At 36.6% G+C, this 65,090-nt stretch overlaps 7 protein-coding genes and 1 non-coding gene across 12 annotated transcripts; 7 read left to right on the plus strand and 1 right to left on the minus strand.

Moving 5' to 3' along the window:
* The first annotated feature begins 4,566 nt into the window (after positions 1-4,566).
* LOC113763399 (60S ribosomal protein L35-like) lies at positions 4,567-6,715 on the plus strand. Its single transcript, XM_027307195.1, has 4 exons — positions 4,567-4,674; positions 4,806-4,941; positions 5,066-5,222; positions 6,465-6,715. The coding sequence occupies exons 1-4, from the start codon at positions 4,671-4,673 to the stop codon at positions 6,537-6,539; spliced, it is 372 nt and encodes a 123-aa protein (XP_027162996.1). The 5' UTR covers positions 4,567-4,670; the 3' UTR covers positions 6,540-6,715.
* A 4,027-nt stretch (positions 6,716-10,742) lies between these two features.
* Positions 10,743-13,049, plus strand: LOC113781719 (exocyst complex component EXO70H1-like). Its single transcript, XM_027327698.1, has one exon. The coding sequence runs from the start codon at positions 10,930-10,932 to the stop codon at positions 12,796-12,798; it is 1,869 nt and encodes a 622-aa protein (XP_027183499.1). The 5' UTR covers positions 10,743-10,929; the 3' UTR covers positions 12,799-13,049.
* A 7,695-nt stretch (positions 13,050-20,744) lies between these two features.
* On the plus strand, positions 20,745-22,585 carry LOC113777561 (3-ketoacyl-CoA synthase 12). The gene has a single exon (XM_027322687.1). It carries the CDS (start codon positions 20,835-20,837, stop codon positions 22,245-22,247), a length of 1,413 nt encoding a protein of 470 aa, XP_027178488.1. The 5' UTR covers positions 20,745-20,834; the 3' UTR covers positions 22,248-22,585.
* Positions 22,586-25,790: 3,205 nt separating this feature from the next.
* On the plus strand, positions 25,791-30,936 carry LOC113773683 (nudix hydrolase 9). 4 transcript variants are annotated; one of them, XM_027318489.1, is made up of 9 exons: positions 25,791-26,048; positions 26,149-26,223; positions 26,415-26,471; positions 27,289-27,371; positions 27,810-27,868; positions 28,590-28,738; positions 28,885-29,025; positions 29,870-29,951; positions 30,581-30,600. In XM_027318489.1, exons 1-8 carry the CDS (start codon positions 25,962-25,964, stop codon positions 29,903-29,905), a joined length of 687 nt encoding a protein of 228 aa, XP_027174290.1. In that variant the 5' UTR covers positions 25,791-25,961; the 3' UTR covers positions 29,906-29,951; positions 30,581-30,600. The 4 variants fall into 4 exon arrangements, with proteins under 4 accessions (XP_027174290.1, XP_027174237.1, XP_027174138.1 ...); XM_027318436.1 differs by lacking the exon at positions 30,581-30,600 and adding an exon at positions 29,253-29,373 and having other exon boundaries at positions 29,793-29,876; XM_027318337.1 differs by having other exon boundaries at positions 25,793-26,048; positions 29,793-29,951; positions 30,581-30,936.
* Positions 30,937-37,944: 7,008 nt separating this feature from the next.
* LOC113776453 (ankyrin repeat-containing protein At5g02620) lies at positions 37,945-41,430 on the plus strand. 2 transcript variants are annotated; one of them, XM_027321631.1, is made up of 5 exons: positions 37,945-38,164; positions 38,283-38,462; positions 38,769-39,341; positions 39,425-39,834; positions 40,281-41,430. In XM_027321631.1, the coding sequence occupies exons 3-5, from the start codon at positions 38,996-38,998 to the stop codon at positions 41,157-41,159; spliced, it is 1,635 nt and encodes a 544-aa protein (XP_027177432.1). In that variant the 5' UTR covers positions 37,945-38,164; positions 38,283-38,462; positions 38,769-38,995; the 3' UTR covers positions 41,160-41,430. The 2 variants fall into 2 exon arrangements, with proteins under 2 accessions (XP_027177432.1, XP_027177423.1); XM_027321622.1 differs by having other exon boundaries at positions 37,945-38,462.
* A 649-nt stretch (positions 41,431-42,079) lies between these two features.
* Positions 42,080-51,091, plus strand: LOC113783403 (E3 UFM1-protein ligase 1 homolog). The gene is made up of 20 exons (XM_027329531.1): positions 42,080-42,453; positions 43,005-43,316; positions 43,406-43,672; positions 43,785-43,832; positions 44,303-44,368; positions 44,505-44,608; positions 45,775-45,868; positions 45,953-46,009; positions 46,658-47,081; positions 47,172-47,326; positions 47,877-47,942; positions 48,026-48,094; positions 48,179-48,280; positions 48,389-48,454; positions 48,814-48,860; positions 48,948-49,011; positions 49,604-49,681; positions 49,793-49,855; positions 50,475-50,567; positions 50,754-51,091. The coding sequence occupies exons 1-20, from the start codon at positions 42,280-42,282 to the stop codon at positions 50,853-50,855; spliced, it is 2,451 nt and encodes an 816-aa protein (XP_027185332.1). The 5' UTR covers positions 42,080-42,279; the 3' UTR covers positions 50,856-51,091.
* Positions 51,092-52,026: 935 nt separating this feature from the next.
* LOC113783413 (probable NOT transcription complex subunit VIP2) lies at positions 52,027-59,596 on the minus strand. The gene is made up of 14 exons (XM_027329543.1): positions 59,513-59,596; positions 58,421-58,556; positions 57,490-57,598; positions 57,237-57,415; positions 56,306-56,687; positions 55,294-55,503; positions 55,108-55,203; positions 54,093-54,181; positions 53,818-54,000; positions 53,055-53,480; positions 52,918-52,970; positions 52,742-52,783; positions 52,415-52,559; positions 52,027-52,317 (listed from the first exon to the last, which is right to left on the minus strand). The coding sequence occupies exons 2-14, from the start codon at positions 58,436-58,438 to the stop codon at positions 52,258-52,260; spliced, it is 1,992 nt and encodes a 663-aa protein (XP_027185344.1). The 5' UTR covers positions 58,439-58,556; positions 59,513-59,596; the 3' UTR covers positions 52,027-52,257.
* Positions 57,490-57,570, plus strand: LOC113752973. The gene has a single exon (XR_003464944.1). It is a non-coding gene; the product is annotated as a small nucleolar RNA snoR35 (small nucleolar RNA).
* Positions 59,597-65,090: the final 5,494 nt, after the last annotated feature.

Here is a 65,090-nt window from a genome sequence, read left to right on the forward strand (position 1 = left end):
AATGATGAATATGGCACCCACTGTAATTACAACCTAGGATTCGTTAAAGAGAGCCAGCACACGTACAGGAAAATGAAATCACAATCCACAATGGAAAAACTATCCCCTTCTCACACAGTGCATGCCTCAAGATAGATTTGGCATCATATCATGTAGGAAGTTGCTGTTCACTTTTCTTTCGAATTCGCTTTCTTTTTTCCTTCCATTTTCTGGTGCTGGTTTGTTAATTACGTCTTTTAATCAATCAAATTACAATTTTCAAACTGCTGACAAGGCTTGAATCTAGCTGGTTTCGCATATAATTGCACTCAGAAGATAATTAATGGCAATGTAAACCCCCCACACTTTACGGTTGGAGCAAATGGGAGCAATGATTACACTTTTTCGTGAAATGGCTGAAATGAGTCCCCTTTTAGCAGGTCGAATTCCTTTTTGTCAAATGTTAAGTGGATATTAAAGGCAGATACTATCATAATTACTCACTGATAATGCTTACTGATTAGTTAGAATGACAGTATCAAGTTGACTAAAGTGAAGAATTTTAACTAACTAGCACTAAGCAGCCTTTAACTGCCCTTTAGAATTTGATCTAAACTTTTCTGTGCGCCATTTATCATGATTATTACAATGAAGTTCTGTACTTCTTTCCAGTTCCACTCAGTTGGGCTGAAAAGGAAATGATTAATGAAGAAATATTTTTCACCCAAAAAAAAAATAAAAAATTCCACCATACATATATAGAGACTGGAGAGTTGCTTTAAAGAATTTTGTTACAGTAGTTCCATGTCTGAATGGTTTTTTCTTTCTAAATGAAAAATTAAATTTCACGGGATCCAAAACGATAGAAACTCTAGCACACATGCATTTTACACTTTTTCTTTAAAGAAAAAAATCTTTTTCTGTTACGACTTTATCCATTGTTCCCTGAATTCGTTGTGTGGGTCTTACTCAAAGCTATTGTTTTATTGACATGCGCTTAAAGAGGTGGGGCTTTGATTTTAGTGGAAGGATTAGTTTAATTGTGGTGGCTTTAGTTATTTTCACTTTTATCTTTACCTAAACATGCATAGTTCTTCTGCTAGCTTTCTTGGTACTCCTTGCTAATTGATTTTATTGAGTTGGTTACGTGTTTGCTTGATCTGCAATGCAGTGTGCTAGAATCAGCTTTTCTTTTCTTGCGTACATCTCGGAGAACCAACGAGATAAAAAGAAGAAAACTTTCCATCTCATATTCCTTTGATCCCTGATGATGATTTTGAGTCTACATATATATGTACCATGTTGTGCCTTTAGTCAATCCTGGATCTTACGAGAAAAAGAAACCCTTTTGTTTGCCGGATGTTGGGGGAGCTTTTGCTTTGAATAAAAGGCTCGTGTGTTTCATCCCCAGATAAATATGCTGTTTTCACGGGCAAATTTTGAAGAATGCAATCCCAAATAAAAAAGCACTGCCTCCGATTGTGGAGGAAAGTTGGCTGCTTCTTATTGTCCTGTCCTCATAGCTTGGAGAAGAAACGTTTTTCTTGCTTCAGAATTGAAACCCAATAATGTATAGTCCGAGCAACCAATGACAGGGAATAAGTGAATCCTTAGTTGGGTTTGTAACCTCAAACTACTTTCAGTCTGTTAAACCGTGATCATCAAATTATGTTGCTGCTAAGGCAATATGATGTTCCGTTTTGTTGTATTCTTTACTGGTGAATCCAATGAACAGATCAAGGGAAAGAACGACAAAGTTTTAGTTATGCGGGCCAAAATTCACTTATATTTCCTCTTGCAGAAAAGATTTATGACGCATGGTCTGAAGTGAGACCATGAAATACAACTTGTAGATGCCATATACTTTGAGAGTGGCAACTTGTAGAACAAAGAGAGTGGCAATTTTTTTTGACTTGACATATCAACTTTTACATGTAATGTACCACTTTTTTTTTTTTTTTTTGGATTTACATACTTTTACCACCCGTTTGGTTCCTGCTAAGGAATCGCAATGACTTTGACTCCTCAATAGTAATGGGTTTGTGTAGGATGATTCCCTTTGACAAAGAATGAAGTATTTGCATTGGATTAGAAATCAACTTTTATTTTTCTTTTTTCTTTTTGTCTTATCGTTTTCATGCTTTCAGTTCCGTTGTCTGCTCTCACCAACTGCTGGTGATGGATATCTCAACAACCTCCATTGATCAACCTTAAATTTCTCTTTTGATTTCCAACAAAATCAACACACACCCAGTAGAAGGGAGCCAAAACCATCAACAAATCGTGGCAAAGCCCATAATTCTTCAGACCAAATTCGAAAGATAATCTCATTATTTTGATCTAATCCACAGTCAACCAAAACAAAAAATTAATCTTCTGTGAGTCAGGCTTGAATTAGTCCAATCCATCGAAGTTGTAGGAGAATTGTAAAAATTTTACATAAACTCTAGTTGGATGCCAAATGTTGCGAATCTCCCAAATTTTGAGGGTGGATCACAAGAGAAAGAAAACCCATCACGGCTAGAGTGGCATTTTTGGCCAAGATGTTGGACTCGAGAGAAGGGCAAGTATTGTATATGTTGGGGTAGATGAGTGGAGAAGAGATGAAGAGACACCGGCACCCTTTGCTTTGTTGTTGCTAATTTTTTATTTAGGTTCTGTATGATAGTTCAATTTTGCATTTAAAGTTAATGGATTTAAATCTTAATATATTCAAAGTATTTGATAATAAAAAATTGAACGTCTGAATTAATTGGGTGGCATTGAATTTTCTAGGCAAAACTTGTTCCTAAAATTAAGTGATAAGTTATTCACTCATCACCGAATGTGATATGCATTCAAATGTATTAGATTTAATATTTAATAATTCAATAAATTAATGAATTCACTATAATTTTTAAATTTTAATTTTATTAAATGCACCCTTAATTGCCCAGCTTCAAATTCCGAAATTAGTGTTAAAGTGCCCAATTTAGTCAGTAATGGCTATTGGCAACTTTTGGGCCTTCCATAGTGATAGATGTATATAGAGGTGGCAAATTGGATTGAAATCCATTTATCCATCCATATAATCCATAATTAAATGGATTTGGATTATCCATTTATAGTGTTGGTTTTAAATGGTTCATCAAAGTAAAATCATTAAATTAAATGGATTTATATGAATTATCCACATAAACCATATATATCCATTTACTTAAAACCAAATAAAAGAAATGGACTTTCAGTCCCCATTAATCCCCCAAATCAAAGGTTTGTTTATCTTTCTTCATTCTTCCTTGTCCATACGCGTACAAATTCAAAATTATCAACATCGCTCCTCCAACTTGAAAGATGTTCTCGGCTACATTTTTTCATTTCCTGTCATGTGTTTTCTAGTGGTGGTTCAACGTGGGCAACATTTCACTTTTGTGAGTTCCTTGCAGAGGCCGTAGCCTACGAAAATCACAGGGCAATCCTCATATTCGACAGTCATGGAAGAGTTAACTCTAGCGCAACAGATTTACCGTTGCTCCTGTGTTGGAACAAAAATGTTGCAACGTTGATTCGTAAATGATCACGCAAGGGAACAGAAATCAACATTGCTGTTTTACAAATATCACGTCGTGGAATTGCAGAGCTCTTATATAGTATTAATTAGTACTTTTGTTTATCAAGAAAAAGAAAACGAAACACTAGTAGTACTTGTGTTCATGGAGTTCAAACTTGAGTTTGAACAGCTCGAACTGCTTCACGAATTTAGTTTCAGCCTAGCATGTGAAGTTTGAAAGTTCGTCGAATTTAATCGAACTTCATACACACACGCACACGTGTATATATATATATATTATTTATTAGTATAAAATGTCTATTATATCCCTTGTTTAAAATAAAATTATATAAAATATAAATTATATGACCTCCCTTCTTTGATTATGATGTGATTCAGTCCCCATTAATCCCCCATTAATTACCATATGGTTATTTGTACAACAATCTTCATGGTTAGTTCCAATTATTTTTGTAATTTATTGATTTTTGTCATTTTCAACACCTAAAATTTACAAGTACAAAAAAAAGTATCTTCATATTACAAGAAATGGTAATACAAAAAAAAGTAATCAAAATATTTAAATGGATTATAAATGGATAATTGGTTTTTATTTAATCCATTTAGATCCATTTAATAAATGGATCTAAATGGATTGGATAAATTTAATCCACCATCCATTAAGTCAAAACCAATTATGAACCATTTATCCATATTGCCACCTCTAGATGTATACCTATAGACACCAACCAAGCACCAGATATGGTTTTTGAGAGCTTGACACCCATTGAAAAGCGGTGAGTACCCTAACCAAACGGGTGGTAACAGTTTTTATTCCAAGCATTACAAGAGTAAAGCGAAAAAACTCAAAAAGAGCATCATAAGTGGAAAAGAAACCTCAAACCGTATTTAGCTAAGCTGGGACTACTTGGCCCAACCCAATAGATCCTGAACAATCGAAGACTGACTTCTCCAAATTTGGCCCATCCCAAGTACCTCTAGCACGTGCGCCATTAGTGAGCCCGTACGGGGAAGCCAGAAAGTCAGTCACATAGCTGAGGGACATCATCACAGAATTAGGGTTTTTCCGCCTCACTCATATCTGCTGTCTCTCTGTCACACACACACACACACACAGAGCTGAGGGATACGAGACGACGCCATGGGTAAGTTTTGATTCCAAAGCATTCAGTTGTATTTCTGTTCCAGTTATTCGGAAAACTATTTTATTTGTGTATTTTGCAATTAATTTGATATATTATCTATTTTTTTTGCGAAAATGTTTATGGGAAAACAGCCCGGATCAAGGTTCATGAGCTGAGGCAGAAAAACAAAGCCGAGCTTTTGGCTCAGTTGAAGGATCTAAAAGCCGAATTGGCTCTCCTCCGAGTCGCTAAAGTCACCGGTGGCGCCGCCAACAAGCTTTCCAAGATGTACGCTCTTTTAAGTTTCATCTTCTACTTTTTTGTTTTTTTTTCAACATTTTATTTTATGTAGTGATGAAGTTTAGGTGAGAAGAGAGTATTGAAAAAGATAAATATTGTTAATTTGTTGCAGAAAGGTAGTTAGGTTGTCAATAGCGCAGGTGCTGACGGTGATTTCTCAGAAGCAGAAGGCAGCATTGAGGGAGGTTTACAAGAACAAGAAGTATTTGCCTCTTGACCTCCGCCCTAAGAAGACCAGAGCTATCCGCCGTCGCCTCACCAAACACCAGGTACGCTACTGTTTTCATTCAATTTTTGTCCTTTTTTCTTTCTGAACGTGTACTCATCTGAATCTTTGGTGTTGATTTTCATGGGTTTCTAGATTTTAGTTTTATGTCTAATTGTTGTTTGATTAATCTCTCTGAATGAATCTTTTGTGTGATAATTGCCTCAAATTTGAAAAATTAGCATTTCCTATTGGTAATTTAACAAGGATAGGATATTTTTGCTGAGGATTAGGCAGAATGTCCCTTCTTTTAAGTCCGGGCATGAGGGGCGGGTTTGGCTAAGATGGGATAATGAAAATGTATTAGACCGTAAATGGTGGGATGCAACCAAGGCGGATGTAAGGTGGTGATCCATGGTCTCCAGTGTGTTAGTCTGCGGCAACATCTTGTTAACCATCAGATGCCTTGAATCGGAATGCCATTGAGTTGCATGGCCATCGTAAGTTTTGAGTCCCTTGAGTTGGTCCTGTGCTTTATACTTTGATCTTGTTTATGCTAAACGTCTCCAAGTCTCTAAAAATTGAAATTTATGCGTGAATAGTCATAGGCTGGAAATTGATGGGTTTAACAGAATGCGACTCTTATCGTGATGTTTTACATTTGCATGGTTGGATTAGTGAACCTACTGGCAACCTGAATGCCTCCAGTCTTCGTCAACCTTTTGATACTCTCGCTACCCCTGTGTGCATTTCGTATTTTGGTTTTTCCCCTGATGTAGCATATTGCATCATCATTGCAAAGAGTGTGCATCTCATAATAAATAAGCATCATTTTCTCAATCAGTTACTTTTGTTTAGCTGTGGTGAACCTTCACTTTCTGTTATGGCATTGAGATGAAACTTTAGTGGTGTCTAGATGAGCCTCCTTTTGTCTCCACCATGACTTGGAGAAAACATCAGCTGCCTTTACTAGCTCGTTGTATATGGGCCGGTTGCTCCATAAAATGAGAGACAAAAATTTGCTTTCTAGTTTCTATACGTCATGTGTTCTGGTTGGAGAACAAAAGCTGCATACCACTGCTGAATAATATTACATTTGTTCCATTGTACCTCAGTCAATATTCAGCAGAATATTACTATTGGCATTTCGGTGTACCATTTATGTGGTTTACCATTTGTAAATAGGTAAATTTACCATTTATGGCACTTAAGCGCCACATGCATTTTCTTTCTCGCTGACTTGATTATATTGGATTTTGATGTACTTCAATCAGTTTGATAAATGTCCTTGCTTGCTATTTTTCAGGCTTCTTTGAAGACAGAAAGACAGAAGAAGAAAGAGACGTACTTTCCCTTGAGGAAATATGCAATTAAGGTTTAGATCGACCATGTTGGATTTGATTTTGGTGTTTCAACCTGTCTGAACACGAAGAAAAATCATATTTTGCTCCATTTCTGTTGCTAGCCTAAGGAATATATGGATCACTGTGAACAAAGCTTTAAGCATTCTGGTAGTCCATTGTTTATTTAATCACATGTCTGATAGTTTTCTTGGTTGCACGGCTCAAGAGCCATGTTCATGTCGTGGTGATTGGTAAGGAGCCGTTTGGTGATTATGTGGTGGTGATTAGTAAGTGAGAAGATTGAAATTTCTCTAATCTTCTTTCTTTTTATTTATTTTCTTTTGTTTGAAAAAAGTGAAAAAATTCAAAATTTAAAAAAAGAAAAGAAAAGAAAAGGTAAGGCGAATGAGTTGGAAAGTTCCCAATTTGATAAAGGAATTAAGAAACCTATAGTAAAGGGTAACCATTTCAATTAACGCATTCCAATAGACATTTAACCAAACAGACGATGTGGGTATCGTTGCATTAGATAGCCATTAATGTGCTTGAAATCCGTTTACCAAACATCTCCGAAGTGCCACTGTTTTTGCTTTCATTGTGCGTTTACGGAGTGATGGTTATTATCCACTAGATTCATCTATGGGCCATTCTGCATCTGGTTTTACAGAGCACAATGGTTCATATGTTTACTTGGCCCAGCCTGTAAATGTCCATTAGCGTCCTAACCAGCAGATGTTTAAATTCCAAACATGAGACAAAAGAAACAGATACCCACAGGCCACAACAAAAATTCGATCTTGCTTAGAAAGCAGTCGAGTCTTATAGCTAGTTTGGGACTTGAGGATAGAAAAGCAAAAAAGAGAGAGGTTAAGTTACGAGAGAAAAGAAAGGATAAGAAAAGAAGAGAAAAGATTTTAATATTGTCTGAGAGTTTATAAAAAAAAAAGAAGGAGATGATTTTGGACACATTAGTTAATAAATATTCCATTCAACAGCGTTTGGAGGATAGAATTGACAATTTAAAAAATTTTTGTAGCCTTTCCGTAGCTTTCCTTTGCTTTCTGGCCGATTTGGGATGGAATTTTTTTTAAACTGTAGCGAGTCTCTTCTTCCTCCTAAATCAGTCGGACTTTTTTCTTTTCTGTTTCATATAACTCTCAAACGTGAGAAATACCTACTTATCTCTTCCGTTCTTTTCTTTTTGGCTCAAATCTCATCTCCCAAACTAGGCATTAGAGAAAGTGAATTGTATACACGGTTGTAAACATAAGAGGAGAATAACACGATGTCTAAGCAAACGCTAAGCGCAAATTCTGTTCCAAAGCAAGCATAAAATTCCAATCTCACCTTACACAGTACAAAAACCAGAGGCAATATTATTTTCCATATCTAGTCATGGTCGGGCATTCTTCAATACCATTATTATTATTCATCTTCTAAGTATTGAAATGTTATATAAGCCTGCAATATAGACATTTTTTTCTTTTTCTTTTTTTTTTTTTGGGGTCCAAGATCAATTAAAACGTCACGTTAATGGTGAATGGTGTTAAAGCCGGTGGGTTAACAAATTTGTTTTCTAAAATGGACGAAATACAACCTGCCCTTTTCTCTGTTCTCTTCTTGAAAAGCAGACACATGTCTCCTCACCAAAAAATGAATTGGTGTGCTTGTTGATTTTTTATTACACGGCAAATTCGTCCAGCTGCTAACTTTTTACTCTCTTTTTCTTTTTTACGTAATAGACTAAGATAATTACAACACGCTGGTACCTGTTGATTAAGACTGGTCAAAACATATAGATTTTTTCCATTTCTTTATGTCGTGACCAAGTTACAAGAACTCTGGCTTACTCGGCCAAGTTTATACCCGATGACTTGTAAGAATTGGGCAAATTTTAAGTAAAGAATACCTGCATTTGTCGGAAAAAAGACGTAAGGATTATAAACACACATGCATATACGTATTTTTCATCCCTAGTCAGTAAAGTATTGTCTTCTATAATGATACTTGTACTAGTAATTGAACTGAAGATATGACTCATGTTACTAAAATTCTTCGAGAATTTTACTTTCTTTTTTATCTGAAAAGGGAGGGAGGAAAAATTAGTTTTAACTGTTAAAAGGTATTGAAGCTTTTAATGGACATACATAGGACCTTTTCTTTTCTTCTTCTGTAACTCGGTGGTCAACATCATAAAAATAATTCTTACGCGTTAAATGAATTCCCGGAATGATGCGTTCATTTTGACTTCTCAAAAGATGTATTCATCATGGCAACTACGGGAGCGAGGACTCCTAGCCTGTTTTTGCTTCGATCACAAACACGCGTTTCTTGGACACCAGGTCGGCTTGGCTGCACCCAGTATGGTACCTGCCATTGTCGTATTATACCACAGAAAATTCAGGCAAAAACAAAATAATAATAAGGAAAGAAGTTGGACAAGACGAACGAGTCTTGGACGCTGAAAACCATCATGTTAAAATTGTAGTCACAATCAATCATGAGTACGATTTTCTCCATTTCTTACTTGTGGATCAACCTCTGACAACGTTGATCCAAACTGACAACGCTGTTTTCTTCCCTTCTCCTTAAATGAATGCATAGACCGTGAGCCCACCGCAGAACCACATTATCATCAAAATGTCCGTCCACAGAAATGTAAAATGAAAGTTTTTTTTGCTGTTATGGAGAAGGCTTTTGGATAAGTACTGGGAGACAACATGAAAAAAAAAAAAAAAAAATCACGGACACGTATCCAATAAATCTCCTATATATGCAGAATAAATTGTGCGTATCCAATGAAAATTTTTGTTTCAAAAAAATTTTTTTATGTACAATAAAAGAATGGTGTACATAGCTAGCGATGATGTTTCTCAGCAGTTAGAGTTAGGTTAGATGAGAAGCTGAAATAGTGATGTAACAACGAGTGCTAGCTGTTCTTCTGAAGCGTGAAAGTGTGTGGACTTGCGCTTCATTGCATGTCAAGAATCCACTAAAACATATGTACTCTTCAAAAGGCACCCAAAAAAAATACAACTGTGGACTAAAATTCAAAGTGAAATAGCCTTGCTATACCATTGCAGAAAGAGCAAGATGACATAATCTTGCGTCCTTGGGCTACATCCTCTTCAAAGTCTAGAGTTGATTATGTCTTGTTTACATCCTCTTTCATGCAGCATCAAACTTCAAGGCCCGTTTGTCAAATGAATTTTTTGAATATTTGTCTAAAACTTTACTATAGAAGTTATAGAAAAAATTTTTGAAGTGTGTAAATTTTTGGATATTTTAAAATATATAATTTAACATTTACAGAAGTTTTTTAAGGTTACTATAGTTAAAATTGTTAAAAAACTTGTAGCAGATAAACTTGACAAAAAACTTGTTTGCCAAACAGGCTCCGGTACTAAGGCATCGTAATGAGATTAAAACAAATGGTCCTTATAGTTAAGAGACAATCTTCGATTCTGTTGTTGGTTCTTTTAATCAGAGAATTAATTTGGTCTGTACATCCTTTATGAAGCATGTTCTCTTCATTGCTTCATTGAAAGGAAAAATGCATGTTGCTATACATATATGCTATAATGTACTAGTATTTATGAAGATGCCATGTAGCAGTACCAAAACATTAATACTTCTATCAATTGTGCCATGTTGTAGTCATTCACCATCATCAATAGCAAAATCTAACCCCGCGAATTTAACCAATTTTGCTGTCAACCTTTCATTTTTAAAGAGTATATGTAGTATAAACCAAAGCTCATATTCCCTAAAAATTTTACAAATTTACGAATAAGATAATATACCTTTAATCTAGTAATCACAATTGGGCCTGTCAGCAGTAGATGTTTGTTTGCATACATATAATCCCAAACACAACTAAACGAAGTGCATTCCAAATATACAACCAAATCAATGAAAGAACAAGTCAAAAGGAGGGAAGACACAGAAAAAATTGCAAAAAGAGAAAAAAGGAGGTAAGAGTAAGAGTAAAAATAGTGTAAAACAAAAGAAAGAGCATTGTAACCTTCGTTAAGAACAAAAAGTTGAACATCATGACTAACCAAAAATGTTGGACATCAGGAACAAACGAAAGCGAAAATGATCACCCAAAAAGCCACATCGCTTGGGGACCTGATAAAACAAGAAAGAAACCGCGTTCACCCAACTCTATATATACATCATCATATGTGTTTCCCCTCCTCTCCTTGGTCAATGGTCATGCAACTTCTTGCTCTCTCTAACTCTTCTTCTGAGTCTCAACTAACCTAGTATTAGTAATCTTCTCAAACTCACAAATCTCTGTTTCCTGGTTCTCTTTGAACAAGAAGATTGCATCAATTTGCACTCGTTTGTACCTCTTGAATACCGTCCACATACAAAGAACCTGAGCTAGATTAAAAAGAAAGAAAGAAATCAGTACAAAGGAAAATGAAGATGAGAAATAAGATTTTCTTGTCTCCATTGATAAGCCCGACATCATCACACAGCTCCTCCCACAGCTCTAAGACTTCCCCACACACTCTCTCCGCAACAATCATGGAGGAAAATGTCGACTGCGCAGAAGTAATCATCAGAAAATGGGACCTCAATGCCACTGATTCCGCTCGTTTATATTCTTCCAACACCCCTTCTCTTTTCGCGCAAGATCACCGCAGTCAAGCCCAGCAGTTCATCAAGTCCGTCAACGACTTGCAATCTGCAATGCACTTCTTCGTCAGTGAGGACCCCGGCTCACCAATGCTCATCCGGGCTCAGAACCTGATGCAAATTGCCATGAAAAGATTAGAGAAGGAATTCTACTCTGTTCTCAAAACCAACATGACCGCTCTCCACCTAGAATCCGTCTCCCTCCGGTCATCCAGTTCGAGGGCCTCCTCCACTTGGTCTGCCTTTTCTGACTTCCAAAATGGAGAAACTTCCGAAGGAGAAGATGATGATGAAATTACAACTGATATCGATCAAATTCATATCAAAAGCAACAAAACTGAAAAAGTATACGAAGATGTCATGAGCGACCTCAGAGTTATCGCGAATTGCATGATTAGTTCCGGATACGGAAAAGAATGCATGCATATTTATAATCTTATCCGAAAATCGATAATCGACGAGACTCTGTATTACTTGGGAGTTGAGCAATTGAGCTCCTCGCAACTTCAGAAAATGGCGTGGGATGACATAGAAGTTAAAATAAAGAAGTGGCTGGCTGCCGTCAAGACCGCCGTCAAAACTCTCTTTCACGGCGAAAGAGTTCTCTGCGATCATGTCTTCTGTGCTTCTGAAAAGATCAGAGAGACGTGTTTCACCGAGATTTCCAGAGGTAATGCATTGACGCTGTTCAGCTTTCCGGAAAATGTAGCCAGGTGTAAGAAGATTTTCTCGCCGGAGAAGATGTTCAGGTTTTTGGATATCTACGAGGCTGTTTCCGAGCTCTGGATTGATATTGGAATGATTTTCTCTTTTGATTCGCTCTCTGGAGTTAGAGCTCAAGCGATGACGTCGCTCTTGAAGCTCGGAGAAGCTGTCCGGACGATGCTCTTGCAGTTCGAGTCGGCGATTGAGAAGGACTCCTCGAAGATGGCGGTTCCCGGCGGGGGAGTCCACCCGCTCGCTCGTTATGTCATGAATTACTTGGTTTTCCTCACAGATTATAGCGGTGCGTTGGCTGATATCGTCACCGATTGGCCTACGTCGGTCCAAAAGTCGCTGCCGGAGTCTTACTTCTCCAGTCCGACTTCGGCTACCGACGTCGATGACGACTCTCCAGCGTCGACGATCTCCGTCCGGCTGGCATGGATTATCCTTGTTCTCCTCTGTAAACTGGATGGCAAAGCGGGATGCTACGGGGATCACGTGGCGCTTTCCTATTTGTTCCTGGCGAATAACTTGAACTACGTCGTTTCGAAGGTTAAAACCTCGAATCTGATGCTCTTGATGGGGGCCGATTGCGTGTCAAAGCACGAGTCAAAGGTCAAACAGTACTCAGCAAAATACGAAAGGATGGGTTGGGCAAAGGTGCTGACGTCATTGCCGGATGACGCGACGGTGGAGATTTCTTTACCCGAAATAAAGGATTCTTTCAGAAAATTTAATTCGGGTTTTGAAGAGGCATACCGGGTACAGAGTTCGTGGGTCATACCGGATTCGAAGCTCCGGGACCAGATTAAGTTTTCTCTGTCGGAGAAGATGGTTCCGGGTTATCGGGTATTTTATGAGAACCACAGAGAAGAAGTTGGAGATGAATCAATTGTCAGATTTACCCCTGACGACTTGGAGAATTGCTTGTCTGATTTGTTCTAGGGGAAGAGTGAAGGTATGGGGAGTTCGAGAGCGACGTCGTACCGGGTTTCTTCTGTTTCAATTGACCAATAAATTAGGGATTAGTCAGATATTATTGGCCTGCTTATACCCTCAAAAAGCAAAAAGGAAACAGCAAAGTTTACTATTGGCCGGCCACAATGGTAAACGTCCATTTCATTGTAAAGAAATGTCCAAAACAAAAACTGCTTATAGAATTCTTTTGAGCTCGCATACTATAGGAACATGGAAATAAAAACCGTACATTTTATTCATGTCGTCTTGCTTCGTTTAGTATTCCTTTTCTGTCTCAACTTATTAGTTCAATTATTAGAGTTTATTTGTTTAAAGTTTTAAGTACTACTTTTACTATTAAAGTTCTTTATACGTATTTAATCGTATCCATCATAAGATTTCTTAGGAATGTTTTGTACTTATAGCCTAATGCATTTAAGTATGGCGGGCAGTAGGAGGCTAATTGATTAGAATATAGGTGTAAAAAAGAAAAGTCAGACACTTGTGGATCTGACAGAGTCCATGTATAAAACAATGGGTACCGGGCTGAGACAGCCCGGCACCTGACAGAAACTTTTTTTTTAAAAAAACATGTCTCAGCCCGGCACCTGACACATTTTTTTAAAAAAAAAGATGTCAAGTGCTGGGCTGTGTCAGCCCGGCACCTGACATCCAATTGTGAATGTGAATTTCACATTCACTCAATTGAGTGAATTGCAATTCACATCGAATTGAGTGAATTGCAGTTCACTTTATTTGTTAAGCTAGTTGATAAATGCAATTCACTTTAATTAGTTTAGTGAATTAATTAGTTTAATTAATTGAGTGAATTAATTTTAAGAGATTCGATCAAATGCATTTAATTAAGGTGATGAATTAGGTTTAATTTTTTATTTATTAAATATTCATTTATTTGTTATAAATGATTTAATTATAATGCATTATTTGTTGGTATTTAATTACACTTTATTTGTTGTTATTTGTTATACTATTCGTTGTTATTTAATTACCCTTTATTTGTCGTTATTTGTTATATTATTTCTTATAATTATAGAATCACACCTGACAGGAAATTTTTTTAAAAAATCTATCAGGTGTTGGACTGTGTCAGCCCGGTACCTGACCGAATTTTTCTGAAAAATAAAAAAAAATTAATAAGTCTACCAAACAAAATGTGCCGAATAACAAAAATTTCTTAGTGAAACTTTCCCAGTAGAATTCAAATCACTTGACTTGAAATACAATTATCTAGTATTCATATTCTTTTAATTTTGAATTTTCCTCTTTCATTTATAGCTTCTCATTTTATTCGCAAGAAAATATCGTAAGGCTGAAATTGTGATATGATTAGTAATTATCAATCGCAATTTGTGACACGTTGCATCATGCAAAAGATCAAAACCCTAAACACTAAACACTAAACCCTAAACCCTAAACTTTAAACCCTAAACACTAAACCCTAAACCCTAAACCTAAAAACCCTAATCCCTAATCCCTAAAGCCTAAAGCCTAAACCCTAAAGATCAAAACCCTAAACCCTAAACCCTGAACCTTGAACCCAAAACCCTAAACCCTAAACATTTTAGATTTTGTATTCATTCTCGTGTTGGTACTTATATTGAATTTTTGCATTTTACCAATTGAACATAATGCATACTAATAGAACATCTATTTAAGTTTTGAATTTTTTTCGTAGTTTGTATTGTGAGGATAATTTCATAAATCTCCCATACAAAAAAAAATCAAAAAACCAAAACAAGAAAAAAAGTTTAATAAAAAGCTGAGTCGACCTGAAGTACTAAATACTTTGAAATTTAAGTTAATTAATTTACATTTCAAAGTTGAAACGTAAGAAAAAGAAGAAAATAGATTTGTGCAAAATCACTAATTACTCCTATAGAATGTTAAACTATGAAAATTTTTTCAAACAAAATATACCATTCATTTTGTAATAAGATGTAGTTCTCAAATTGTTGAGAAATTATTTGTTAGAATTTTTATGTAATTTTTAATGTTCACTATAATTTTGTAAAACTAAATTTATTGTGCAATATATAAAAAAAAGGACCAAAAAAAGAGGAAAAAATGCATAGCGTGACAACGGTGAAATGGCTAGATATAAAAATAATGATAAGCATTCAAATAATAAAAGGCTAAATTCCCATATTATAATATTTGATATTTAGCAAACATGTAATGAAGGTTGTATATTTTGTCTACCCAGAAGATTCCGATCTAAACCCAAAAGATTGTATATTTTGTCTACCAAATCATCATAACCTACCATCTCTGTAAGGAACAACACTTGTTTCGGTATAGAAGGATCATATGAAATTGACCCTCCTTCGTTTATAATTTTTTCACCCCAATATACTTGAATGACCAAGCAATTATCACTTGACATGTTATACCTATTAGAGATGAGTGTTGATAGCATTTTAGAACCTCATTAATATGCTTATTTGAATAATTAATTAATTGAATCAAATATATATAATTTATAACAAATAAATAAATAATTGCGATTCTATAATTATAAGAAATAATAACAAATAAATAACAAATAACAACAACTAAAGTGTAATTAAATAACAACGAATAATAACAAATAGTATAACAAATAACAACAAATAAAGTGTAATTAAATAACAACAAATAATAACAAATAACAACAAATAATGCATTATAATTAAATAATTAAATCATTTATAACAAATAAATGAATATTTAATAAATAATAAATTAAACCATCACCTTAATTAAATGCATTTAATCGAATCTCTTAAAATTACTTCACTCAATTAATTAAACTAATTAATCCACTAAACTAATTAAAGTGAATTGCATTTATCAACTAGCTTAACAAATAAAGTGAATTGCAATTCACTCAATTGACTCAATTGGATGAATTGCAATTCACTCAATTGGATGTCAGGTGTCAGCCCGGCACTTGACATCTTTTGTCAAAAAAAATGTGTCAGGTGCCGGGCTGAGACAGCCCGGCACCTGACATGTTTAAAAAAAAAAAGTTTCTGTCAGGTGCCGGGCTGTCTCAGCCCGGTACCCATATTTTTATACATGGACTCTGTCAGATCCACAAGTGTGTGACTTTTCTTTTTTACACCTATATTCTAATCAATTAGCCGCAGTAGGAGGATAATGTATTCAATATTCATATATTCATAGGAGTGTAAATGAATTTAATCATACCAATCACTCTAGTGTTCAAATTTGTTTAATTATTTTAATAAGTTTGAAATTTTGTTTAAATTTGACTTATTTATTTGTCGAATTAAGTGTGAACGAACTTTTTTTTTATCAAATTTAAACGTTTTTGAATATATAACGCTGTTCAATCTTGATTTGATTAGTTGATGAATCGAGTTCTTACCAAGTCGAACTTGATTCGAGTGTCAGGTAATTTGATGTATCTTTCAATCCTACGTATGCATTAGCTGAAATTATCAACAAATTTAAAATTATGCCTCTTGAAATGTGTTGACAATAATATTTTGCAATTTCTTGTCATGTCTCCAATGAACTTCAGTTTCTCCTTTTATCGTTTTCATAAGAGCGGAGTGAGTCTTGTCATCTGAGGAGGTTTCTGCCACTGAGTCGGTGAGTGTTCTGTTGCACTCCAGGTTAATTCTGATCGGCCGGCTCTTCATGATTGTTGTCTTATCCTTTCCAAACTTTCTCCAAAAGACGTGGAATTAGTTGGAGCAATACTTCAGAACCTTCGGAACAAATCGAAATGCTGCGGTCTTTGATGGTTCTTTCATTCAAGGACCCTCTTATAGCATTGTTCTTTGTTCCCCTAGATTACTTCAAGAATTCCAACAAGTTCTCTCAGTCTCTACGAGCTCAACACCTTCATCAACAAGATTTCCTTGAGGTAAATTTTGATGGAGCAATTTTATCGCAAGATCATTCTTCGGGTATAAGTGTGGTAATACGTGATGATCATGGTCAATTTGTCTCGCAGAAGATTACTGGAATTTTGGCACCTGACGTTGTGGAAGCTTATACTACTACTACAAAGGCCGCAAGCAAGCTTTTGCTCTAGTTAAATATGCAGAAAGCTGTACTTGAAGGTGATGCCCTCATGTTGGAGAGTTTCGAATCAAATGATTCTCCATGTGGAGTCTTAATTGGTGATGTTTTTATCTCTTAACCATAAGTTTTCCGGATTGAAATGTTTGCTGGGTTCCTAGACGTTTTTAATCAGGCTGCCCATCTTCTTGCTAGAAGTGCTCTGTCACTTGATGATTTATGCGCATGGAGAACAAGTTTCTTTATTAAAAAAAAAAAAAAAGAAGAAGAAAATAAAATAAAAATTCTTACCAAGTCATGTCGAATTTTCTTTTTCCCAAATATTAGGAATTAGCACATGGGAATAAAAGAGCCCAAATTAGCGGTGGAAAATCTCAAATCCGCAGGGAGCCCAATAGTTTTGCGGAAAACCTGACTACTACTTGGGCTAGGCTAAAGGACCTCTAGAGTAGGCTGATCCTTGTTTAGGTGAACAAAGGTACATCTCCGATCTCACATTAAACTTGGGAGGAGCAACGGCCCAATTGATGCTTGCATTAAGTTTTTTTTTTTTTTTTTTTTTTGAAGTTATGCTTACAATTTTCAACTAAATATTTCCAAACTTTTAATAGAGTCAATTCTGACAACGGATCTGAAATTATTTCAGGAATTACTCAGTGGGTGTGTCCACCTTGGATATATATATATATATATATATATATATATATGCATTATTGTGGAATTAAATATGAGGGTTCTACAAGGGGAGTCAACTCTATCCACTTGATCAATAAATGTAACAGCAATAGAGCGACCCCCTGGCTGGGGCACCAAATTGAAATTAACTAAAAGAATGGGAAAACAATAAAAGGATAAAAAAAAGGTGTTAAATTTACACCCCTACTTCTTAATTAAATTCCCAGTTTGTACATATTTGAATACTATATATGGGTCATGAATTCAACAAAGGTATAAATTCAAAATTAAGAAATGTGGATTTAGACTTAATTAATGGGGGTAAGAAAAATGAACATCTAGTAATGACTGATATAGTAAGTTTTCTGCATTTTAGATGAGGAGTATTATAGAATTTATAGATCCAAGCGCACACGGTACAAAATTTGTACGTAGCTAATTCTAACATAAGTACCAATTTCTTGTTTGTCTCCTCAACCAACAAGAAGGATCTTTTGCATAATTTGTGTTGGTATGTGTGTGTTTTTTTTTGGGTTTTTGTTTTTGTTTTTTTTTTTTTGTGGGGTGGGGGCGGGGGGGAACTAAAGTACTACTCTTAATTGATTTCAAGTGATGGTTGAAGCAAATTAAGGACTAGCTAATAAGTGCTGGTATTTAATTATATATTTATTGTTAAACGAAGTTGACTTGAAGGTTGCTACTTTCTTTTTCTTTCCAAAAGCGGCAGATGTACTTGAAGGTTGTTACTTTCAATGCTGAAATTTCGCTGGCTAAGGGCTTCACGTCAACGGAAGTTTGATGAGCAATAATTCTTAGCGCTTTCGTTTTCATTTGAATTGTGACACCTTCGCAAAACATTGTGGGGGAAAAAAATGTCGAAATTTCGTTTTTTTACATTGATAACGAACATAAAACTAATAATATTAGTGAAGTAGAGAAATTAAATTAATCATTTGAATTGATAAAAGGGTTTTCGATCATCGAGTTGTATAAGGTTGTTTGAGCCATGTCTGCAATCCAATTGAGTTTCGGCCATTGAATAGCCAACGAAACTGGTTTCCCTCCCGCTGTACTAATAATTAAGCCACAAGGGGCGGCTCCAACTGTGGCTTAGGTTGGACTGCGACCAAAAACAAGTAGTGTATTTGATTATTATCGTTCAAATTCTCTACCTTTTTTCTTTCTGGATCCTGATAAGTCATAACAATTAATTCATCATCTGTAAGTGGCAATCTAGTTAGAAGTTAAGGGTGACCCCACATTGTATGTGTTCTCTTTGGATAAACTAATCAACATCTAATGCTAATCAACTGTGGCTTTCGAAATTGGTGAATTACTTCAGTCATCGATCCATCAATCACATTATTATATATTTGTCCCTTCTTCGTGCCCAACTGAGCTCTCAGTTGGTTAAGAAATGAAGTTAATGCTGATTGTGGCGTGGGCGCTATAAATGAAATGCTGACCTTGAAAAACCTAATCTTCTTCATTGATTGGGAGTGGTCCACACGGACGTTTGCGTTTGGCTAAGAACTGGCTTCCTGAGGTCCCCTAGGGGTGGCTAACCTTGTGTTTTTTTTTGCCTTTGCTTGGTGCAAAATAGTAGTCGCATGCATAAATAAAGTCAGACATCTATTCACTTCTCGGTAGACATGGCGAATCCTAGCTTGTTGGAGGTATGAAAGGAGGGATCTGCAGTCCATGATAATAGGGTGCAAATAATGATCAGAAATTTCATGCAAGGATATAATATCAGTACATCTACTTCGGTGGCAGCTTCAATGAGAGTGGCTGTCCTTGGTGAATATTTTTCACAGACTCTCTTAATATCAGGAAATTTCTCCTTCACACATCTGGCTGCAAAATATTGTCACATATCTAACCCCCTTTTCTGCCTCTTTAGTTTCCATAGGAATAGTGAAATATACCTAGGTAGTTTTTTTTTTTTTTTTTGAGAGGAATCCTTGGTAGATTTGTTGCATCGCTAATTAAGGCTAGAAGAAACACTCTCTACAAATGATGGGCATTTAGACGTATTACATGTATCTAAGAACTTTTCAAGTGTTAGTGCAAACTACAAACAACCAAAAAAAAAAAAAGGGACTGAGCTTTTAACATTAGGGAATATAAATGGGGCCGGGAGGGACGATCACCCCCCCCCCCCAACCCCCAAAAAAATTAAAGTTTCCAACATTTTTTTTTCTTTTTAAAGTCTTTATTTTTATCTGTGTAAAGATTAGATTTTGTCTCCCTAGCCATCGACGTGATGGTAAACGTTCCTTCTTCAATTACATCTCTTTACTAGTTTTTTTTTTTCCGTTCGAAAATACATCTTTACTAGTGTTTTCTTCAAATTTGTTTTAAGTTGTCATGAACTACTTAATCTCACTGTTCAAACTTTCATAATTTTCTTGCTAGTACAAGTGTAACTGTATCACCTTTAAGTATCCCAATTCGAACACCTTTAAAACCAAAAAAAAAATTAAAAATAACCTTGATTTTTCCTAGTTCTTGTTCACGCAAATTAATTTCAGGGTTCCTAAGATAAGAGAGCTTTGAGTCAATTTGTCAACAGTGATCTTCAAAATTTTTTGGCTTTATGGCTCCATCGACCTGCCCTTGCCAGTCTTAAAAGTAAGCAAGTGTACACCGCATTTGGAAGTTACCGTCCGTACTGCAACATTATGGTATCTCCATTAAGGTCGTGAACAGAAAAGGAGGATAGCCAATTAATTTCAAGAAATTTGTTATTCTTTTACAACCAAACTTCAAAACGAAATTGATTGAGGAAATGCTGGTAGACCCGTAAGAAATACAACGTACTGTTGAGGTTACAGCTAGAAATTCCTGGGGAACTTGCTTGCAGTTATGGTAAGAAATATCAAGTTCACTGCAAGTATGATCATAAGGCATGGTGGATGTAAGAGACTGCGTCACATAGCAAATTCTTTTCCTTTATGGTGATGAAGTTAATTAGGAGACTGCAAAGACATCTAATAGGGGTCTTAATCTCAGATTAGTGCATACTTAAGGCATGACTATTGCCCATTTTAATGACAAAAGATTGTTAGGGAAGTCACGCATCGATCGGGTGTTGTTGGGGGTTGAGAGATAAGGGTGGTTTAAAGCAAAGTCACATGTGTACATGTTGGACGCCTTTTTATTCAAGCGTTTGATCTAAATTTCTCATCAATAATCCTGAGCTTCTAAACTTCAACACCTCCTCCTCCTCCTCCCCTCTTCTCCTCTCTCTGGTTTTCTCTTTTTCACTTAACCTTAGTTTTCCCATATTTCTCATGGATGTTTACTTCATGTTGTTATACTGTCTTCCTCTCTTTTATTTCTTCCTCTTTCTCTTGAAAATTATTGATCGAAGGAGACACCAGTCTTGTTACATATTAGACTATGAATGCTACAAACCAACCGATGATAGAATGCTCAGCACTCGGTTCTCTGGTGAAGTCATAAGAAGAAACAAGAACCTCGGCCTCCTCGAGTACAAATTCCTCTTGAAAGCCATTGTTAGATCCGGCATTGGTGAACAAACATATGCACCAAGAATGGTCTTCCACAACAGAGAAGAGTGCCCTACTCAAGATGATGGGATCGAAGAGATGGAGGAATTTTTCTATGATTGCATTGACAAAGTTTTGAAGAGGAACGGCATTTCGCCGTCCGAGATTGATGTGCTAGTGGTGAATATTTCCATGTTAGCTGCGGTCCCATCTCTATCAGCTAGAATTGTCAATCATTATAAGATGAGGGACAACATCAAGACCTACAATCTCACTGGTATGGGATGCAGTGCAAGTCTGATATCGGTCAACATTGTCCAGAACATATTCAAGACTCAAAAGAATTTGTATGCCCTTGTCATAGCATCAGAGTCGTTGAGTCCTAATTGGTATCCAGGAAATGACAGATCCATGATACTAGCAAACTGTTTGTTCAGATCAGGTGGTTGTGCGATTCTTTTGACTAATAAGGTGGCTTTGAGGAACAAAGCCATGTTTAAATTGAAATGTCTAGTGAGAACTCATCATGGAGCAAGGGATGAAGCCTATGATTGTTGCATACAGAAGGAGGATGATCAAGGCCGCGTAGGGTTTCACCTCGGCAAGAATTTGCCAAAGGCAGCCACACGTGCTTTTGTCGATAATTTGAAGGAAATAGCACCCAAGATATTGCCTATCAGAGAGCTTCTACGGTTCACGGTAGTTTCTTTCATCTGGAAGAGGATGAGAAGTAACACCAAAGATGGAAGCAGCAGCAGCAGCAGGCCAGTTATTAATTTCAAGGCTGGTGTGGAACATTTTTGCATTCACACCGGAGGAAAGGCGGTGATCGATGGGATAGGGCAGAGTCTGAATCTGACCGAGTACGATTTAGAGCCAGCAAGAATGACTCTCCATCGATTTGGGAATACTTCTGCTAGTAGCTTGTGGTATGTTTTGGGGTACATGGAGGCTAAAAAGAGGCTGAAGAAAGGTGATAGAGTTTTTATGATTAGCTTTGGAGCTGGATTTAAGTGTAACAGTTGTTTGTGGGAGGTGGTAAGAGATGTGGGTGGTCGGAATGCATGGGAAGACTGCATTAATAGCTATCCACCTAAAACCCTAACCAACCCTTTCTTGGAGAAGTACGGGTGGATCCAAAATCATGAGGATCCAGACACCTTTTACGTTCCTGAAGACTATGTCATCCCATGACTCTTCTTTTGATCATTGTATTGTTAACACTTTTCAATTATTTTCCTTTTCCTTTCTTAATTTTTTCCATGAATGTCAAACAAAAAGCTTTTACAGTTTTATTTTCATTTGCGGATTCTTTCTCATCAAATAGTAGGAGATGTGGCTCCTTGTATTTGGGCAAGAAGTTTGCTATAATTCTTGCTTCATATTTTCTCGACTTGTATACAGTATATGTGGTACAAATATAGATATATAGCTTCCATTTTCTGCTGGAATGTAGTTCTTGGTATCATTGAAGAGGGAACCAGAGGATCATCATGTCCTTAGAGGCAAATAAAGCGACATGTTACTGATTATGGCTACCCCTTTGGTCGAATGTCAATTGTTGAGTGTAAATTGAACTATTGTGGTCATGAACTTGTATCTGTCCAGTGCGGGCAATTAAGACATCGATCTAAAGAACTTTAATATGCCAACTATCCTTCCCGTGTGCCGTGTTACTTGCACTTTGCACGCCCTCATAATAACAAGCTAAGAGTGCCATTTCTATTTTTTCCCTTGTTTGGTAAGCAAATTAATGCCTTGTTTACTTACTTGGACATTGATAAGGGGAAACATGAACATCTCGAGAGAACTCATCAAAAAGCTCAATATGTAAGTTAGGGACCCAACTCTGGCCTAAAAATTTAAGTTATTAGGTTTTGGATCCTTACTTACATATTAACCGCTTTTTCACTATCTCTCGGATCAATACGGGACATAACCCTTTACTCATGAACATAACAGATATGTCTTTCCTGAGCGGAAATTTTTTGTTGTTCATGATTAATCTCTATTCTTTTCTTTTCTTTTTTTAATAAACTTTCCTGCCTATTAATTTCTTACATATGCTAGCCAAGTGATAAAATACTTGTGCGCATGCTTCTAATCTTTGGCTAAAATTTAGCTTTCTTTTCCCTTTGGAAAGAATATACACATACATATAATTTTTGAAGCAAAGATCAATGCTCAAAGGCTTGAATTATAGGTTTTTGCCAATTGATATACAACCATCACAGGCGAGCAAGACAGGAACTCCAGTCTGCAACTTCTTCACATATTAGTATCTAAAAGCCACTTTAACTTAGGTCGCGGGTAATCAAGATTTTGCTCCGTGATTATATGTTTCTTCCATGAACTAGCTAGTGGCTCCAGTTAACACGGCACGGATTACTAGGCCACAGTATGAAGACAAGAAAAAGAAAATTAAGGTAAATGATTTCGAACTAAAAAAAAAGTGTAAAAGGGGCTGAAGAACCATAAAGGTTTAAATTGGCAGAGAATGGCAGGTTTGATCTCATAATGATTCTGTCGCGCTTCTAGCTGTAGGATTAATGTGAAACGTACCCCTCACATGTCTTCACCATGTGATTTCTCACCAAAGCTAACAATAGAATGTGTCGAGAAAATTTGTGTGTCCCGCGAAACATTATTTGTCTTGTTCATGTGATTTCACTAGTTCAAGATAACTAAAGTTGTGGTACTGTGACTTTCTCAGTTTCTCACAAGACCTTTTCTTCTCGGCAGTGGCCCATGCAAACATGCAATGGTCCTCGTCAATTTTCATTGTATTTGGCACTCCACAATTTTCTTCATGTCTCAAAGCTCTAATATTAGAAACAGAAATGCAATCAAGAAAAGCTCTTAATATAATTTGCTAAGCAATAATATTGGTTGACAAGATTGGGTTTTCCTTGTAGGAAAAGCCAATTAATTTTTTCTTCATTTCGGAACTCCCAAATAAGTGAAACATTTTCTCATCTTGCTCCGCCTTACTTTCACTCGGCACTGAAGTTTCTTCCCTTTTTTTTTTTGGTTATCTATTATTCAGAATTTCCAGCACTATTGGATTTTTTATTGAATGGATTTTTTCGATAAAATCTATGTCAAACTTGTTCTTTAAATGTCTAAATAGTAAATACTCATTCATATCAACATAAGAATATTGAACAATTTCAGTAAATTCACCAAATCAAGAACTGAAATTCTCAAAAAAAAAAAAAAAGAAAAGGTTATAGAACCATGCAAAGCAAACCTAGGCCTCAATAATTTGACAAACCAATAAGCTCCAAGTAGTCTCCAACAACTATTCTGATACAGAAGTAGCCAGGAACTAATTAACAGCAGTTTCTCCTTTGAGGAGAAGACATGCAGGGCCAGCCTGCAAAGATTTATAAGTTGAACTAAATGCTACTCTTAATAATCAAAAGTTGAACTAAAAACCGAGACCTGGCTGCTCATGCATCTCTTCCCCTAAAAGCATTTGTTGTACTTAGTTATGAAGTCTCAGTGGTCCGGTACCATCAAGAGGCACATGTGACATTCAATAGGATTTTTTCCACTTACTCGACCTGGTGTACCTACACGACTCTCCCTCAAGATATGGAGAAGTTCATCTTCTGTGAAGTAAATTTTCTGTATTTGCTTTACGTACTCATCACCGGGAAATAAGAACCGACCATTTGTCCCTTCTTTTTTCTTTGTTTTGTTTTGTTTTGTTTTGTTGTGGGTGTTTTTGTGGGGGGGGGGGGTTGCTCAGTGCTGAATGCAGGCCAAGAAAGGGCACTACTAGAATGATACTACTCTGCTATAGGATGCACCGTTTTGAGATTGGTAGCTAACAAAGGTTTAACTAAACCTGGGAGTACTAGAAAAACATGATTCCAAGCTATAGATCCAAGCTGAACCTTCAGCGTATATTGCCAATCCCCATTCATGACATTCTTGGAGCCCGTTTGGATTGAGTTTTTGTAGAAAAATATACTATATACTGTAGTGATATTTAATGTATATGAAATATAGAAGCGATTCAAAAATATGTTCATAGAAAACGAAAATTTTTTTGGAGTTGAATGGCATTACAAATAAGGCCTTAATTTTCTATACCAAGCTGAACAAATCGTGATCACCCATATCGATTTGAATCTAGGAAATTAGCCTACATTAATTGTTTATTAAACTTCAATTGATGAATCCAGCAACCAAAAAAAAAAAATTTACGAATCAACCTTGGAGTAGCTTTTTTTCTCTTTTTTTTTTTTGTGTGGGAGATTGTATTTGAGTATGGGTAGATGTTCACCATTTTTCAATTGCAGCTGTTTTAATTTGACTCATATTTGGATAGACCGGTCTATTTAAGTATGACTAGATGTTCACTGTTTTTCAATTGCAACCGTTTTAATTTGACTGATATTTGGCTATCAAATACTCAATTAGCCAAATTGTGCCACACCATCTTAACAAATGGTGTGACATAATTTGGGCTATTGGGTCTTTTAGTTTTGGACTTTCAATTTTGGGTCGATATCAACCCGTATCACGATCTCATGTTCTCCAGACATATCAATTTGGCTAACTTAGCCGTACATTAGCGTATCTCAAATTGGGCCACGAAATGGGCTTGCTTCGTGCAATCATCTATTAGTAAGTTTGCCTAATGCTCCATTTGGGATTAAATTTCCTTTAAAAAAAAAAAGAAAAGAAAATCATTCACAAATAGGAAAAGGATTGGCGTAAAATGGACGAAAAGTGCCAGTTATTAAGCCGCCGAGGAGGGAAAACAGAAGACGGTTGGTTAATTGAATTGGATTCCAATTCAGGACATCTTTGGACATTTTTCAGGTCTAACTTTACAAAAAATTAGTCTCAGGCCAGAATTTAAAAAAAAAAAAATTGCATTTTTACACAATACCAATGAAAGCAAATATGGAAATCGGCAATCAAGATCAGCCTGCATTCAAGATTCGGCTCTCTTGTCCCACCGGTCTCTCTCCCTCCCAGGTTTCTTAATGCAAGAATCTAACGTATTTTATGATATTATAATTCAATTTTCTGTAATTTTTCAATTTTACTGATTGGTAAATGAACTCTGAACTTGAAGGTGTCAGTTGATTTTGGTCAAGTGTATGATAGAATTCCTCATCCAGATGTCAATTTAGAGAACTCCATTTCTGAGGTCAGACTCTTATTTTTGCCTGTGGAGTTAAATAGTTTTGCTTCGTATGTTAGCTAAAGTGTTTTCTTTCTTGAATCATACAAAATACCTAAAGTGTTTTCTTTCTTGAATCATACAAAATACGGCATATTGGTTCAATCAGCTCATTTATGTCTGAACGTTGTTTTTTTGTTTTTATGCTGTTTTGTTAGATATGGGATCAAAGAGTTCAAAAGAATGCTTCATTGTTCAATGGATTAAAGTTCAGGGTATGTCAGCAGTCTTGCTTTCTTCAAAGTCACCAATGAAGAAGTTTTCTATTCTTACTGAAATACTTGTTGTTTTTCATGTAGTATTTCCTCGTTTATGCAGGTTTTATGGCATTGTGATTTATAGTAGGCCTTTTAGTTTAAGATGTCTGAAAACAAACAAGTCTAGCTACTAATGAGAGACTTTGGTGGATCACGTTTTTTGCTAGTTGCAGGGACAATATGAGTTCTTTATGCAGTCTTTTTCTTGGCTTCACAATTGGATCGTGGAATCTTTTGTGTTGATGAATCACAAGACTTGTGCTCTTTATGTTATTTTGAGTTGTTAAGTTTTTTGAGTTTGAATATATAGCATATACTTATAGTGATATTTTGTGGTAGACTTAACAAATCGCTTAAGATACAAATGTAGGCGAAGGAAATTTGGACAATAATTTTAATACAACCTGAATTAGGAAAACTGTAGAGATGAAGCTCATAAAAAGTCCAGGAAGGTCTGCTTAGGTGATCATAAAATACAAACCATGAATCTGATGCATGTTAAAAACCATAGGACTTCGGCAGTGCTGAGGCAACTCCATTGATACTTCTGGGTCCACTACAATGTCTTTTTGGCTTACGTCTAGAGTATATATTTGCTGCAAAAGCAATGATTACATGTAAATATTTGTGCATTTACGGCAGTGAAGAGAGAGAAAAAAAATTGAAAGCTTAAGAACAATAGTTGATGTTTTGCCTCGCTTATTTACTTTGCCATGCAATATACTCAGTTCAAATATTAAGTTCCTTACAGTTATATCAAATTGATGACTTTCAGTATGGAGGACACAGTTTTTCTGGTGGGGCTGGTACCGATCAAGAGCCCCATGTTTGCCTTCACCTTGGTTTGACAGATTATAGGTTTTCTCTTTGATGCTCTCCCTCTCTCTTATTTCTGTCTCATATATTTGTACTACCAACTTCTTGGATGTTGCCTGTTTTACAGGCTTATTGATTATAGATCTGAAATTCTGTTACTTTGCCAAAAATTGATACCAGTGACTTTACTTCAATTGGTAGTATGCATCTGTGGGGATGTAATTCACTACTGTCTGTGTATTCCTGTTTCTTACATGAAATCAATGATAACTTTTAAAAAAGGGGTTATGGGAAATTAAATGCAACCCAAAAAGTCATGATATGACATTCATGCTTGAGTTAAAGGTTTTGAGAATCATCACGGAATCTTTGAGGTCTTACAGTATTATATGCCTTTATCATGTCTCTTGCCCTTCCACTTGCCTGTCAAAAGTAACAAAGAAAATGCTGATGGTTCCATGCCACCTGGCTTCTTTTCAGGACATTTGTTGGCACTAATTTGAATCCTTTGTGGGAAAGATTTCTGCTTCCATCTGAAGGTGCTGTCATTATCTTGTCAAAGTTGTGACTGAAGTGTCATCTTGTTTGTTTACCGAATCCTTGAAGAAGCCACTGCAATTGGATTTTCTATCAAAATTTTGGTCACATCAAGATTCCTGGCTCATCCTACTTATGCTTTTGCTGTGGTTAAAGTCTGCCTAGCATTAATAAACATTGGAGTTGGCTAATATTTTCTTCTAAGTATCTGCTCTTTAATACTTTTTAACTTGTTGTTCTGAAACATGTAGAGTATGAGCTGGCATCATGATGACTAGTTGAAGATCTTCTTCATGTTTAGATGGCATGCAGAAATTGTGATCTGGAAGATTGTATTTAAATTATAAAACAGTTGCTTTGGACACTCAGAGGTGGAAGAGGCCTTGCCTGTTCACCTCTAGGACATTACATTTTTTTCATTGCACCACTTGCTATATAGTTGCTTTCAGGATCTGTCCAGTGTTCACAAGTGCCCGATGATGCAAAGATCAACACTTCTTATTTAAGTCTTTAACTTTTTGTCACTGTTTTTGCTGTGAAAATGTGAATTCTCAATGGAAATGGTCTGAGGGCTAAAATACTATAGTCATTCATGTCTAAGAGATGATATTGTTTCAAAATTTTTGCCAACTTGAACTGCTGAAAGCAATGGTGTTGGTCGATATTCTGAATTCTACTATTTCCTTGTATTAACCATCTTATGACTGATGTAATTCTTTTCAGATGATTTTAGGCAATGTCAGCATACTTCCAGCCCTCTCGGTAATGGTGCAGTTATAGAGACATCTGATAAAAAGATAATAGTGCTGCAAAGAAGTAAAAATGTTGGAGAGTTTCCTGGACATTATGTTTTCCCAGGAGGCCATCCAGAGGTATTTACCTGGAAACCTTCAAATTTGTAGAATTGGAAGTAATGAACATCTATGATATGATTAAATATAAATACTTACAAACTCCAGCTTCAACATTTTCATTGGTAACTCATTCTGATTTTTAATACATCTTTAATTATCGACAGCCTGAAGAAATTGGAATATCATCTCATGATAATAGAGATGATAACAGCCATCAGATAATGAAGGAAAAACTTTCTCAGGAAATGTTTGACAGTATCATGCGTGAAGTAGTAGAAGAAATTGGAGTTCCTGCAGATAGCCTAGTAAGTGACTGTTGTTTCCTTTTTATTCTTGAAGGTTTTCTTCCTAATTGTTTGGCTGGTGTAATGTTGGTTTGCCTTTGTTGTCTAATTCCTTCGTGGAAAACAGATTTAGAGAAATTATTGACAAGATATTTGTTGGTATTTTAGTCAGAAGTTCATCTCCTCGTGTTGTTTTACTTAACAAATCTCATCTTCAAAAGATTAATGTTCTCTCAATGAAAGTTCAGATATATCCTAAGCCTGGTGACTCTGCCCGGTCTAGGCAGCATAATGAAATGGAAACTGAAAACAGAAACTTGTGACATGTGACCAACCATCAGATGACATGGCCCTTTGAGTTTATTATAGGTAAAAATGCCAGTTCAAAGCATGTTTACTTCATTCATATGCAGTATGTGCAAACACTTTTACTCTGTTATCTTAAGGTACCGTTTTTCAGGTCCAGTTTGAAAATAATGATAATGAATGCTTCTTATTGCAATATATGTTTTTCACTTGAGCTTTAAGTTCCATCATGGGTGTTCAGTTCCCTGGGCTTCTATGAAGGGTAAATCTTTTTTCACATGGACCCTTGCTTTGAAAGTACTGGCCTGAGGCCTAGCTCTTGAATTTATAATTCATTCTATACTCTTGGTGTTTTGCATGTATGTAGTGGAAAATGGGGTGTCAAAATTGCATGCCCTGATTGCTTCTTCTTTGCTGAATTTTGTCACCTCCAAAAGTTGTCTTCTGGTTTGTTTAAGATGGTTTACTCTTCGTTCATGCAGACCAAGCCAGCCTTTATTGGTATATCCCGTAGAGTGTTGAATGTCAGACCAACTGCTTTCTTTTTCATGACATGCAGTCTTCAGTCTATGGAAATTCAACAACTGTATCATAGTGCAGCAGATGGCTATGAGTCGACCCAGCTTTATGCTGCATCAATGGTTCGTTTTTCGTAATTGTAACCATGAAGTATTGCTGTTCAATGTTGTCCTACAAAGTTCCAATATTTTTGCAGCCTTGCTTACTAATTGTCCAGCAAAAGCTATTTTATCATGTAATTGTATAAGTCCATTGTCCCCACCACAAGATGTGGTTACATCTGTGTTAGTGTCATTATCTTATAACTGCAAATAATAAATATTAAACAGTTCAAACACCTGTAGTCCCCCCTTATGGCAAGTGGCTAGTCCTTGCTAGGAGTTGACCTTGTTTCATATGAAATGCAGTTGCAGGATCTTGGTGAAAATGTCCAGTATTGTCTGGTTTGTTAGCATTCCACAGTTGGTTTTGTTATGCCCTGACAAAACAATCTAAATGGGCTTCAGATGGAACATTTGAGTATGAAGATCTTGTTAAAATTTGGTCATATGGGAAGATTCTTTATGTCTGAGTGTTGATTAGTCACAAGTTGAAGTTCAGGATGCAAACCATTAAAAGCAAAATGGTTTGACAGCACCTAGTGTAATTATTTCTTCTTATTGTTTGTTCTTGTATTTCTAACATTCTTCTGCTTCTTGTTCTTGTTTTGAGGGGGATCACAAAGTTTTGACTTATCTGTTCAATCTACCAGGATGACCTGGAGAGCATGGCCAAAAAAATGCCTGGTTGTCACCAGGGAGGATTTGCACTTTTTAAGTTGATGATAGATGCTGCAAAGGATGCCTAATGGTGATATGCGATTGCTTCTTGATGATTTTTCCTCAGGTTGTTTTGAAATCGAATTGAGAAGGAAATGGTTATTGGTCAGTCTATTATGTTATTATATGCTTCAATTGTCAGACTATCGGTCGTGGCTCGCTGGTTGTACTTTGATAGGTGATGAGAATATAATTATTTGGATCAATTGATTCCGTGACTTGCACTTGATGATCAAACCTTTTCAAGACGAGCAATATGTAATAATCAATAAACAGGATCCATTTTACACGCGAAGATGCTCTTGTTAGCGTAAAGTTTTGTTTCTTTACTTGGTCCTCTTTTGGTTTTGATTTGAGATTATACCTCTGAGATTTACCTCCTGGCTATTTATCGTGCTTGGCTGTTTCGAAAACTATTCGTACTTGTTGCATCAGAAGACAATATTTCATTTTTCCCCCGCGGGGGCCCCGGGGGGGGGGGGGGGGGTGGGAATGCGGACAGGAAATTCAAGGAGTTTGCGTTCTTCAGGAATGGAAAATCAATTGAATACATGCACGAAATACTCCTCTTTCCCGCGTACGCGTTATATAATGGTGGTTCCTAGTGTTGTTTTTGGGAATTAGTGGTATTTGCACTTTGTTAGCCATGGTCAGTTGTTAGTGCTATTACCCCGTTTTGAGGTTGACAAGTTGTTAATGGAAATGTGAAAGCCCCTAAAGAGCTTGTGCTGATGGCTGTGCGGTGGAGCCAACCCTGGTTGAGTGTCTTATTACTATTGCTTGAACTTCCTCTTCTCTCCCAAGAATTCAAGCTTGTGCCTTTTGTCTCTAGCTTTGCTGTGGGGTGGGGTTTTGTTTGCCGTCCGTCCTTTTGCTTTCCGGTGTATAAGATATATAGCTTTGCGATAATAATTGATGGTGAAAGGGGATCAGGAAATGGGATGTCATCCAACTCAGAAGTCCAACTAAAGAGTCGGTGGAGAGTAGTGGAGTGAAAATGAAATTGGAGCACTGAACTTTTTACATTACATGTTGGTATCAAACGGAGGAACCAAAGTGGAAAAGTCTAAACTTCTTTTCTTTTCTTTTTTTTCGGACGAATGGAAAAGTCTAAACCTTGGTTCGGCTATAAACCGCCCAGTATTGTAATTGCCTTCCTGTGGCTGAGTATCAATACATGGATGTTATTACGCCTGTCAATTGGGTTGAACTGACCTGAGCTCAGCCCGATCGGCTCAAAATGGACTAGTGCGTGCATTGAGCCTTATACAGTGTGAGTTGAGTTAAGTGTGGATCAAACTATTTTATTAGAATTAAATGTGAGTTAAACTTGAGTTGCACTGACTTCACCTCACTTAATACTTGGTTCGAATAATTTATATATACACACACACTAGGGTTCATATTTGAGAATTAAAAAAATCCAGGTAAATAATTGATTTTAGAAGGCTAATTTTATGATATATATATTTTTTCAATCTCTAGTTGGTAGGTTTATGGATGTTATGGTAAACCATATTATTTTTTCTCATGAAATTCAAACTTTTTTGCAAAATATTGTAGAACGTCTATGGATTAACGGATTGTTTAGGCTTGCCTGAATTAGGCTCAATGTTTGAATTTTTTTTTTTTTTGGCCCAAGCATGGGTTACAAAAATGTGAAGCTAGCTGAACTAAATTCGGGTTAAAAAATGAATCGAGTGTGTTTGGATTGTAAATTATTTGAGATAATATTTGTGAAAAAGCATTGTAGTACTTTTTTGATACGATGTATGTGAGATAAAATGTGATTAGAAAATATGTTGACGATGCAAGCAAATCAGTGTGTATAAATAAAGTGAAATAATTGACAATCTAAACACCCGATATTTTTATGTAAGTTGAGTTTGAACATGTCAAAGCCTTATTTACATGATCCAATTAACAAGTGTAGTTGTTATATTTGTTTCCCATTTTCGTATTGAGTGTCAATCTTTTGATATTTATAAAGACCTCTTTGAGTTAAAAAATGTGAAGTACAAAGTTTTAAGATTGCTAATAATCTTTTACCCGTTATCATTTTTCTATCACACCATTAAATCCAGTCAAATTTTCTATTTCACTACAAAATTAACAACTAAATATGATGTAGAGACAGGATAAAACCTCATTAAGAAAAACTAAAGAGTGATAATCTGAATTAATTGATGAAACAGCATAAAGGGTTTCTTTCGGTAGTCGCATGCATACAAATTTTGATCCAATCCAATCAGCCTTCTTGAAAATAATTGTACTACCTCTGTTGACAACAGACGTATTCAGTAATCGGTATCAAAACAGTAGTACTAAAATATGCGACTGTATGGGGACGATTTCCTCACCTTCACTCAAATGTATAGATACCAAGAAGACCCAAAAAAAAAAAAAGAAAGAAAGCTCAAAATACTATACCTAAGATAATATCAAATTATCTGGTTATGATTGATGGTATCAAATCACTTAAAAAATTCAAGAGCAAAGTCTTCGGACTCTGTTCAACCATTATAAGAAGAACCCTCTTTTTTTCCACGGACAAGAGAGAATAGAAGCAAAGAAGTCATTTGCTTGGCTAACGAATATAAGCTCAAAGTCCAATCTCCACTGCGGGACAAAATTTCATTCCAAGGCCAGTTTATCTAAATCAGCGGCATCAAGTTTCTTAGGCAAATCCTCAATCATGTCAAGCGCTCCCCACCCTGTTGGCCTATCATTTCATGCATCCCCCCTATTTTTGTAATTTGACAGTGACATTGATGATGTTCACATTGCAGGGTGCATTTTTTTCCGATGACCGAGAAACTCAGACTTTTTCGTTACTAAAGTTGACCTGCGAGAAACCTTCAAAAGCCGGCAACTTTTGAAGGCTCCCGCAGACCTTAATAAACCCAAACCCCAAACCCCCCCGAACCGATGTGGGATAGAAACCCCACAGGGGTGCCCCGCTGCTAAGGGTGCACGATAAATTGCAGGGTGCACGATACACGATTTTGTGATTTTTAATTTTGAAGGACAGTTTTGATTTTGTCCTACTATAAGTACAATAATCTTTTGAAATAAATTATTATTCTCGCGTAAAACCCTTCACTAGAAAGTTACATAAACCAGAATTAAAATGCTGAAACACTTCCCCTCCCCCCTAGGCGTCGGTTTTATGCTTTTTACGAAAATATTTTCTAATCATCTTTTTATTTTATATGCATCAAATCGTTATCGTAACTTTTTTTTCTTTTTTTTTAACAAAAACTAGTAGAAATAGCAATCTACCACTTTCAAGAACCCATTGCTTTAACGAGAAAACATCAAATAAAGAAATTTATTCAAAGCTACTAATATGTGTCATATAAAAGACAAGTTTAACTTGTTCATTTATTTATCTTCACGGTGAAAGTCTAGGACGTTATTACCAACAAAAGGCAGGGAAAAAAAATCTAAAACGTAGAGTTCTAATTGCTGGACACAATGAAGGAATGGACACCTGAAATTTAGGGCGGATACAGTTCAGCTGTGTCAAGGCCATAGATTCCGTTAGTTTTGGCAGTTTTAAGGATAATAACTATATATATTCTCGGAAATTGAGATCTTACGAATAATTGGTGATTAAAATGAATTGTTTCTCAGCATTTGTCGGCTCGCATTTGTTTTCATTTCCAAGTGGTAAAGAAAAGCACCTTATAAGCGCGTGATTATGATTTATCAACCGTATTTGAGATTTACTTAATTATCAGGCAAAACGACAACGCATTTTTAATCCTACCCTACCACTATACGTAGTTAACCGGATGACTGTGACGCAACGTGGCCATGTTTCATGCTTTACTTCATGTTCAACATCAGATCGCAATTTGCCTGCGTGGGACCAACATTTAGCAGCATGACTTTCTCATGAAAGATAATCTGTGAATTAATGGTACTAGTCGCATGTAGATAGATTCCTTGTCAACGAAAATTTAGTACAATTGTAAGTATTTTAACAAAAAAAACAAGGTTTGTTTCTTTCCGCTTCTTAAATCTCATCTTTCTCCCTCTCTATTTCTTAAATCTAATCTTTACCCTGTTAGGAAAAAAATAAAAAATTACTTTTTCTATTTGCTAGCATGTACATTCATATGGTAGTTTAGATGGGATTTAGGAGCGTGTAATAAACACCTTTAGAAAAATTCCTTAAAAAATGTAACATTTGAATTACATTAGTATAGTTTGCATTTACATGATAGATATATCTGGTTCACGTTTATTAACGAGTAGAAAAATCCTTTAAAAATTTGACATTTGAACTACATCTTAACGAGTGGCAGCTGCTCGTTAGATAGATAGACCTAATATGTAATTATAGGCTATAGTGGATAACAAGAACCAAACCAAGACCCAAGTTGATGATAAAATAGGTGAAGATTTCAAGTGGGAATCGTAAGTGGTTTTAAGTAATCAATCACATTGACTTATTAATATGTACTTAAGTGCGAAGTTGACCTCGTGGTGAGTGTAATCAAGCGTAACATGTATTCTAGATGGCATAGTTGAACAATATGAAAGTAGATCACATGGAATCTATCTTCCTTAACTGCTGTTTTTGACTTTTGAGTTAATGGTTGGAGAGATATCTTTCTACGTAGTATCGTTGTATGCTGTAGCTAGCATCGAAGTGGAGATAGACTGATGAAGAAGATAATTTCAGGTCATGCTTGGATTGCTTGTTTCCGTCGGAAAATATTGTCGTTTTTCGTGATCACATTTCCCTATCACCTTTTTCCCTCACATATATCAAATCGCTACAGTAATTTTTCCATGAAAAATGACGGAAAATACAATCCAAACACAAAAGTTTTCTTTATAAACTAAAAATTCTTCATTTTTCTTCATCAGAATCAGCATCTACTGCGGAATTGCTGCTTGTATAGAAGCATCCAGTTTGAAGTAAAAAAAGGCAATTAATATGTTTACAAGCGCTCGTATGAAATATTTAGGTTGGCACTTATATATACTGGTAACTTTACTTACCTAAGTTTGGCGGCAATAAAATTCTATATATCTCAAACGAATGGAATTAATAACTCGTAGACACGGTTTATTAATGTCCTTGCTACAAGCAATTAATTTAGAATGTTTACAAGGAGAGATTTCTTCTCCAAAATCTTAAACTTCACTAGATTTTTGGAGTTTGATGAGGACATAATAAATCCTTGAGAAACCAACTTTATGTCCAATTTTAAATGCAATTAAATTGGCAACGAATAAAAGTAAAAGAGAAAGAGAAATCCAAAATGGATGAGTGGTAACCAAAGAAATTGATTGAGATTCACGTACTCCAAAAAACTTGCGTGTTTGAATTGCTATCTTTCGCATTTTTTTGTAAAAAAAAAAAGAAAAAAAAAAGGTATTGTAGTGATTTCATGTATGTGAAATACAAAATTAATCGAGAAATGTGTTTATGAAAAATACAAAAAATTTTGGAAGAAAAATGACAATCCAAACATCTTCACTAAATAAAAAAAAAGTAATAAACAAAAGAAAGCGCATTGAAAGATAAAATTGGAATAAATTAGAGCAGTTTCTCAATCTGAAAAAAGTGGATTTCATGATGCCTACATGCCTGTTTCTACGCTTTTAATCCAAATGCAGCACTGAAGACTGAAGATAAACTTTTAACAGTGATTCTGTGGGGCCTCTACTTCAGTGGACACGACTCAGTAAAACCACACGGTTAGAGAAAAGTACATGAGCAAAGCTTCTTTTTTTTTTTTTTTTTTTTGTGGCCCCGGCAAAATAAAAAAACGTTGTCTCATGCTATGCTTGTTCTCTGATCTCAGTTTATCATTGCCTAAACAAATGATTTGGAGCTCACCCACACAGTCCTTCCTCGTTTTGATGAATATTCATAATTATAGTTCTCTTATCTTTGATCAAATTTGTCTAAAGAAATTCATTTTCATTCATTCTTCACTATGTTGAAAGATTCGTAGAGATAAACTTGAAGCAAGCAAACAATCTGACAATGAAGCGCAATTTAATCACTAAGACGTTTCAACTATAGTCAGTTCAAGTCATCAAAGACACAAATGAAAACTATTATTGATTCCATTTAAAGGAAAAAAGAAAAAAAAAAGCAAGCAAACAATCCTTTTTTTTTCCAGCTACCTTCTTGAAATCTGTTCATCCACTTTAAACTATCATCTCAATATGAGAAAAGACTATGAAGAGGAAAATACAAAAAGATATTTGCCAATTTGGCCCTTATGTTTACTTTGTTAACTAATGGGGATGTTCTTAGCAAGACGAAATTAATCCATGCTTTGTTGTCCCAAAAAAAAAAGGAAAAAAAATAGACCCATGATTCACTGTAAATAATTGGTTATCTTCATAGAATTTGTAAGTAGGGGATACTCCAACAATTGCACATTTCGGATTGTTAAAGTTAAAGAGTTCTTTTTTTTCTGTCGCAGTAGCGACGACATTTCTATAACTTAGACCCTGTTTGGCAAAGCAAGTTTTTGCCTAGTTTTTATCCTACAATTTTTTTAACAACTTTAACTATAGTAACTTTAAAAAACTTTCCAAAGTTTTTAAAAAACACATTTCAAAAATACCAAAAAATAAAAAAAAATTTCCTTCTTTCTTTTTTTCTTCTTCCTCCCCCACATCAACTCACCACCACCTCTGGCGCCAGTCACCTCTTCCGACGCTGGCCATCTCTTTCGGCACCGACAGAGGCTTTTTTTTGGTTTTTTTTCTCTTCTCCCTCTCCCTCTCCCTAATCTATCCTATTTTACAAGGAGGGGTAGTCTAAAGAAATTATATAAAATGTGAGCATGTATATAGACTTGACTACATCAAAAGGTGCTCTGATGTCTCATTCAAATTTTTTTCACTGCAGATAGGTTCGAACCTTCAATCTATAACCCAAACAAGAATATAATTCCTATTTGATAGCCACGGAATTTTGGGTTAGTAGTTAGTTAAAGAGTTTCAACTTCTCAAAATTCGACAAGTCCAAAAAAAATATATTAAAGAGGCTTGGGGTCAGACATGAGGCTTGCGCTTAAAAAAGAATAAAGTTAAAGAGGAAAAAAATGTTAATAAAAAGCAACCAGATTAGTAGTTTCAATCTCCAATCCCACCACAGCGCGTGGTCCACACAACCCCAATCACACTACAAACAACGTTGAAAACGTTAGTACTTCAAATTTACCCCCTCTCGTCCGTCCCCCACATAATTAGGAGGAGGATGGTGACTTGATACTAATTTAGCTCAGCTGAGCTTTGCAGAACCTCCCATTGGGTCCAGAACCAATTTACCAACGCGTGTGGCTCTGTTATTGCCGTTGATTCATTTTGCAGCCACCTCATTTTTGTCCCCAAGCTGCCTTAATTTTTGTTAAGATAATAGCAATTCTGATTCTGAAAACCAAGAATCAGAATTGCTATCATTATAGCAATTCTGCCTTGCTATGATGATTCTTGGTTTATTTTAACAGCATCAACCATTGTGAACTTTGCAAAAAGTACATCCTTTATTTTGTTTTGAGATTTGTATTATAATACACTATATTTGCAAAAGTTTGTTGCTTACATGTGCTTTTGATGTGCCCCCTCCATCTCCCTCTTCCTTGACATCTACAGCATGTCTCTCCATTTTTTGGCCATCTTCTTTTTTGGGTTGAATATGTAACAAAAGCCAAAGGGCGTGCCGTGTCTTTAAACGAATAACAGGTTGTTTTGATTACAGACAGCTCTTCAAATTTATGGCTTCTTCTAGTTTTAATGGATGAGAGCAAAAGGTGGAGCTTTCTTCATGGCCAGGTAAATATCTTGCCTTTTTCTAGTTTTATGTGAATTCAATCTTTCTAGTTGTATTCCATTCGCGAAAGTAAAAGCTTTATAAATAAACAAAGTAGAGATTGAAAAGAAAAAGGAACTCACCATATTGATTGGTGGTCTGTGGCTTTTTAGGAAGATTCGTTCATGGCGGTAAAGGTTCTGTTGTTGCATCATGTACGATGATCATTGAATATCAAGTTGTACGAAATAGTAATTCATTGGCTATGTGCAATTTGATTTGAGGATGGAAACATATTTTTTGAATTTATTTTTCTCTTTCTGTTGCAGGATGTTGATTTCAGGTTGATACTAGATATGGAAGGTGGAGAACTAAAGTTTCTATCTATGATGATAAAAAAGATATATGAATGAACCCTGGCTTTCTCAGTTGCTTGTATTCAATTTTGAGGAAAAATGCGATTGCTGATTTGGGTTTTTGAGGGGAAGAAGAAGAGGTTTTATGAGATTATAGATTAGTGAAGGGCTAAGGAGAGCTATCTTAGGTGGTTGATAAAATGGAGGGAATGGCAGAAAAGGCTGAACAGCCGACCACGACACCCCGGAAAAAGATGACGAAACAATTGACTGGGAAACGCGATGACACTGCATTGCATTCTGCTGCAAGAGCTGGAAATCTTAAAGCAGTATGGGAAATTATCCACCAGTCATCGGAGGAAGAGTTAATAGAATTGTTGTCAAAGCAAAACTCAGCTGGGGAAACGGCATTATATGTTGCCGTGGAATATGGTTATCTAGAGTTAGTGAAGGAGATGATTAAGTACTATGATCTTGCGGCCGCCGGGATCAAAGCAAGGAATGGTTTTGATGCACTACATATAGCCGCCAAACAAGGGGATTTGGGTATGCCTCACTGCTAAAGTTCTTGTCCTATTTTTGTGGTGCACATCTTTTGCAAAATTTATCTTACTTTTACATGTTTCCAGATATCGTGAAGGTCCTAATGGAGGCTCATTCAGAGCTTTCCATGACAGTTGATACTGCAAACACTACAGCTCTGCATACTGCTGCAACTCAAGGACACATTGAAGTGGTAAATTATCTATTGGAGCTGGAGAGTAGCCTTGCTGCTATAGCTAGAAGTAATGGGAAGACTGCCTTGCATTCTGCAGCAAGAAATGGGCATGTGCACGTTGTGAAGGCCCTTTTGAGTAAGGAGCCTGGAATTGCTCCACGAAATGATAAGAAGGGACAGACTGCACTTCACATGGCAGTCAAAGGACAAAATCTTGAAGTGGTGGAGGAACTGATTAAAGGAGATCCTTCACTGATAAATATGGTTGATAATAAGGGCAATACTGCGTTGCATATAGCCACAAGGAAAGGGAGGGCACAGGTGAAATAAGCTTTTCTTTCTAGATTAGTCATGAATGGCTTAATTGTTCTGCTGATGTTTTAATGGTTAGACAATTTTAGGTTTTTTTCACCTCGTGGTTTCTCATTGACCATATGCATCTATCTGCTGTGTATTTGATTTCAAGCACAGAAAGTAAGAATTTCAGATGAATGATTGAAATGAAAAGGACGCAAGACTGCTGATGATGAGTATTATAGAACCTAATAATACACTTTCGTTGGCAACCTGAGAGAGAATTTTAAATCATATGCATTGACATGAAGCCTTGTATCTGGTACCCAATAATACGTTCCATTGCATCAGAATAGTGTTATTCGGTCGGAGCTACTAAAAGAGTTATCTAGACATTGATTCAGTACGCAATATTATTCAGAAAGATTCACTGGTTGCAGCGATTGATCATAATTCTTATCCTACTTGTGCAGATAGTTCGGATGCTTCTGGCACAGAACGAAACCGACATAGCAGCTGTAAATAGGTCTAGTGAAACAGCCCTCGACACTGCAGAGAAAACAGGGCAAGCTGATATTGCATCCATCTTGCAGGAGCATGGTGTTCAGAGCGCCCGGACGCTCAAGCCTCAACCAACAAATCCAGCAAGAGAGTTGAAGCAAACCGTGAGTGACATAAAACATGAAGTGCACTACCAGTTAGAACATACCCGTCAAACCAGGAAACGCGTGCAAGGCATTGCCAAGCGCCTTAACAAGATGCACGCTGAAGGCCTTAACAATGCAATCAATTCCACGACGGTTGTAGCGGTGCTCATTGCTACTGTGGCCTTTGCAGCCATTTTTACCGTCCCTGGCCAATATGTGGATGACCCTAACAATATCCCACCTGGCCAATCGCTTGGGGAAGCTAATATTGCACCCCAAGTCCCCTTCATAATCTTTTTTGTCTTCGACTCAATTGCCCTGTTCATTTCTCTTGCTGTTGTGGTTGTCCAAACCTCAGTGGTCGTTATAGAGAGCAAGGCAAAGAAGCAGATGATGGCTATCATAAACAAGCTTATGTGGTTAGCTTGTGTGCTCATTTCAGTGGCTTTCTTGGCACTGTCATTTGTCGTAGTTGGCCAGCATGAGAGGTGGCTGGCAATTGGAGTGACTATTATAGGAACCACAATTTTGGCTACCACGCTGGGCACGATGTGTTATTGGGTGATTATGCACCGGATAGAGAGCTCAAACAAGAGGAGCATCCGAAAGAACTCTCAGGCCAGCAGATCAAGGTCTTGGTCCATGTCAGTTTTATCAGATTCAGATGTTCTCCATACTGACTTTAAGAAGATGTATGCAATTTAAAGAGTTTCCTACTACCCCATTCCATATTTTCAACTATGGGCCAACGGATGTCCTCCTTCCAAACGATTGTGCATAGCTATGGCTCAATAACGTTTCCAAAGTTTTGATCATCCCCACAGCTGCTTAGTTGGTAATGAATTACTTGAACTAAAGAGATATTGTAAGCTGAAATATGGCGGAGAATGTTACGATCTATACATTAACTTCTATGGAAACATTTACACCGACGTTGTTGAGACGCCAACAACTCATCTGCAACACTTTTCAGTCATTGTCAAATTATGTGCTCTTATCTCCCGCAAAAGGAGACTATATGGTGCTCAACTTCACCCGCATTTCTATCTCATTTTTTGTTAGAAGTTCTAATGCCTTCATTCAACAATCAACTGTACCTAAAAGAAGGTTTTAGTAGTAAAGGAAGGCTCTCTTCAATCTCAAGCAACATACGAGAACAAGTTTTCAATAATAAAGAAAAAATAGTGAACTTTTTCATAACTACATTTGCACGTTATGAAAGCTAGCAAAGTAGAGTTTGAGCCCGACTTGACTAAATAAGTTAATTGATTTCGAACGAACTCCCGTAAACTCAATTGGCATTTTATCTTCCTCGACTAAATTTCAAAATTTTATTTTTGATAGAATGAATTTGTATTTCAAATTTTAGGAAAACATAAATCTTCAACTTTGTTTATTTTACGATTTATGGAATTAATTAAATACACGTTGGTAACAAAGTATTACAATGCGCTACAAATCAAATTATTATGAGTTTTAAAGTAATAAAATAATAGTTTTAAACAAAAAAATGATAAAAATATCCGACATAGACTTGAGGATTAATTCTCTCTCTTTTTTCTTCAGTCAATAGCCAACAATTTCCTCCTAATGACGAGAGTTTTGACGACTAAGAATGACAAACAAACTGATACCCTTGCATCTGCTACTAACAAATAAATAACCGACCCGACTCCTCTTCTTCAATAGGGAGTCTCATTAATCTCGTTCCCTCTTCCACCTCTGCGTTTAAATCAAAGCTGATCGATCAGAATTTAGAAGCAGTTATTAAAGGTACATAAAAAACATAATTAAATTTTAGAGTGAAAAGAAAAAAGAGAGAGAAATGGACGAAGAACTGCTGGAATTGCAGAGGCAATTTGAATTCGCGCAGCAAGCAAAATCCAGCATTCGTCTGTCGGAGCGGAACGTCGTCGAATTGGTACAGAAGCTGCAACAGCTCGGAATAATCGACTTCGATCTCCTCCACACCACTTCTGGCAAAGAATACATCACTCCTGTACCTTTTTAACCACCATCTCCTATTAATTTTTTACAGTAAAAAACGTCGTCCAATTTTGTCATGTTTCACTTCTGCTTAATGTTGGAGTTTGTTATTTCTATGTGTATTTATCCTTATGTGCATTGATTGAGTAATTTCATCGATTGTACATCCTTCATTTATGGCAAACTGGTGAATATTTTGTTTATTAGCTATTGATAATTGATTTTAATGATTTACTGAGCCAGAAATCGTCTAATAAGTATGAAAACACTTCGGAGAGTTAGTGGATTATGTTATCATCAAGATTTTGGATTATTTAGTTGTACTATTGTAAATTTTTAAGTGTTTTGGTCACTTTGAATAATATTTGTATTGTGAGTTTTCAATAAAAAAACATCTGCGTGAACATACAATTCAGTAGCTGTTTTTTTTTTCTCTAATCTGAAAGTTCAGTATCACCTTGTGGATACTGCATTTGTGCATGATAAGTATAGACTTTTGTCTGAAGTTAGAGAAACTTTATGGTGTAGTGTGAATGTGTAACGAAATTGTAATGTTATTTACAGGAACAATTGAGAAAAGAAATGGCTGCTGAGATTAGGAAGTTAGGGCGTGTTTCCTTGATTGATTTAGCTGATATCACTGGCGTAGATTTGTATCACGTGGAGACACAAGCAGGGCATATAGTGTCCAATGACTCAACGCTTATGCTAATAAATGGAGAGATCATATCAAATTCGTACTGGGATATTGTTGCTGAGGAAATCAATGAAAGGCTTCAAGAATGCAGTCAAATTGTTTTAGCTGAGATTGCTGCACAGTTGCAAGTTGGATCTGAGCTAGTTGTGTCTGTTTTAGAACCTCGACTTGGGACTTTGGTATCATGACACTTTTCTCATTTTTAGTGTTTCATGCCTGTAATCTAGGATGTGGATTTGAACATTGTTGAATTTTGGGGTATATATAGGTCAAAGGTAGGCTTGAAGGTGGCCAGTTGTACACTCCAGCATATGTTGCACGTGTGAGTGCAATGGTTCGCGGTGCTGCAAGGGGTATTTTTGTTCCAACAAATTTATCAGCATTATGGAACTCATTGCAAGATTTGCTGCAAGAAACAGATGGAGCTAGTGGTGTGGCTGTTGAAGGCTCCTTTTTCCAGTCACTTTTTAATGGGTTGGTAAAGGAGGGTGAGATTCTTGGTTCACTTCGTGCTGGAGTTCACTGGACACCTTCTGTATGTGACGACACTGTTATTGTGTCCCATGAAAAGTCTCTTAGATATTTTCTCCATTTTGTTTGGCTTCATTGAATGTCTTGAATTTTTGTTTATTGTGGTTGGAATACAGGTCTTTGCTATGGCTCAAAAGGAGTGTGTAGATTCTTTCCTTTCACAGGTATGACCAGTCCTTACCACTGTGTACATACAGATTATTCGGTGATATTTCTTAATTTGTTTGTCCAAAAGAAGTGTTAAATCACAGAGTATACATATACGTCACAATATGATAAAGATGTCTTCTTGTTGAGAAACATTGCAAAAAGTGTCCATATTTTGGCAATATCTTTTTGACATCCTTGCTTAGCCCAAAGCCCGGGGGGGTGGGGGGTGGGAGGGGTAAAGAAGAAACTGTTGGACATCCATTCGGATTTATAAGTGGTAACCTAATTGGGTTACTGTGAGTTTCATCTACAATAGCTAATGGAAGGGTATGTAGATAGAGTTTCCTTAGCATCAAATAGTTGTTTCACCATTTTTGTTGATTATTGTTGGGTGTGAATTATATTGGCCACATGGAAGGTATTCTGAACTCTTTGGGAGTTACAACTATGCTGACTCTTATGAGTTGTTAAAATCCTCCTGCAGAATTCTTACATCAGTTATGAAGCTCTACAGAAACTTGGAATTCCACAACCTGTTCAATATCTTCAGGTACTTATTGCTTCTGCTTGAATATTCATAATCTTCACTTTTAGAACAAATATGAGTTGCAAAATACTGATCTTCAGTAGTATGTGGAGACTTGTTTCCTGTTTAATTAACTTCTGGTTATTCCCTGAACTTCCAGGCCAGATACCCTGAAGGTATACCTCTAGTTACTTTATTTGTGCATCCATCAATAATTGAGATGTTGGATGCTTCTGCTGAGGATGCCATAGAACGTGGTAGCTGGTGAGGGACCAAATTTGGCATGTTCTTTTTCCTTTTAATTCGTATATGTGTTTTCTGTTGTGGGTGGTCCTGAAATTGAAGAGGCTAGTGGTTTTGTTTATCTGCATGAATCCCTCTAGGATGCTTGTAGTTCTTTGCCATTCCTGGTATCTCATGTTTGCTTCTTTCTCTTTGGAGCCTGCATATTCCCCCCAAATATTTAAATTTCATATATGATATAAATATTGCCAAAAGGAATCTCCCTGGAGATATGAGGCTGATATAACTAATTGGACAAATCTATCCCTTCATGCAATTATATAGCATGTTATTTAGATGCATAACTTTTTCACTGGCATTTCAATAAGTTATGTCTAAAATTTTGGGTGGGAATTTTCTGACTAGGGTGTGTAGAATTCTAGGCTGCTTTCTCCACTATTGTCTCTGGGGAACAATTTTACTTGTCTTAATTCACTTAATATTATGATTTTTATTTTCTTTTTTCCTGTGCCTTCTACCCGTTTTGTCTTTCTTATGCTTCTGAAAACTTGGTATATTTTTATTGCATGATGCTCATACATCTCTTGAGTTGTTCGGTAGGCTGTAACTTGTTTGTTACTTTCTAATGTAAATTAATGAGTTTTTGGTAAACAGTTCAGATTTCCTTTCCAATTCCTTATATTGTAGGAGTCCATTTACTTGTTAAACTCAGCTGATGCATGGGCCTCTGACTAGCAAGTTGGTAACTGCGGTGAATTTGAGTCACATTTGAGTAACCATGGGTACACTTCTTGGTTGTATTAAGGAATTTTATTGGAATAGTGGTGGATATCTCATTGGGTAGTGCTGTCATCCGGAGGTCTGATCTTTGCCAGTTGTCAGCCAAATATGAATTCCAGATTGACTAAGAGATTGGTTGGATGAGTGGGAATAAGCTGCCCTAAAAACAATCTGCGCAACTGGGTTCATTGTGTTGTCATCTCCTTTCTTTTTGTCCTTGTTTCATCCTTTATGTTGTGAATAGCCGCAAGTCTTTTTTTCGTTCTTTTTTTTTTTCAATCATTAAGTTGCTACGTGCACATGTGAAAATGGAAGTTCTTACGTAAAGTTTCTCTTAAATTGGATTTGTTTGTTTTGTGGACAATATCAAATTGCCGGAAGTTTTTTGCTGATGAGATGTCATACAGGATGGATTCACTTTCTGTTTTACCAGCATCCTTTGGTTCGCAAGACGCATCCAAGATTCTGTCACTTTGTCCGTCTGTTCAAAAGTCTCTTAAGGTGATGTTTTTGCTAGACAGTCAACGGCTTCTATTCTACTCAGTTGACATGCTGGTTTTCTGATTGGTTTGTGCTGTTTTCCAGTCTAGTAAGGCGATTATTCTGGGAGAATCATACATATTTAGCAATGGATTTGTCAAGGTAGAATCAGTGCATCTCTACTAGTTAATTGTCCAGTGGATCTATTAATAATAGAGGTCTGTTAAATCTTATTCGCATGTGCTGAAGGAGGAATTGTTCATGCTCTTCTGCAGATAGATATAGATGAACAAAACTTTGTGCAGATGTATGTTGCTTGTCTGTCAAATTGCATGAATATCTTTTCCTTTTAGTTGTTGTATAGGAAGGTTTTCAACGGCTGCTCTCTGCAATTAAGATGTTGTAAAGAAAGGTTTTGAACAGCTGCTACCTGCAATTAGATTGCAAAGTCCACAGAGCTTAGGCAGACATGATGCGTTGGATGAGTTCTTTGTTGGTTTTTGTTCCCAGCATTTCCAAAGAAGAAATTGCTTTATCTTACATCCCTTCAGACTTGAAACCATCTTGTGTTGTGTGTTTCCTTCTAGAAGAAAAATGAACAGTGTAGCAAATAGATCTCTTGGTAGTTAAAATGTTAGAAACTTTTGACTGGGATTATCTGAACTTAAGTTGATTTGGTTATGCTTTTACTTGTATATGTCCTCTAAACACCTACTATGAACTTTGACATCAATCTTAGTCACGTCTTATATGGTGGCCTCTGTAATTTCTGTTTGGATTTCTTAGTTCTGCATGTTATTTGTTTGTCAGGATCTGTTTGATCACTTGGAAAAAGGGATAGAAACACTAAACCTTCCTGCTTTTGCTAGCACTGGACAATCTGATAATTTGCATGTCATTAAAGATGCTTCCGTTAGACATGATACACTACCTGAGTCAAATGAAACTGGTACTGGAAAACAAGCTGTGGAGAAAGGATCTAAGAAGAAGAAAGGAAAATTCACCGGGAACACCAAAGTGGAGGCAGCTGAAAGTGATCCAGATTACCATGAATTAGCACCTACCAAGTCTAAGAAAAACCAGAAGAAAGGCAAGGCACCAACTTCTTTGCAATTGTCTGATTCAAAATTAGGGCTGAGAAAAGATGATAGGATGGAGGAAAGCCACAATGCTATTTCAGAAGAATGGCTTATTCCGAAGATCATGGCACTGATTCCTGATCTTGAAGAACAAGGTAAGCAAAATATGATGATAAATTTCAATCATCTGATAGGAGATCTGTATGTTAAACCACTGTGACAATGCTTTTGGTTGAAATATGTAGGCATAGGTGATCCTGAGACCATTCTTGCACCTTTAGCGAGCTATCTGAGACCTATGCTTCTCAATTCATTGAAGGAGAGAAGAAAGGCAGCATTTACACAAAATGCACAGCGCATGAAGCGTGTACTTGATAATTTGCAACACAAGATTGATGAGGTAATATCAGCTGTTGCAAATGTTCCCCATTCTCTTAGTATAATCTTTTTTCATGGGAAAAAATAACTGCATGCTCAAGGAAATCAGCAGTTTCTATGGTATGGTTAAGAAATAATTAGGAGGAACTTTTCCCTTTCTCCTGCCTGATTGAACATTCTGCCAATTTGGAGATGGAATAATTTATATGGGTAGGTAATGTTACATAATTTTACCCATTTTCCTTATAAGCTGTCCTTGATAAATGCATATAACATCATATCTTGAACTTTCTTTTTTCTTGCCTCTGTTTTTCTTTTGAAGTAAGGCCAGATTTTTTCTTGACCATATATAGATGTTTTATTAACTTTATTCATCCTTCTGTAAAATTTTCTTTCTGTACTTCCTAAAATAGAATAAATAATGGGTCTAGTGTGCGGAAGCAAGTAAATGGTCTCGAGGGACAATCTATTTGGTCTGTTCCAGGCCAAAGGCCTAGGAATTTTGTTCTGCCATCTGATGATAAATGCTGTAAACTGATCTCCGACTTATCTTCACCTTTGTCTGCTCTCAGTCATTCTTGAACATACAACTGTATGAGAAGGCACTGGATTTGTTTGAAGATGACCCATCAACATCAGTACGTTTTTGTGGATTTCTTAGCTTTCCTCTTTAGGTATTGTTGTTGTGTGTTCTTCATATTCTTTTCATTTTGATATGTAGGTTCTTTTACATAAACATTTGCTACGAACCACAGCTACCTCCATGGTGGATACTCTACTACTTGACCTGGTAAAAATATCCATCTATACCTTGACTGACCAAACTAGAGTTTAAAATGTTCATGGGGCTAACTCTGTGGGTTTTACTGCCCAGGACATACACAATAAATTGAGAAATGGAATGGAAGTTGAAGAACCCCAAAAGCCCAAAAAATCTGAACCTGCATCACTTAGTCCTGGAGATAGGGCTGCACTTGTAAATCCTGCAACTCATATATTCTACAATTCTTACTAATGATTCTTTTTGTGTTAAGAAACTTATAAAATGTTTGGATTAAGATTTCTACCTTTAATTTTTTTGTAGGCTAAAAGTTTAGCACGACCCCTTTCAGTCAAGGCACTTGCACTGGTTGAAGCCTTGGAGGCTAAGGTAAGGACTATCCTCTTACTCAGAGGCTACTATAACAACAGAAATCCCCACACCACATCCTCCCCCCCCCCCCCCCCCAAAAAAAAAAAGCCTAACATATTCTACTCTTCTCCCAATATTTGGTTGCTTGCGAACTTCTGATACTTCTGAATTTACACAATTACGTTTCACCATGTACTGCTTATCACTTGGGCTTTGACTGGCTGAATCTCCTAGGTGTTGTTATGATCCATCTTGGCTTCTTCTAGTTTGTCCTTTTCCCCTTTGAGGGGTCATTGTTCATAAAGATTATTTCTCTGAAACACCTCTGATAGAACTATTAATGTGACAGCTTGACTTACTTTTATTGTATGTAACAGAGGGTTGAAACTTTTATGACTGCTCTACGTGCAATTGCAGAAGAAAGGTTAGAAGATGCATTTTGTCTATCATATTAATTGCAGTTATCAGAGTGAAATGGAAAGAACCTAATTTCTCTTGGCGGGTTTTGCAGTGGGTTAATTTTGAAGAAGCTTGATAAGAAACTGGAAAGAAGTCTTCTGCATTCGTATCGTAAGGTATGCCTGGATGCATTTCTTGGTTAAGTAGTGATTGTGTTACTAAAGTTGTCTTCAACTAGGGTATGCACAAATGCGGCATGTGCTGAGAATAGTTTCCTGTTTTCACGATTGGGAATTCGGTTGACTTGAATAGTTGGGCTCTATTTTTGTTATATGCCACTGCTCTAAGGGCAGTTGTGGTGTACTAGGCTCCAGCCGCAAATGGGCTTGGAAAGAGTGAGATACATGCAGTCTTAATCTGGCATGTAGAAATGCTGTTTTCATACTTCAAGCTCGTGCTGCCGGCTATGGAGCCATGGTATCATATCCTATGGCTGATTTTTATTTTCCTTAAAATAATGCACATAATAGCATCTTATGTCACAATAAAATTTGATACTTTCTTTTCTATATACTTACCTGCTATTTAAGAAGCAAGCTCCAAATACTGTGAAGTTGAATTTACATTTCCTGATATCTTTCATTATGGGTTAATTGAGCATGGAGACTTAATTCTTGACAGTACTGTTCTCTTTTCGACTCTAATTTTTTTTCCATGTTGATGACCATATGTATCTGTTAGAATTTGTGACATGACGTTTTATTCTAGGATTTGACGTCTCAAATTTCTGATGAAACTGACCCTATTTCCCTTCTACCAAAAGTTGTTTCTCTCCTTTATGTACAGGTCAGACTTTAGTTTCTTTTATTTATTCATAACTTCAAATCAATCTTAATTTAACTGATGCGTGCTTTGCATCTTTATTTTTCTATCTGTAATTGCTTCTCTAAATCATAGATTCATGGAAGAGCTCTCCAAGCTCCAGGAAGGGCAATTTCAATTGCAGTATCTCGACTGAAGGTACAAGCTTATCTCTAGTTGTCCAAGTATCAAATAGATTCTTTGAGTCGTCGTCGTGCAATTTCACCCTACCCCATAATAATTTCTCATTTATTCCAATTTAACGAATAGATGTGTTGATTGAGAGAAAATGCTTAAGGGGCCTGGTCATGCCACATGTAATGATTCCTTGACCTTGATAAATTAAATTAAGCAAAAGATAAATTCCAATAAGTTTCAATACTATGCTGTCAATTGAGCTTTAGCTTCAGCTTTAGTTCTTGGTTGCGAGAGCTCCACTCCAACCAAGTCTTTTATCTCCACTGCATATGCTCCTGGGAATATACTTGCAATAAGTAAATTCTGGAGTGAGTCATGGTTTCAATTTAGCTTCAATTTAGTTTCAATAAGTAATAGTATGCTTTCAATTTAGCTTTAGCTTCAGCTTTAGTTCTTGGTTGCAAGAACTCCACTCCAACCAAGTCTTTTATCTCCACTGCATATGCTTCTGGGAATATACTTGCAATAAGTAAATTCGGGAGTGAGTCATGGTTTTGATTACGGTTTCAGGTGATTCTATCCTTTCAGCAGTAACTTCTTTGTCTTTCCAAGTAATGCCACTTCATGGCTATTTTGGCAGGATAAATTGGATGATCCAGCATTTAAGGTCTTAGCTGATTACCAAGCTGCAACTGTTGCTCTTTTAGCACTCATGTCTGGGACAACTAGCTCTGTGAGTTTTTTCTTTTTCATTTTCTGGTAATTCACTGGAAATATGAGATCATATTTGCAACATTTTGATGCTTCCATCGTCGTTTTACATTTCCTAACAAATTGGTTTCTGTTGTGTTAAAACAATAGTATTTCTTGCATTTGATTGTGAAAGATTTATATCTGTTAACCCTTTGTAATGATTTAGGAGGAAGATTGTACATCTGATAGAATTTTGAGCAAGAGGGAGCTGCTGGAGAATTTGGTGCCTGCATTGAAAGGTTTAGTGCTGGGTACATCACAACCTTGATTGGTGTAAATCAACATGCTAAAGTTTTCTTCGACATGAATGCTAGCAATCCATTTTCTTTCGTGGTACCTTCTCTCTTTCATTTCTGTTTGTGAATACCAAGGCATGCTGTTCTATTCTCGCTTGAAAGATTAGTGTCGCAGTTGGTCTTGAGCAACTTTAGCAATGTGGAATTGCCGTCTGTCCAAATTGCACCCTTCATATTTAAACCATTGATTTTGTTTCCCTCCTTTTTACATTACTCTTTGGCACTAGTCAACCTGGAATGACGAAAGAGATATTGGAATGGTACACTGACTTCAGAAAGGTGATAAAAGTTTTTGACAGTTGATGCCATCTTTGGTAATCAACGGTTGAATGAGAGCATTGTGTTTTATCAATCTCGGTCGGCCGAAACACATGAACTGAAAAGTTGGCTGATATGTAGATTTTTTTCGTTTGCCACATATATTATGCCTAAACCTATTGATAGCTTAAGCAAGTTCCGTTATGTATATATATAGACCTAAACCCCATGGCACGTCTCTTATCTCTTGCACCATGTCTTCAGAGTGCAGGGCTTTTCTCAACTTCGAGAGAATCTCAATCCATTTTATGTTAGCTCAGGTTAGTAAATCCCAGTAATGAGATTTGAGACCCTAAATAAATTTAATTGTTTATCTTGTTCATCCAATGTGAAAATAATGTCACCCCCAGCATCAACCAGGAGAAAGATTATAGGGCTATTTAGTGGAAAAACTCGGGGTTTTGACTCCAACGAGAACCAAGTATAGACGATGGGTGATTGAGAGCGAGTGTTGTATTCTTTGTCGTTTCTTATTTTCCAATTAGTTTGAAAAAAATAAGCACGAAACTTCAATTGAATTCATGTACTTCTTGTCAAGTGCCAACTCGCATGGATCCGAGATTACAATTTTCCATACACCCTCAAGCTCACTATCGAGCAGATGAAATTTGAAGTCATAGACCCGTTAGTGATCCCCGAGATCATGCAAAGAAAAGGAAATGATGTGAGATCCAAAGAGAGCAAAAGCATGTAAGTTGCAGTCTTTATTCCTTTGGTAGTATGATAATTCGATGCAGCAGAGAGGGCCAGGTAAAAGTTTGACTAGAACTTTCAGTAAACATAATTAGTATTTATCCAAAATCAAAATGCATCAAGAAACCTCAATATCAGAGACAAAACATATCTTTCTAAAATCTGAAGCTTGTGAATGAAATGCTTTTCTTTAAAATTTCAGGTAAAGGATACGGAAGTGTTGATACCATAAGGAGACTGGTTCAACAATCCACAGAATGGCCTTACAATAAGTATTAAGGGAGGCTTACCAACTATTCTTCTACAAAGTACAGCAAACAGAAGATTTACACATGAAACTGCACATCATTGTCTACATCACTGTCAATGTTGCGGTAGAGTCGGTCTCTTCTCCAACAATTCATAGTGGAGTACAAAATTATCCTGCATTCAATAGTACGTGTCAGTTTGATACTACATTTGATGTGAAACTATGGTCAAACATGGCAAATAAATTAGAACGATATTCATGGTATCATACCTTGCGAATCGTCTCCCATGTGTTTGGATCAAAGGAAATATAGGATCCTCTCTCGTATGAATTTGTCTTGACAAGAGGCTCCACGTTAGGAGCCCTTGTAAACCATAATCTAAGTTCTTTGTGAAAGAACCAGCCTCGATTATGCCTGCAAGCATGTATAAAGCTACTCTTAGTTTCAAAATACTATCCTTATAACTAGCTAAAAGACCAATTTAGAAACTAAAATCATTTGAAGAACTTAAAAGGGAAAATACTGTTCAAGGTTAGCACCAATAGAAAAGTGCAACTACTCTACAGGAATGGCTTTTATAACAAGCAAAACCGTACAATTCGTTGGCTGCATACAACTGAGCTTCATCTTTTGGCATGCTGCACAAAAGAAAGAAAAGCAGGATGCTGTTTTTAGTATACCAAGAACAAAAATGAATCTTAACATGGGATTTTTTCAAACGCAAGACTCATGGAACAGTAATAAAGTCAAAATGAATAAATAATCTATCCACCTGTAGAATGTGTAGAACAATGTATCTAACTGAAATTTTGCAAAGTAAGCTTGCTGCAGACAACAAAAGAAAGATTAGAGCAAACCAAAAAGGACAAAGGCAGAAGCAATCTAGATAACAATCAATTGATGGCTCACAGTTAGTGGGGGAGGTTGTTTTGCATAGTAACACTGTGGCACAGTGAACTCTGGATCTCCTTTGGCAGGTTCATCAGACCATGGAGAACCAAATGTTTTGTGAAGATTTTCAGTAGAGTTCAAATTCAATCCAAGAGTCGTTAGATCAATTCCAAGTGCAAGAGATGTCAGATCAGGATCGCTCATTCTTATAACACTTAGTAAACCAAGCAAACCAAATGGGTCAGGAGCAGTTGGTGAGGCTTGCATGGACTTCAGTCCTTGATCCCTGTATGGTTGGCTTACAGAAGACAATTGCTGCAGACGGAACTGCGACTGATTCTGGTGCTGTTGGTATTGCTGGATAAGCTGGTCATAAGATCCTATACCAGAAACTGTATTCTGGGAATTAAGAGGCCGTAATCCTATGCCAGGGTGACCACTTGTCTGAAACCCAAAACAGCCATTAAATGTTAGATAATGCATCCACATATAAAACCACATATGAGTTACTTCTTTCACTGAGAATCTCAAATCCATCATAAAGCAATAATTTTATAATCTTCAACTAACTTCAATAGCTTTTTAAAGTAGACAACGCACAAGGAACTCTGTAAGTTTTGATGTACAAAATTACGAAGTATTAACCAAACAGGAAACTGGAACTCTAAACTAAAAGAGAGACACATTTCGGTTAAGCAAATAACAGAAAGCTCAAACAGGATACTAATGACAACAGTAATAGAGTAGTTCACTGATGCAGTATAGCAGTATGTCGGCATACCTGCTGGTGATAGTTTGAATGGGACAAGGGAAACATATCTGATCCATGCAGATGGAGTAGATCCTGGTTATTTAAATTTGAAAAGGAGACACCACTGCTACTCACAGAGGGAGTATGTTGCTGCTGTTGTGGACGGTGGGATGAGTATGCGGCCCCTAGGTTGAAACCAGCAGATCTTCCCATCTGGAGGTTGAAACATATGAAATATGAGTACAGGACTGAAGCATTGATTCAAATAGCAAGAGATGCTCAAATTTTGGCTGCATTTAACTAACAGAAAATTGCTGAGGTTGCATCAGAGAAACAGCATTGTCATGGACTTGTTCTTTCTGCTGTAGATCCATCCCATAATCTGCATTTCCACCTGATAATAAAATGGTTAAACAAATCAGAATCGGAAAGATAAGTAAAAGATTTGGAGATGTAACTAGATAGACTTTTACTGCAAGCATCAAGTTCTGGACTAGGGGGAATTATGGCCCATGGCTTTACCTAACACACTTAAGACCTTGACTAGCCCCCAAAGACCTCCCATGTGAAGCCCAAACAAGAGAGAGAGAGGAAACTCAGACAGCAAAGTGAAATCTATTTGCAGTAGCTAAATTTGAAAAAAGCAGTTTCCAGCACCTACCATTTCAAATGTGCAATGTGCTCCATTGGCAAAGGCAAATTAATAGATCATTGTTGGGCTTGGGTTTTATCCCACCAACCTTTTATTTGTTGGGCTTGGGTTTTATCCTAAAAGGTTGGTGGGATAAAACCCAAGCCCAACAAATAAACGGTTGGTGGGATAAAATCCAAGCCCAACAACCATCACATAAAACAACATGTAACATTAAGTATGCTTGAAAAAAAAGAACATTTAAGTATGCTCAAGGTTCACCCTTGAGTACAGGGTCAACATGCAAGCAAACAGGCCAAAGCAATTACAACTTGAATGAAATCTTGTCTTACTCTAGACTCTCTATTCTGTTAAGACTCTTTCAGAAAAACAATAAAAAAGAAAAAAAAAACCTCAAAACTGTTAGCCAGTAAAGACAGAGACATAACACCAAGTGAACTGCAGGAGAGGAGAAGCACTCAAATGGAGCACTAGTTAATTAAAGCAGCATGCTGGCAACATATCGTTGGAGTTACTCCAAAGATATTGTTTATTGTAGTCAAGAATTCTCTTTATCTTACATATATTTACTCAAGCAAAGCAGTAAAATATGAGCATGATGACAAGTAAACCCACCTGGTTGCATGTTTAACTGACATTATCGTATTAAATGTTAAAAGAGTAAGCACCTTTAAATCCTGGTAAAGCAGGAAAGTCTTCATTTTGAATGCTGAACTCCTGATTTTGTTGAACTATAGGACCAAGACCTTGTTTGCGCAACGATCCTGAAAGGTGTTAAGCTTACTTATATGTTGAGTAGTGCTGAATATGTATCTCAAGAAATTATTGAACCAAAGATTAGGAAATTTAACTACCCAATTGTCCCTGAGGCCCTCCAGCAGAACTAGGGCGGCTGGACAGTTGAGGGAAATCATTAATGTCAAATGGAGAACCATCATTCGAATTTACATCATTCAACATCCCCATTGAATTTAGATTATTCACCGCTTGTACATGGTTTTGAGAAAGTGGGCCACCAGCAGAAGGGTAGGAATTTCCTAGCATAGAAATGACCTGTGGAGAAGCTGAATCCACAAACTGTCAACATAAAATTACACAATATTCATGCATTTGACCTATTATTTGCTCTTTGCCAAGACAATGGTAATTTAATACCAAAATCAAATTCCAAAAACAATAATCAATCAGATGAGTATCTAACAGCACCACAAAAGTAAGGAGTAATTGCATGATGGCTAGATTTTTTTTTTTTGGGGGGGGTGGGGGGGGTGGTTGGTGCGGGGAGGAGAATTACCAAAAGTCTGAATTATTTTCTGGGGAGGAAATGTTTGAAGCTCAAAAAATCTAACCAAAATATTTCCTTCTCTACTTTCTTGTAACTTGAAATATCACAGGTGGCAAACATGGGGTGACCAATGTTCAAAGAACCTTAATTCTTTAAAAGAAAATTCAATTGCATGAACTTGTCCTTGCATTTACAGAGATCCACCAAACTACTAACAGAGAGAAAAAAGATTGCCTGATGTATACTCTCCAAGCATAAAAACTGTTCACAACTAATTTACGCTGTTAAAGCTTATCTATGAAGAGCATTCCCTAATTCTCTGAGGATGAATCAACTACTGAGTTTGAGTAGAATCATCAACTTCTTGCCCCTAAAAGTAGCATAACTACAATGTTGAATATAAGATTTACAAAAAAGCATGATACGGACTCCCAGAAATCAGAATAGGGAAAATCAAGCCAAAATCCAGAAACTGAATGACAGACAAACAAAAGGTGGCCAACGCTTGCTTAATTAAATCACACTTAAGATAATAGAGGAGATACAAACACAAGAAGGAAATATCATATCGAGGTCGTTACCTTGTTGGAGAACACCACTCATTAGCCTATTTGGTCCCTGGACATTTAGATTTCCAGAACCGCTGTTGGCAGTCAAATTCAGGCGAGAAGCAAGACCAGGCATAGACAATCCTCCAGCAGAACTCATACTCCGTCCAATGTTGCCCACACCAACAATGTTACCCACAGAGCTTGTAATTCGTGGCCCAGCATTTCCTAATAATGGAGACACCCCCAATCCAGGGACAGGATTACGATTACCAATAGCTGCAGAAGTTGGGAGAATCCCTGGAATAGAACCACCAACACCATTTGTGCTACTACTGTATCCAGGACTTCCAACGACACTCATGCCACCCCTATTTGTCATCCCTGAATGGCCATGAGAACTGCCATGAGATATCTGGAAGGGGATGAAAGGAACATGAGTCAATACCTAAATTAAATGACTACAAAGTCAATGTGTGCACAATTTAAAATCTTTCTGAGGAAAATATTTATCATATTTCTTCTACCATTTCAACAAAAAATTCAAGTGTATGTCCCAATAACAGTGACCAGTCAACAGATTAGACCCACATCCAGTTAACAGACTCCACATCCTAACCTGACCCAAAACTTTGACAATACTCAAACGAAAGATCTGTATCCAGATCCATCAGACCCAATCAGATTCAGATTCAGGTCAAGCTTTTGATCTTCATATGAAACATATGATTTATATTTATTAGAACAACTTTTTAAGGTGTCAGCAGAGCACTAATTGCTCGGTTTTAGAAAAAAAGAATCTGGATCTATGTACTAAAAGGATCAAAATAGAATGATAGAACTCCGATCGACGTAACCAATGAACAAAATGGATGTCCATGTAGATATAGATCTGACAACAGCTCAGATCCATAAAACAGGCCTAGACAAGAAATACTAATCTGCCATGCAACTAGACAGTAACCTGTGAGAGAGCAACCGGAATGTTGTTTGATGTGAAACGTCCGCTAGAGAGGTTACCAGCAGATTGCTGAACCCCGCTTGATGGCACATTACTCATTGTTGTGTTTCTTGAACCAAGTGTGCCAGGAATGTTGGGAACATTAAAACTTCCATGCATATTATGCAGTCCCTGAATACCTCCTATAAGAAAAGAAGTTTGCAAATAAAGAGGATAGGAAAAAAAAATCAATTTTACAATCAAGCAAAGTACTAACCTGTATGATGAAAAACAGGGGAGGCTGCACCGGATTGAGCAGAGAAAGACGTTGTAAACGACCGCCCAGAGCTGTCAGGAATATTTGATGCTGATCCGTTCAACGATGACTGTAAGAAAGCATTATTATTTAGAGAACTTGCAAAGGAAAGAGCCACGTCAAAAGACTCAAAAACACGTGTTGCCTGTCAGCTGTCATTTGTGACACGTAATTGAGAAATTATAATAAATGAGTTACCGAAGGAGAATGCAACAGCACTTTCATCTCTTACAGAAAAAAAGATACTCAGCAATGTGTAGAAAAATTTTTAAACCATTCAGGTTTTAAACCATTCGTAATACTTGCGCTCCCTAAAAGTGTTTACGAATGTCGTGTAAAGTAACACTCAGACTGCTCCCCAAAGAAAAAAAGTACACTCAGACTTGCAGGCACCAAGTCTGATGCTTTAAAACATATCAACTCATATGTCTATTCTTAGTCAACTGCAAAGGCAAATAGATCTGCTTTTGCATTCAAAAGATTAGGGTAAAAGGTCTGCAAAATTGTAAAGTTCATATCAGAGATACACTCCTACCAATAATTTTTTTTTTATTTCAAATTCCTTTCACAGAAAAACAAGTCAACAGAAGTCCTGAAGTTCTGAATTCATTAGCAAATCAAGTTATTTCAAAATCAAAGGACCAATATATCTCATGTTCAAGTCATTAACAATCCAGTTTATTTAAAGACAACTTTTGGTCAACTCAAGACATTCATATTTAGCTAATTTTTAGGAATATATGGAAGGCTGAAAAAATGCCTAATGCTTCAACAGAAGGTCTCTAAATAACTATATGCTCTTCTAGAGAGAGAACTACAGTTATGCAACAGCTATATGGCTAACTGATATTGATATTGCGCAAATAGAAGTTTCCATTAGGAGGAACAATACATTAAGTAACCCTGACATTGCAGAAATGTCAAAGAGTCATGCGTGAAATTTTTCTTTGCCGAACAGCAGCTTTGCCTTTCCTTTTCTTCGCAAGATTTTGACAGAAAAATTGGATGCCTTTCCAAATTGTAGTTACCTAAAATTAAAAAAGTACAAAATGATTGAAACAGTAGTTAAAAAAAAAAAACTCTGCAACAGTTAACGTATAAAGCGCCAAACAAGGACAGCCAAAAAAGTACATCAAGTATGTCAGCTATTTGAGCTAAATCCACAAATAACAGAACCATCTTCGAAAGGCAAACAAGGAAAGGAAGAGATGATATAACTGAAGTATGGAGCCACAACTACAAAATGAAAGAAATTGAGATACTGGACAACTTTTTTTTTCCTAGCGTAAAATCCTCTCTTCCCGTGACTGAGGCTCAAACTCTAGATGACATCAGCAATTGTGTAGCCTACATGTCAAGACATTTTCATCCAGACATTTTTCTTTTTTTCTCAGGAATAGAAAAGGTTTAGCAGTAATCCTGTAGTCCATTCAATCTTTCTCGAAATAAAAAGGATTACAAGTAATATACTGCCCATTCAACTATGACTTGTCTAGGCTACTAAGTTAAGAGTTAAGACCTCAAAATGGCGCATATACCTTCAAATAAATTCAAATTTACAGCAAGCCAGCTTAAACCTTGATCAAGTATTAACATAAATACAATAAGTAAAGTACAAAATTACACTCACTACCAGTTCATTGATTATCAAAAAGAGTAAAGCCACATCAATCAATTCAACTCCACCCTCCCTGCTCCTCCAACCCATAGTAAAAATGGAAAAAAGGAATGGACGATCCAACATACAGAAATTAGTAAGAAAAAACAAAATAAGTCTTCAATTTGTATTAATGCTACTACTAAGACAGTAAAAACCAGTAACTTAAAGCCCGATATACTACTCCATACTATATCATCTCAATTCCTTACATTTGACCTCACAGAAAAAAATAATAGTAATAATAATAGTGCTCAGAATTTGAAGCTCAAAATATACCTTAAAAAAAAGGCAAAAAAAGGATAAAGAGAGAGGAGTAACCGTTACCGCTAACAAACTGAGGGACGAAGGAACAGATCCGTGTAGTATAAAAAGTAAGACGGAAAAATAAGAGAAATATAAAAAGAGGAGAGAGAAGAATCGGAAGAAGAAGAGGAAGAAGACGACGGGGAGGTCCGAAGATGGATGATGGGCGGATGGGGCGATAACTCGCTTTAATACGCTTGCTTTTTTGAATCAGACCCAAAGAAGCCGAAGACCAATCAAAGCAAAAACTGCTCAATGATAACAAACAAAAAAGCCCAAAAACAAAAAGCACATAATGGATACATGGGCCTGGCTTGATCTAAAAATCTTTTTTTTGCTGTCTAATTGAGACGAATTTAAGTAGCTTAAATGTTTTTATTGTAAACTTCATTTTACAAATGAGACTCAAATTTTATTAATTTTTGAATTAATTAATAATACCAACCAACCAAAGAAGCAATTAATTAAAATGTATGACCTATCTTATTTAGCATATTAAATAGTAATAATATTTTCTTTCCGTCAGTAACACTTGAATTGAAATCCATAAAAAATTTCCCATAATATTTTAGAACATTTTACTTTACACTTGGCTTCTCATTTGTTACTATTTTGTAGTATGTAATTAATTACTTTTTAATAATAACAGAACAAGGTAATAATTAATCACAAAAGATTATAGTGTTTATTCCAAATTAAACCTAGATATCACTTTATAGCTAGGGATAAAAAAGCGTCAACCTTTTTTAGTTTAAGCACGTTCATGATCTTCATAGTAAATATATGGGACATACATACAAAAATCTAGGCACTAATATCTTCATTCTATTAGAGATTTGGAAGTTGACCTTTCTACTTACCCTCTGGGTTCCCCTATATATTTTCTATCCTAGTCATATACCACATAACACGTTAATGCAGGTCATCCTACAGCTGCTGCTTGATGGTAAAAAGAGAGCTGGCTAATTTAATAGTAGTGATTGGAAGTTTTGTATGCTACTGATCACCATTTTCTAGCATGTTTTATTCTTTGTTTTGAAGTGGAACTCAAATGTCGATAGCAGTTAGAATCTGAAAGTTCCTGGTTTCGAGCTGAATGCTTCCCCGTGCAAGATGCAGAGAAAGCCCATCTGCAAGAATTCCTTGAGATAATCAGAGAGATCAATGTCAACTTTCCAGAGAGCCTTGTCAGGCTTTGATATCGTTATAATAACTCAAGAACGCTTCCAACTTCTTCTTTATGGTACTAATTAATGTTTTTCTTTTTTAATGCTCTTTAGATATCGGGGGATATAAATATAATAATGATGTCTGATGAATATTCTATTAAAAATTTCTAATTGCAGCAATGTAAAGAGAGGGTATTTTTGACATTTTATTGTTTCTGCGAATCGAGCTTACACCTTATTAATGGCAAAGGGGTGATTGTAATATGACAATATCTCAGTGTATTATTCTATTTTTTTGATCAAATCTCATGGGAGATAAATTATAATTATAATTGAGCCTAATTTAATTTGTTACGTTAAACCCTCAAGCATCTACAAGACGGCCCATTATAAACCGGGGATTAACTTTTCCTTTCGCACCACAGCTTGCCCATTATTTTTTTTTTTGTTTACTCTTTTAGCTAAAACAATATCCTTTCTTTATCTAACCCTTTTTTTTTTTTTTAATCTGGGTTCATCTTTACGTTTTTGGGTGGCGGAGGCCTGAGGGCTTTAGGAGTTGGAGACGGTTATGGATTTTTGTAGTCTAAATTGACCATGTAAATCTTTATGTGTGTGCTTGCTTCATTTGTTGAATATTTCCTATGGCTGGATTTGGAGCTTATAAAAGATACAGGTGTATGTCTCTCTTTATCTCCTGATTACAGGTTGATAACATTGTGAGTCCACCAGCAAGGAAATCATCAGACATGCAATGGACATCAGCAGACATGCAAAACCCAGATTGCGAAAAGCAACTTTGCGCGTGTGATGCCGTATTCTAGTTGATCGGTCATTGCCTTTTTCTGTGCGGTCTATTCCAGTTGAGGGTTTGGTTGCTGCTGGTTCTTCTTTGAGTTCCATTATGGAAGAATCTACTCTAGATGAGGGCTTGGAATTGGAGTGATGATGGTTCTTCGTCCGATTCTCCCACAGAAGAATCGATACCAGTTGACAGCTCGGTCGCTGCTGATGCTTCTTCCGGTTATTCTGCTGCAGAAGTAGTGCTTTCTGGGAGAAGAATAATGAAGATTTGTCGTACCGTGCAGGTTTCATTTACGTAAAAGACGATCGAGTTCTACTTTTTTGGGCTACGGGTACGTGATAAATCCCGATGCAGATCTCCCTTGCTAGCTGATTGGAGCACAAAACTATGTCCTTCGATTTATCCAGAAAGGGCAAGGGCGAGTTGACCAAGTTCCACCTAAAGCCATGCGAAAACCTTTCGCATTCTAGCGGAAATTGGTGGCCTTATATTATATATCTGTGTCCATGCTGGGCCACCCTTTCTCTTCGAAAATCTGTCTGATCCCTGCTTTGAGGTTTATGATCCTCGTTACAACTCCTGGCTTTCTCTACCTACCCTTCCTTTCCTAGATCGAAGCAGGAGAAGCACTCTGGTTATGGAAGTACTCGACTCCTACAGGCATTTTGTTAGTATAAAAGATAAACTACATGTCTCGACTAAGCTGGGCTCATTTGCGTTTCCACATGGGAGGCTCGTGTGTTATTTCGTGGGTTCAGACATCTGGACGACATCGAAAATCTGTGTGATCAAGGGAGAGGGAAAAGCCCTAAGGGCTCTGTGCAAGGAAAAAACCGCCACAGAGGGTGGTCTACTGGCCTTCCATTTGCTTCTGTTGATAAAGCCTTCCTCTATGGTGAGGATATTTTGATTATGCCTTCTGCGTAATTTGCACCCTCTTATGGTTGTCCGAGGGAAAGTTGAGAAAGCTCAATTCTTCTGTGCGATGGAGGGGGGTTCAATACGGGATGATTTGGTTCATCTAGGAGAAGTCGCATTTCTTACCAGTACTTAGAGCTGTAAACGAACCGAAACGAACCGAGTATCTCATGTTTGAGCTCTGTTCGTTAAGCGATTCGAACTCCGTTCGTGTTCGTTCGTTAACTTTCGAATTCTAAATCTGTGTTCGTGTTCGACTCGTTAAGTAAAGTTCATGTTCGTGTTCGTGTTCGTGTTCGGCTCGTTTAACATAAACGAACCGTTCGCGAACACGCTCGAAAAGTTCGAATCCAGATTATTCTAAGCCTTAAATATGCCACACAAATCATTAATCATCCTAAAAAATAATTAAAATACTAAATGACTAAATTCCATTATTCAATAACTGCATAACCAACATTAACATAAAAACAACAAATAAAACAAAGTAATTTGTCCTTCAAATATAAAAATTCAGCCATAAGACAAGTACAAATTTTCGGCAGCAGCCAATGGGGAAGGAAAACAAAAGTAAGGTTGGGAAGGGAAGGGGAAAGTTTTAGAATTTCTTATGAGTAACCCTAAAATTTGTCAAATGACAATTATGTCCTTGTTCGCGAACGCTCGTTAAAATTCGCGAACATGTTCGTGTTCGCTCGATTATTAAATGAACACAAAAATTCGTTCGTGTTCGTTCGTTTAAGGCTTTCGAACGAGCCTTAACGAACACGAACGAGCCGAAACGAACCGAGCTAACGAACAGCTCGGTTCGTTTAACAGCTCTACCAGTACTACCACCTGGCTCTAAGGCTGTGATAACAAATTACTTCTGATGGTCATGATATTTATTATTTGGGGCCTCAAAATTATGTGGAGTGGGGCGGTAGGAGATTGTTCGGATTCTAAATTCGCGCAATTTATGACCTGAGTCTTTTGTAATTGAGCTCTCAACTCAATAGTAGTTCTGTTTCACTGTTGAGGTGAAAAGATTAAACGTGCTTCGAAACATAAAACTTTCAACTCAAATGACGATATACAAAAAGGGAGGATATTTGTGACGACCCAGCCCTCAAAGTTTCGAACTATGCATTTAGGCCCAAGAAAATGTGGAGAATGTCAACTTGAGGCCTCACGAGTTTAACAAATTGGTTTTATGGATCAATTGAACGATAAGAAAAATAAGAGAAGATCCTAAAAATTAAATTAAGTGCAAGGGTCGATTAGGATAAACTCTCACTAAGATGATATGAATCTAGAATTTAGGTGTCGTTTGGTAAAAGGTGATCGATATCAAAAATTGAAATAATTTCAATTCTTGCTGTTTGGGTTACATGTATTAGATTCAAAATCTTGGACTGAATCATTAAAATTTGGGGATTCTCAATCCCCCAACAAAAACTTCAAAAATTGGGAGATTTTGATGGATTCCCAAATTTGACTCAAAAACTTCAAAAAAAAAAACACGTTATTTTCATCACTCGATTAGGTCAATCCAACCTGTATGACTGCATCTTATCATCAGATTTCCTCTTTCGTCTTTTCTCTCTCATCCCATCTTCCAAAGCCGGCTTTGATTATCATCCTTTTCTCTCTTTCTTCTCTCTTCACTCTCCCCTCCAACTTTAAGTTTCCATGACAGCAGCTCCATCCTTTCTAGTTCTTTCTCTCTTTTCTTGTCAATCTCTCTCTCACTTTTCCTTTTCTTCTTTTCACTTTCTTTCTCTCTCCTCCAATACTCCATGGCAGCCGCTCCTCTCCATCTAGTTCTCTTTCCTCTTTTTTTTTCTTTTTGTGTAAGTATTTCTCTCATCTCTTGTCAGTCGCTCTTCCATGCTCCATAGATTGCAAGGTTGATTGGTAATAGTTAGGTGGTGGTTCAAGAGAATTTGGTGAAACATTTAGTACTTAAGAATTGGGAAGAAGGAAGCGGGAAGAGAAAGAAGAAAAAAATAAAAAATAAGTTGATTCCAAAACCTTATAAATATATACCAAACACTAGTCATTGTAATGATACTCTTAATCAAATTCCATACTGAATTTTTGGACGTGATTCCAATTATAATTCCAATTCCTATACTTGAACCAAGAACCCTTTTAGTATAATTTAAAAGAGTCTAAAGTACGAGGTGTCACGATACTGACCATGTAACGTTACAAAGCCTAGGAAACAGCCTCATGTATAGAAAGGATAACTTGGAAAGCTTACATAGATTACCAAAAGAGAAGAAAAAAGAAAAAACACTGAAAAGAGGAAAAGATAATAATAACATAAGCCAATCCTCTACACATAATTAGGGAACAGGAGAAAGATAAACTAAGGCTGAGAGAATTGAAGAACGTGAATTATTAACATAGTTAAGGATTTACAGCACCGGATTGGGCATTGATAGGCGTTTCTTCCGTTATCTCTGCGTGCTTGTTGGCTCCAGCATTTTGACCTGCATTCATAAAAAGTACTACTGAATAAAGCAAAAGCAATTTATGAAGGCAAACCATAGGCCACAGCTACACCTCACGGAAGATGGAACAAGGGCTAGGCCTGGTGTGAAAAAGAAGCAAAGAGATACTAGTGCAATTAATCTTTCCCCGTTAGGGAGTTAAATAAGGATTAACCTGGTGCTGTAGCCTGTGCAACTGCCTCTGCTGTCTTTGCTTTGTGGCGGAACAT

The sequence above is a fragment of the Coffea eugenioides genome, chromosome 1 (assembly GCF_003713205.1).
Source record: "Coffea eugenioides isolate CCC68of chromosome 1, Ceug_1.0, whole genome shotgun sequence".
Taxonomy (NCBI): Eukaryota; Viridiplantae; Streptophyta; class Magnoliopsida; order Gentianales; family Rubiaceae; genus Coffea; species Coffea eugenioides.

What these genes read in the sequence shown, in the direction of transcription:
- LOC113763399 (XM_027307195.1), top strand. An exon ending in GCCAACAAGCTTTCCAAGAT is followed by an intron (nt 4,942 to 5,065) that starts GTACGCTCTTTT and finishes AATTTGTTGCAG; the next exon opens with AAAGGTAGTTAGGTTGTCAA. An exon ending in GTCGCCTCACCAAACACCAG is followed by an intron (nt 5,223 to 6,464) that starts GTACGCTACTGT and finishes GCTATTTTTCAG; the next exon opens with GCTTCTTTGAAGACAGAAAG.
- LOC113781719 (XM_027327698.1), top strand. Translation starts at nt 10,930, where the DNA reads ATGAAGATGAGAAATAAGATTTTCTTGTCTCCATTGATAAGCCCGACA.
- LOC113777561 (XM_027322687.1), top strand. Translation starts at nt 20,835, where the DNA reads ATGGATGTTTACTTCATGTTGTTATACTGTCTTCCTCTCTTTTATTTC.
- LOC113773683 (XM_027318337.1), top strand. Translation starts at nt 25,962, where the DNA reads ATGAAAGCAAATATGGAAATCGGCAATCAAGATCAGCCTGCATTCAAG. An exon ending in GAGTTCCTGCAGATAGCCTA is followed by an intron (nt 29,026 to 29,792) that starts GTAAGTGACTGT and finishes TCGTTCATGCAG; the next exon opens with ACCAAGCCAGCCTTTATTGG. An exon ending in AGCTTTATGCTGCATCAATG is followed by an intron (nt 29,952 to 30,580) that starts GTTCGTTTTTCG and finishes TCAATCTACCAG; the next exon opens with GATGACCTGGAGAGCATGGC.
- LOC113776453 (XM_027321622.1), top strand. Translation starts at nt 38,996, where the DNA reads ATGGAGGGAATGGCAGAAAAGGCTGAACAGCCGACCACGACACCCCGG. An exon ending in CGCCAAACAAGGGGATTTGG is followed by an intron (nt 39,342 to 39,424) that starts GTATGCCTCACT and finishes ACATGTTTCCAG; the next exon opens with ATATCGTGAAGGTCCTAATG. An exon ending in CAAGGAAAGGGAGGGCACAG is followed by an intron (nt 39,835 to 40,280) that starts GTGAAATAAGCT and finishes CTACTTGTGCAG; the next exon opens with ATAGTTCGGATGCTTCTGGC.
- LOC113783403 (XM_027329531.1), top strand. Translation starts at nt 42,280, where the DNA reads ATGGACGAAGAACTGCTGGAATTGCAGAGGCAATTTGAATTCGCGCAG. An exon ending in AACCTGTTCAATATCTTCAG is followed by an intron (nt 44,369 to 44,504) that starts GTACTTATTGCT and finishes CTGAACTTCCAG; the next exon opens with GCCAGATACCCTGAAGGTAT. An exon ending in CTGGAGATAGGGCTGCACTT is followed by an intron (nt 48,281 to 48,388) that starts GTAAATCCTGCA and finishes ATTTTTTTGTAG; the next exon opens with GCTAAAAGTTTAGCACGACC.
- LOC113783413 (XM_027329543.1), bottom strand. An exon ending in GAGTGGTGTTCTCCAACAAG is followed by an intron (nt 55,504 to 56,305) that starts GTAACGACCTCG and finishes TTGTGGATTCAG; the next exon opens with CTTCTCCACAGGTCATTTCT. An exon ending in TGCTTTACCAGGATTTAAAG is followed by an intron (nt 54,182 to 55,107) that starts GTGCTTACTCTT and finishes TTTTATTATCAG; the next exon opens with GTGGAAATGCAGATTATGGG.